Source organism: Vulpes lagopus, chromosome 9 (genome assembly GCF_018345385.1).
Source record: "Vulpes lagopus strain Blue_001 chromosome 9, ASM1834538v1, whole genome shotgun sequence".
Taxonomy (NCBI): Eukaryota; Metazoa; Chordata; class Mammalia; order Carnivora; family Canidae; genus Vulpes; species Vulpes lagopus.
In genome coordinates, this window is record NC_054832.1 from 16,311,042 (window position 1) to 16,383,130 (window position 72,089).

Below are 72,089 nucleotides of genomic sequence, written 5' to 3' on the forward strand. Positions count from 1 at the left end.
CTAATGCTGCCTTAACTTGAGATGAAGCATTCGGGTACCAGAGGCTGACAGATCTGAGTCTAAACCCCAGCTTTGTCACCTGCTAGATTTCGGGCGGGTTCCAGAACATTCTATACCTTAGTTCAGAGTTATGACCCTCAGAGTCCAGCCTTGGTATTGGGAAATGGCAGAGATCAGACATGTTTGCAGACCACAGATTTCCAGTCCCAAGTGAGCAACGCTGAGCTTGCCGACATGCCATTGGTTTTCAGGTTACACAAGGAGGATTCTTGCTTATGACCCTCAATCTAACAAATTTGTCAAGTGCGCGGACATGAAGGACCGGAGGATGCATCATGGGGCCACGGTGATGGAGAACAAGCTGTACGTGACTGGGGGCCGGCGGCTAACCACAGACTGCAACATCGAGGACTTGGCCTCCTTTGACTGCTATGACCCCGAGACAGACACCTGGACGTCCCAGGGACAGTTGCCTCACAAACTCTTTGACCACGCCTGCCTCACTCTGCAGTGCATACCCCACACCCACACCTCCCCATGAAGCTTCCAGAAACCATGGGTCTTTGTCAAGATCCTTTCTGTTGCAAGAGATGGAAGCCCAACTCCAAGGAGCTCAACCCCACAAGGATGCAGGGAGTGCCCACAGGACTGGAAATCCCAGAACCCAGAAGCCTGAAAGCAGGCATATTGTTGGCAGAACTCTCCACACCCCCACCTTCTCTCCCCCTCTCTCCCCACTTTCCCTCCTTCTCTACCTCATCTCTGTCAGACATCATGCTACAAGCAAGCTGCTGTATCCACAAAGTATGAAGACAATGGCAACTGCTAATCCTAGACTCACATTTTCTAACGTTGCCTTTTCAAGAGGCAAGAACTTTACCATTTTCCATGTATTAACCCTGAAAATAATCCCAACTGGCCGTTTCTTAATTCCCTGCCTTCCTCTTGAGCCCATCATTGTTTCCAGGGCTTGTGCTACTATAACTGTGTAATCCCAGATCACATCCCTACGGGCAGAGGTTGACTGTCACCATTGACAGCTCATCCAAATGGCACAGAGGAGATAGATGCAGCTTCCCAAAGGAAGAACTGCTGGCCTGACCCAAACCACATCTGCCCAGGTCATCATGGAAATCCAGAACAAAAGGGTCCCTGGAAGCAGTGTGGTCCAGGTGGCAGTGTGGAAAATTGGCCATGACTGTGTTTCTTTGCATTCTATGGATGCAGTAAATTGGAATTTCGGGAAAAAGTGTGCAATGCAGTATCTAGCGTTTGCAAAATTATCTATGTGGCCAGAATAAAGTTTGTTTCTGGTGCCAAATGATGTTTTTCTCCAGCCTCTGGGGAGCTATAAACCTGCAGAATTAATCAGGATTTTCATTTTGGTAAATGTAATGAGAATCGCTCTTCTGAGGAAAGCCAACAAATTCCTCCAGGGATTCCAGCAATTATTGCCCTCTCCAAACCAGGGCTGAATATCGATCCCCACGGCCCCCTTGGTCTCAAAGTGCCTCCCAAGCTGGCTCCCGACCCAAGTTCAGGAATAAACCAAAGATGGTGACACATCACCATCACCTGAGAAGGTGTTTGAAAATGGGGCCAAGCCCCCTTCCAGATGGACAGACAGGGATTCTCAGATGTGGGGGCCCAGGCCATTGTAATGTACAGTCAAGATTAAGAACCACTTCCCGGCTCAGCCATATGAAACCTTCGTGTGTTGACCCCCTTCCCAGCATGTTCCAGCCAGCCCTGTGTCACAGCCTGTCACAGCACAGCAGCACAGGCAAAGTCTTCTCCCCAGCAATGGAAGCATCTGGAATGGGTCTCACTGCCGTGAGCTTGGAACCAGAGTGCTCCTCAAGCTGGAGCCTTCCTCCCTACCCTGATCTCCAGGTTCACCTTCTGGATTTTTCCTTTCTTCCAAATTTGTATTTTTTGCACTTTAGTTCCTTCTGCTGGGGTCTGAAACTTTGCCCCACTCCCTAGACCACTTGGCTGTGGTCCAGACCCCCTGCCCAGCTTGTCAGCCCCCACTCCTCATCCAGGATGCCGTCACCTTAGCGGTTGGCTGGCCTCTTACTACAACCTGCTCTCCTTGAACCTCTCTATTCAGGCCCTCAATCCCAGCTCTCCCTGCAAAAGGTAACGGGGGACACCTCCAGTGCCTAAATGGCAGTGCATCTATGATTTCTCATCTAACGTGACCAGTCGGTAGCATGCCACACAGACAACCCTCCCTCCATCTTTATTCTTTTTTTATGGTGAAAAAATTTATATTTAGATTTATAGCTGGCTGGACTCAGTTTAGATGATCCCAATTGTGTTGGCAACTTCCAAAGCATCATAGTCAGGAGCCAGTCGAACATATGCTTTCTTCTCTCCATCAGGCCTGATCAAGGTGTGGACCTTGGCCACATCAATGTCATAGAGCTTCTTCACAGCCTGTTTGATCTGGTGCTTATTGGCCTTGACACAATGCACACAAGTGTGTTTGTTGTCTTCTATTTTCTTGATGGCTGACTCAGTAGTCAGGGACAACTTGATGATGGCACAGTGATCAAGCTTGTTTCTCCTGGGAGCACTCTTTTGAGGATATTTGGGCTGCATTTGGAGACCACAGGGTCTTGGGTCATCAGAATGTAGGTGACGTAGGGATCTTTCTTTTTTTGTGTGACTCTGCACGCCTTTCAGCGCCGCTTTCTTAGCTTTCAAAGCCTTTGCTTTGGCTTCAGCTTTGGGAGGGGCAGGGGTTTCCTTCTTCTCCCTCCCTCCATCTTAAAATGCCTTCCTCACCCTGCCTCTGGGACACCACTCAGCCTCTCTCCCTACTCCCTGCAGTTCATTCTCCTCGTCTCCTTCTTTCCCGCTAGCAAATGGTGGTGCACCCCAGTGCTCAGCCCCAACACTTGTGCATCTACCCTCACCCCCAAGGGGAGCAGGCCCCTTAGTGTGTGGCTTTTCATTTCAGCCCAGCACTGCGGACTCCCTACCCGACTCCACTGCTCGCTCCAGGTTTCCACTTGGATGTTAAACACCTCACAACAAACATGTTCACCATCACGTTTTCCTCGCCAAACTGACCCCTCCTTTAGTAGTTTTTCCCATCCTGGGAGAGAGAAATCCCTGTGTCCCAGCTTCTCAGGCCCAAAGCCTCGGATGCTCCTCTTGACTCTCCTCCCTCATACTCCACTCCATTTGGCTCAGGCCTGCAGGGGCCCAGCTGCCTCACTGGCCACAAGCCTCCATCTTCTCTCATCTGTACTCATCACTGGTGTCTCTGCTTCTACCCCCGCCCCTGAATCTCTCCCCAGTGGCTTGGGGCATCTTTCACAAACATATAAATCAGAAGGGGTCATTCCCTGTTGAAAACTCTCCAAAGCTTACACTAGAATTAAAATTTAAAGACTTAATGAAATTTTTTTTCTTCATTAAAAAAAAAAAAAAAAACCCTCTCCAAAGCCTTCCTAGCTTTCTCAGATGCCTTTCAGAGACTCTCAAGATTGCTCCTGCCACCTCACGCTGTTCCCCTTCTGCTCTCACCTCCCAACAAGTCCACTACTGCCCTCCACTCCCCAGACTCAGCATCAGCCACACCTGCCTCTGGGCTCACACTTCTGCATTCTCACCTGCTGTGCCCTCCTCCAGAACATGGTTGGCCCAGATGCCACAGCCCCAGAGCTCCCTCCCCACCTCCCTCGGGTCCCAGCTCCGGGTGCCTCTCCTTACTACCCTGAGCCAATCCACGCTCTCTCACCTCTTTGCCTGATATAATTTGAGTTTATACCTCACTGGCCAGATTAAAATTCACTGTCTCAGAGGCCCTCCATGCACCCCCACCCTAGTCTGGGTCAGTTCTCTTTCCTATTAAATGTCCCTATATATCCCCCTTGAGACCCTCATCCTACTTGATCACTGCCTTCCCCTCCAGGCTCATATCTGTCCTGTTCTCCTCCGCATTCCCAGGCTGGGCTCAGGCCCAGTTACATGTATTATAGACCCTCGGTAAGTATAGCATGAATGGATTAAAGAATGAATCTGCTGAATCCACACTGTTTCTAGAATCTCCACTTGGAGATTACTGTGGATAGTCCTTGGGTTAAGCTCCTCAGATCCTCTGCTAAGGGATCACTGTGTCTTTCCCTCTTTCCCCTTTCCCACTCTGGGGAAGAAGTAGCATGGCCTACACTAGGTCAAGCCTGGAAGGTAGGAGCTTTTCCTAGAGGGTCCCATTTGCCTGCAATTGGAAGTAGGAGTCTTGCTGTCTATAAACTCTTTCTGTGCCCACCAAAATTCCTTCAGTCAGACTTGCTAATGCCTAAACTCTCCTTCCCCTTCGTCTTAATAAGCTGCCCAAAACTTAATAAGCTGCCCAAGTCTGTGGCCACTTGGAGCTTATCCAAGTCTCACTGGGGCACAGAAGAACTAAGTAAATTGTCCCCTCGAATTCATAAAGAAAGATGGCACCAGGGCTGAACACATTGGGACACACATGGCAAGCCAACTTTGGGCATCAGGTAAGACTCCTCTGTGGCAGATGCATTCACACACCTGGGCACCCCCCTGGCCAAGCCCTATATCTGAACTGGGTTATAAAACTCCCCTCAAGCCATAATGGATGCTTTCCAATCTGCTGAGGATAATCTCAGTCCAAAGAGAGAGAAGATTTTGGCACAAGGCTTCCTTCAGCTCCCTGGCTGAGTAGAGAGTCACAGTCCAGAGCTGAGGTCAAAATATATTTAGCCAGCAGCCGTTAAGCTGAAACATTTTAAGTAAAAAATGTCAGATAGTCTGACTAATCATCTCAACAGGCAACAAGGAAAGGGGCAAAAATGAAGTGGAACAAGAGTTAAGCAAGAAAACACTAACAAAAATATCAAACGCCCTGTCCCAACATAAACCAGTGAGCAGAAGAGAAGCCAGCAGAGAAAACAGCATCCGCGGGAAAAAAGCAGCTGAATTTAACTTCACCATCTATAACAAAAATCTGTAATGTCCTAGAGGACAAGGACTGTGACTGGTTTTACTTAAATACTGTGTCCTCCTCAGGATGTCTGACACAACCTTGCCCCACTCCAACATGCCATACGTGACCTCTGTGCCTCCGCACACACCATTCCCTCTGCCATGCCTTTCCCTGCCCTGCCTAGTGAACTCTTACCTGGCCTTCACCTCCTCTGTGGAGCCTTCTCCAACCTTTCTACATCCTCTCTCCTCCCTCCCTTTATTCCAGCTCTTTCCACATTGTAGCACCATAGACACTTGTTACCAGAACTGGAAGAGGAGCTCTTCATGGAGGCAAAAGAGTCTTGGTCCCTAAGAACCTCTAGGTCAAGTTCAGTCAGTACCTGGCACAAAAATGGTGCTGATATGTTTGCAGAATGAAGGAGCAGATGCACAAGTGAATGGGCCCTGAACGTCACTGGAATATACAGGCTGCTCTGGGTACCCAGAAGGTATCAGACAAACTGCCATTCTTTACCTTGTAGCTCCATCACCCCAGAATCTGCCTCCAGTGTCACATGGCCTTTTTCCATGTGCGTCCTCTTATTGGATCTAGGGCCCACCCTAAACTAGCACACTCTCATCTTGATCCTCACCTATTACATCTTGAAAGATCCTATTTCCAAATACAATCACATTCTGGGTTCCAGGTGGTCATGCATTTGTGGGGAGGCACCATTCAGCCCATTGCAGATCCTGTCTCCCACAAGAAGGCAGTCCCCCTCCTCTGCCCCAGGCAGAGCCACATGGCACAGACTCCTCCTTCTCTCCCCATTTCATCAGGGGCATCTCCTGGGCAGGAACCATGCCTTTCATCTCTAATTCTCACTTCAGCCCCACAGGGTCTGGCACTGCTAAGATACTCAGTAAATGTGCACAAAGCTAAACTCAACCATTTCACAGGGGTTAGCAAACACCACATGGACTCCAAGGCCAATGTGTACAAGACACAGCTTCCGAGAGGCTTCCCGAAAGTCCAGAGTGAACAGTATCTGCCAAATGCCAATTGGAAGGAATTAGGGTCAGGCATAAGAAATTATGCAAGAGAACTAATCTGTTAACACAATGTCACCAGTAATGTCCTATTCTTGATCTTGCCAACATAAGCTTTTGGGGTGACGTCATGAGAGTGAATCCAATGCTGTGGATGTTGGGGGGAAGGGAGTTTCTGGTTTCTGAAATGTCAGCTTTCACGCAGTCTTATAGGAATTCTAGGCTCCTGTTCAAATGCCACGTTATTCTCTTCATGTGGGGAATTTGGTTTTTGTTTTCCCTAAAGATATCCATGAGTCTCTCTTCCCCCTGATTTCACTGATTTGAATTAATTAGAATACCAGGGCTCACAATCCAGAATTCCCCAGTAACGCTCCCATAACAAGCCAGCAGTCCAGAAAAAAAATGGTGCTTTGAGGACACAGACAGGGATTCAAGTGCTCAAGGTGTTTCTAAGTTAAAAAGATGCAGACAGGAAGGTCTGTCCCATTCAAACTCAAAGGCTGTCTTTGCAGTGTCCCCAACAGCCCCATCAGCCCGGCACACATTCAGAGACAAGAGGGCGACCTCAGGACAACTGTAAAATCAAATCCTTCCAAAAGGGGTTGGAAGGGAAGCAAGGTGGAGACATCTACGCTCAAGATAAGATCAAGGAGAAAAATAGCAGAATTCATTAGCAGAGTCTCTGAGACATTTATCTTTTGTCAAGTGAGGAAAACAACCAGAATCCCCACTTGGAGTATAGATTTATTTGGCCTACTTATCTGAAGAGCGAAACCAAGACTGCTAATGGATTTGCCCATTTACTAAGCACTGAACCTGCATTACCTAGCTCAACACAAGAAACTTCTGGCACTTCCTCAGCACCCTTCCTGACCACCCTAAAATAGCCCACCCAGCCCACTGCATCGTTCTCTCTGGCTCCTTGTTTCTTCCCTTCATACCCTTTATCGCAATTATTTATTGTTTTATTTGCTTTCTTGAGTTCATTTAGTTGACACCCCCACCCAAATGGAAGTTCCCTGAGAATAGAGTACATGGCTATCCTTTTCACATCTGTTTCCCTGGCACCTGACACAGAGAAGCAATCAACAAAGATTTGTTGGATGGATGGATAGATACATGGATGGATAGCAGGCAATCCAGGCATTTAGGACGAGCATAAAGGAGAGAGAAGTTACATTCTTAGAATGGCATTGGGAAAGGGGAGACTTATGGGGAGAAGGCTGACTGGCATGGGAGGGCATAGCGGTCTTTATCCATGTGAGTGTTGCAGGCAGCCAGTGGAAGCATAGAGTAGTCCAGAGACTTTAGATCGGAAGCTGTTCCCATCCCTAAGAGTGATGATGAGGTGGGGCCACTAAGGTAACTGTGAGGTGTAAAGGGAAGGGAGTACACATGAAACAAAGAGGTGGAATCCACTGGGAACTGGTCATTAATAGGACATAGAAAAAGGTGAGGGGGTAGCAAGGAAGCAAGAGAGAACAGCTGCTAGCCTGGCTGACTCACAGGGTGCTATGCCATCAGCAGAGAAGTACAAAACAAATGGAAGGGGAAGTTTGTCCCAAGTTCCCACCCTCTGGAGTCACCGAAGAGAGCACTCCTTGCTTTGGGGTTTTGTACAAGTTCCAAGGATCTATGATCTTGCTTATAGTCTGTCTCACCCACTAGATCTTAGGGGACCATATTTCAGAACCCCTTTTAAAGCTCCCCGGCCATCACTGAAAATATGTCTAACAACGGTTCTACAGCGAACTTTCATGTTGGTGGAGGAGCCTGTAAGGCAGATCTGAGGGGATGAGAACAGACTGAGCCAACATGTTTAGCTTTCACCCTGACTCTGCAATTCACTGGCCGTGTGGCCCAAGGAAAATTAACCAATATCTCTGTTTCTCAGTTTTCTCGTCTCTAAAATGGGGATTATGATAACACCTGCCTCTTCATAGGGTTTTTGAGAGAAGTAACTGAGTGAATACACATAGGTGTTCTTTGTGAGTTTACCATCATTAATATTGTTTTTAAATATAGTGCACTGCAAAGAGCAATGGCTCCAGAACCCACCTCTGCCATCTGCAGACTCTGTGGCCTTGGGAAGTTCTCTTAATCTCTCTGAGCATCAGTGACTTACTGGTAAACTAGAGATGATGATTACCCTATTCTGTAGTAGGTTGAATCATGGGCCCCCCAAAGATATAGCCTTATTTGGAAAAAGGATCTTTGCAAATGTAGTTACTCAGGGGATCTCAAGATGATCATCCTTGATTATCTGGGAGAACTTCAATCCAATGACAAATGTCTATATAAGAGAAAGGCTGAAGGAGATCTGAGACCCCGAGAAGAAGGGTTTGTGAAGACAAGAGCGGAGCTTGCTGTTCCGCAGCCCTACAAGCCAAAGAATATGTAGAGTTGCCAGAAGCTGGAAGAGGCAAGGAAGGATTCTCCCCTAGAGCCTCTGGAGGGTGGGCAGTCCCGCTAACACCTTGGCCTCCAGAACTAGGAGAGAATAAATTTCTGGTGTTTTAGGCCAACAAGTTGGTGTTAATTTGTTACAGCGGCCCCAGGAAATTAACACACTCCCTCAGAGGATTGCCACAAGGACTGAAAAAGGTCACGTTCATACAGTAGCCAGCACTTAACAATTTATAACAGTTACTCTCATAATGTATTTCCTGTCTCTGGTCCTTCCTTGTCCCACCTGCAAAATGAGAATGTTAGAAAAAATAAAGGCATTCAGGGTGTTGCGTATGCACATTCCTCCACCACCCAACTCTTTCATAAGGCAGGTTGGGACCATGTCAATCCCTCATCTCCCCACTGTCCCTCACTCTAGGGACCCATGACGGACAATGTCCCCAGTCTCCAGGTCTTCACATCTCATGTCCATCACGGAGGATGGTGGGCACTTGCCCTTAACCCATCTTCTCAGTGGACATGATGATGAGACACAGCATCCTGAGCAGTCATCCTCCAGATCTTCCCACGTGAAAGAAGATCCTAGGCAAGTCACTCAACACCCCCAGGACATGGTTTGCCAAATATATTTTAGGCATTATGATATTTTCCTCCTTCTCAGGGCTTGATGAGGGAGAAGCACCCAAGACAACCATAAATGTCCAAAGCAAAAGTAGCAACTATGAATGGTGGGGATAATAACAGATGTAGAAGTAAGATGTATGATGACATTTTAAATGTCAATGACACTTAAAATTTAAATTTACAATGCCATTGTAAATTTGGGAGAGAGGAAGTGCATGGGGATGCAATGATCCAGACTATACAAGAGGCCCCCTAACCACTATTCCTGGCTCCAACGTCTCCCTTTCTGTCCCCTGCTAGGAGCAATCCGAGCCAGGTTAAGGGAGCCATAGATCCATTTATCTTTCTAGAAGATAAACCCAGCCAGATCTTTTCCTTGTTTAAATACTTTCAATGGCTTCCCACCTCAAAAAATTCAGGCTTCACTTCCATATTTATGGGGTCTCTACATGTGGAAGAATAAAACAGCCTCCACTTGACTAGGTAACAAATAAAATGGTAGCAGAGGGCCCACCCAGAAAGCACTCAGTAAATGCTATTCTCCTTCTTGCCCCACACTCCCTGTTCAACTGGCCAAAAAGAAAACTCTCTTACTTGCCTATTAACAATGTTCAGCTATTAGCTATAGTTGTAGATATATAGAAAATGAGACTAAAGAGATCTCAGATTCTTGGCAACTAGCTCCTCATTCTATGGGGACATCATGACCTGCTCTTCCATACCAAAGTGTCCTATACCAAAGGCATGGGACACTTACTGCAGAAGGGCTTGGTTCTGGTGAACGTGGTCAAGGCCTTAGTTTCTCAAAATGTCTCCAGGGAAATACTTTGCCCTCAAAATTGCCTCCTTTTCATCTAGAATGATGATTCATTTCGTTATTCAGTGACTGAAAATTCATGAAATTTTGTGGTTAAAGCAAAAATGTGTCACACACAATTCCATATGTCCATGCAGTGGGACTGAGAAAAATCTAACAATGAAAACCATCATTTCTTCCCTCGGAGTTTACCAGATCTCTCCATCTTTTTCTTTCAACTGACAATATTTTTATCCCCTTAATCAAAAACATAACTTTAAAAAATAATTAGATATAAGGCTCTATAAATAAACATAATGGTCAAGGCACTGACTTTCTTAGATTCGTTTCAAGATTCAAATTCTCAAATGCAAATGTAACATTTCTGAGTCACGGAGTTGGAAGGAGGCCTGAGGGACCAGTTGGTCCAATCCAGAAAGGCAGCACAGAGAACCGGAAACAGTAGTGGGCCTCATGAAAAGCATCTAAGGACCCTGGACTTAAGTTCAACTCTCCGTATAGCTAGAGGGATCTTGGGCAGGTCACTAAGCTACAATGCCCTTGCCTGTAAAATGGATGAATCTCATCTGCTCAACACTTTTGAGAAAATTGCAATTGTAAATGGGAAAGCAGACATTTGCTCTATGGTGGCCAGAGATAAATATCCTCCCACATTCTTCACTCTACCCCTCTGGGCTCAAGATCCATTTAGCCTGGGAAAGTAAGAGTAAAGGGATGACTAGAGAAAGACACCAAACACACTCACATAACCAGCATCCAGGTCAGGAAACAGGATATCACATCACCTGAAAGGCCCCTTCATACCTCTACCAGTCATTAGACTCTCCAAAAGCACAACTACTTGGACTTCTAACCCTCATATTAGTTGTGTCTGTGTATGAAGTTCATATAAATGGGATTAGATAGTTTGAGCTTTTCAATACAGCTTCTTTTGCTCAACATTAACTTTGTGAAATTCATCCATGTGGTTATGTGTAGTTATAGTTTGCCCATTCTTGATGCTAATAGTATTCAAGTCTACAAGGATACCACAATTCACATTTCTGTTTTATTCTTGATGGGCATTTGTATAGTCTCCCATTTGAAGCTATTATGAACTTATTTTGTGCTTTTGGTAAATATTTGTACACCTATCTATTGAGTATGTAACTAGGAATGAAACTGCTGGGTTTTGGGGGTCTGCATATATTCAGCTTTAGAGATACAGCCAATCAGTTTCCAAACTTGCCATACCAATCTCTGCTCCCACCAACAGTGTATGAGAATTCTAGCTGCTGCACATCCTCAACAATACTCAATATTGTCTGTCTTTTTCATGTTAGCCATTCTGATGGGTCAAAAGCAGTATCGCATTGCAGAATGATATTTTTAAAGTGTAAATCAGATTATGTTACTTTGCCAATGGTTCCCTTTGCACTCAGAATAAAACCCAACCCTTTAACCTGACCTACAAAACCCTGGTTACATTGGCTTTCTTGCTAACCACTCATTCTACTCACTATGCTTCAGCACCTTCTCCTTCTTTCTAGTCTTCAAATATGCCAAGGTCATTCCCAACTCAGGATCTTTACATTGACTATTTCCTCTGCCTAGAATGTTCTTCCTCCATATACTCTCATGACTATCTCCTTCTTGTTCATCCATACATTCAACAAATATTATCAAGCAATTATCAGGTTTCTCCTCAAATGCTACCTCCCTCAAGAATCCTTCCCTGACCACTGTCTAGTGTACTCTCCCACGCTGCCCCACATTTACTCTCTAGCTTGTTATCTTACTTTACTTGTAGTACTTATTTTACTTGTAGTACTTATTACTACCTCCATTTCCTCTTTTAAGAATTAAATGTTTGCTGCCTTATCTTACTAGGATGTAAAATAATAGCAGAGATAGTGTATCTTCAATGTCTAGCATAGTACATACAATAAGTATTCAACAAATATTTGTTGGATGAATCGAGAGTTAATGGAAGGAATTCACAGATAGCTTCTCAAATATAACTATAAAGTATTAAAGCTAATGGAGCCCCTTCCTTTTTATTTCCCACTTGATGGATAAAAATGAAGCTCAGAAAGATAAAATGACTTGGCCAAGTTCATGGTCAGCAGCAGAAATGGGGTTTGAACCCAAGCTCATGACTTCTACTTCTGGTACATTATTCTGCCTCCAAGAAGAGGGAGGAAGGTCTTATTGCATTTGAATGAGTCCCTAATTATTGAATGTTGGAAATTAGGAATTGATTCAGCACAGGGAAGTACCTCCCTCCTATCATGAAGGTAGACACACTTCAAGAAGATATGACAAAGGATTTGTTTCTGCTTCTCCCAAATCACTCCTGACCTTGCTCCGTAGGAAAAGGAGGATGTTGTGAGGGTAAAAATGCACAGGGATCTTCCACTCTCTGCAGACAGGAAAGAGAACCATCTTGGCAGGAACAATTTCCTTAGACTCTCAAGGCCTGAGATCTACCAGGAGATCATGACCTACCAGGTAAGGGCTGTCTCATACTTAATTTGGGTGAGAATCAGGCTGTACCACAATGTAAGCCTCAGGACTAGTTGCATAATTGGATGTGTAATCAGTACCTTCCAGATTTTCAGCCAAAAGCACTCCTGATACCACTTCAATCTTGCTGAATCATCTCTAAACCCCATGACTGGATGATTCACTGGTCTCCTCTAGGGTCATGACTATCAGGTGTTCACGCAGAAATGAGAACTAAATTCATAAGGGGGAGAGATCCTCTTGTTGGAACTCTGGTTTTTCTAGTGCTTCGACCTACCACCCTTTAGGTTTCCAAATAGTGATGGAGGCCACATTGGTCTCTTCCTCATTAATGTAAATAAATGGGGAAAGATAATCAGATACCAGCTAGATAAGATAGGGGCTAGTGTTTGGAAAGAAATCAACCTGGGATGATAAAAAAAACATACAAATCACAATCTCCAACCACAATTCTAAAATCGAAAAAGCTCTGAAAACCAATTTTTCTTCTTTGTTCCTTTTGTATATTGGCAATGGATTTATGTGGCAGCAAATCTTGATAGCAAAAACTGACATGAAACCATTTTTAGTCTTTATTTATTCATTTCGGGTGCATACTCATACATTTTCATGCCAGAATATTACTGTTTGATTATGAGGTGCTGAATCAGACCCCAACAGGGTGTTTCAGAATATATAGTATAGTATAGTATGCACCCCATTACTTCAATAAAAGCTGAAAAATTCTTAATACCCAAACATATTTTGCTCTTAAGATTTCAGATAAGGATGGTAGACCTGTAATTTTTTGCTAATCATATTTGTTCTGTACAAAAAGCTAGGTCAGACAGTGTTGTCCCCATTTATCAAATGAATAAACTGAGGCTCAGAGAAGTTGACTGTTATTTATTGTTGCGTAACAATTTACTCCAAAACTTAGTGGCTTGGAACAACAATAAACATTTGCTACTTCACCCAGTTTCTGTGGGCCGGGGAATTGAGAGTAGCTCAGTTGAATGGTTCTGGCTGGAGGTCTCTTGTGAAATTACAGTCAAGATGTCAGCCAGTTATCCAGCATATTTTACCTGAGGTTTTGACCAGAGATGAAGGATCCCCTTCCAAGATGGCTCACTCACTTGGCAGGAGGACTCAGAACCTTGTCACATGGACCTTTCTGTATGGTTGCTTATGTGCCCTCCCAACATGGTGACTGGATTTCCCCAGAGCAAGTAATCCAAAAGAGAGCAATATAGAAGACACATGTCTTTTATGGCCTGGACTCAGAAATCACAGTCTATCATTTTCACAGTATGTTACTGGTTACACTGGTCAGTCTCTCCAATATGAAGGGAACTACACAAGGACATGAATACCAGGAAGCACTATCAATATCATCTTGGAAGGCCTGCTACCACAATTAGATATATCGTTTTGTTTACATTTTACAGATGAAAGTCTGAGCAATCGGTCCAAGATTGCACAGCTGGTCAGATGCAGAACAGGACTTAAAGCCAGACTGACCAATTCCAAGGCCCATATTTTTAACTACGACATAATGCCACCTCCTTCAGTAGTACTTGGGTGCCTCCATCAGTTAAACATCTGCCTTTGGCTCAGGTCATGATCGCAAGGTCCTGGGATTGAGCCCCATGTCAGGCTCCCTGCTCAGCAGGGAATCTGCTTATCTTTTCCCTCTGCTCCTACCTTCAACCCTCTGCTCATGCTCTCTCTCTCTCTCTCTCTCTCTCTCTCTCTCTGTCTCTCTCAAATAAATAAATACAATCTTTAAAAAAAATACCACTTCCTTCATTTACTTGACCATCTTCCTAATATATAGAATATTTAAGTCAATTCCTATTTCTTTTACTATAAGTAACACTGAACACTTTCTACATAAATCTTTATCTCTGTCTCTTGTTCTCTTGTTGGTACAAATGCCTAAAGGCAGAATTGCTAGGTCAAAAGGTATAAATTTTTTAAATCATCTTGACACATATTGTAAAAAAAATAATTGCCAGAAAGGAAACACCAATTAACAATCTTAGAGAAAGTTTGTGTGAATGTGTCTCACTACATCCTTGATACAACTGGGTATCATCATTGTTTAAATCTCTCTTAATTTTGGGACACCTGAGTGTCTCAGTGGTTGAGCATCTGCCTTTGGCTCAGGTCGTGATCCTGAGGTCCTGGGATGGAGTCCCACATCAGAGTCCCCATGGGGGGTCTGCTTCTCCCTCTGACTATATCTCTGCCTCTCTCTGTGTCTCTCTCATAAATAAATAATTTTTTAAATTTCTTTTAATTGTATAAGCTACAAATATTTATTTTGATTTATTTTGATTTATTAGAACATTTCTTTTTTCATATTCTTATTATTATCATTTATTTGTACCATTTAGGGTCTTTGGTTATAAGAAATAGAATTTGACTAATTTTACTTAGAGAGGGAAGTATTGAAAGAATACAGGTGGCTCTCAAAATTAAAGGAAGGCTTGCTAAGTCTGGCAGGGATCAGAGCATCCTCAGGTCTATAGGCAACAGGAAGAGAAGGATAGTTTTGCAGGCCACCATTACTAGGATGAATTGATTTCAACATTCTGTCCATCTCTGGGTCAAAGAGCTCTAGTTCGAATCATATGTCTAACCTTGGGTAGGGCACAGCAGGATACCTTGAGTTAACCAAGACAGCACTTAGTGGGAAGAGGTAATTACCCAGAAGTCAGTAAATTGCTATTGCCATAAGAAAGAAGGAATGAAACTTAGACAACCAAAGAACAAATAAATGCCTACTAGAGAGTCTGATGGGTCCCAAGCCCATTCTCTTAAGGTAAAAGTCTGCTGCTCCTTATGCTGGTTCATGAGCTATTCTTATTAATTGCTCAAGTAAAGGACCTCTACTTGGTTTTTACCTAAATTTCAGCATCCCTGGAGACCCCACCATGGACAAGCTGGGAAAGAGTTCTTTTCCACTGGGAAAAAAATTCTAGAAATACAGAAATGTGGCAACAAGACTCCTTCAACATTTCCAAATAAAATAACCAAGACCCAAGATCAAGGGGATCAGGAGAAGACTTACGATGATCTGAATGTTCATGCCTCCACCTCATCTCCAAAATTCCCATGTTGAAATCCTAATGCCCAATGTGATAATATTAGAAGGTGCGGCCTTTGGGAGGTGATTAGGTCCTGAGGGTGGAGCCCTCATGAATGAGATTGTTTTATAAAAGAGATTCCACATCACTGCCTAGCCCAATTTCTATCTTATGTAGATACAATGAGAATCTGTAACCTAGAAGACAGCCCTAACCCAACCACGCTGGCACCCTAATATTGGACTTCCAGCCTCCAGAACTGTGAGAAATAAACGTTTGTTGCTTCTTAGTCACCCAGTTTATGGTATTTCTTATAACACCAAATGGAGTAAGAAAAGCGCTTTACAGAGGTTGGCAAACCTTTTCTGTGAAAAGCCAGATAGTAAATATTTTAGGCTTTGAGAGGATACATAATCTGCCACAACTCAATTCTGCTGTTGGAGCTCACAAGTAGTTATAGACAATAAGGAAACAAATGGGCATGGCTGTATTTCAGTAAAACTTTACTTACAAAAACAGGTGGCAGGCAGGATTTGGCCAGGATGCTGGGAGGCACAGTTTGCTGACTTTTTCTTTAAACAACAACAAAGCACATAATACTTTTGTTTATGGTTGTTTCAATCCTAGCTCCAAAATGGTAAAATTTCTCCTATGACTTTAAGGAATTTAGCTTCAGTTGCTAATATTTAGGACAGTGTTCACTTAATTTTTCACCTGCACTTTTAACTATAAATTACTTCAGGTGGTTTTTGCTTAGAGAAAATATGAGAGCAATGATGAACTATAAGACAGGAACTCAATACCCACATCAAAGTCAACTTTGCTATATGTAGATGGGGAAGAGTAAATGTGTTTATTCATTCAAGAACATTCACATGCATTTACTTAGCACTTATTGTACGCCTGGGAGGCTGGATACACAAAATACACAGGCCCAGGCCTTGAAGAGTTTAAGCCTGATGGAGAAACTTGCAGTCTAGAAAAACAATCCATAGTTGAGTGTTATGCTAATGGATAATTGATGGGTATTACAGAGAACTAGAATGACGTCTACGTAACTATAACTGTCTGAAAATGGAACAGGGTGCCTCATGGAAAGGTCAGAAGAGGTTTAGCTCTTCTGGATAGCCAATGTCCAAGGGCACTTCCTAATTTGAGTAAATGCTCAAGCGAGATGATCTGTAAGACATCCCTTAGAGTGCCTGCAGGATTTATAACAATTCCCCCTTCAAGGGTGCCCTCCTCAATATGCCAGGTTGAGCCCCTAGTGACTAAAATCTGTATTATGTTCCCTCCCTTTGTCCATGACTGAGTCAATAACTGACCCAAACAAGGCACAGTAGAAAATCGTCAAAGGTGTCCACCCTTGATTCCTTTCCTCTTTCTGTGCACATACTGCTCACATCGAGGGGAGGAAGTATGTCTCGTCTATGCTGGAATCTGGGTTGGTAGTTGTTGATTTCTTGCCTAACAGTATATGGTAGAGTCATGCTATCTGATATCTGAGGCTATGTCCAAAGAAGCTTGCAGCTTCCATCTTAGCCTCTCAGAATATTTGCTCTTGGAACCCACCAACTATGTTGTGAGGAAGCCAAACAGCCCCCATGGAGAGGCCCATGTGAAAGACACTGAGGTGTCTCCATTGATGACCTGCCTAAGCTCCTGACTGACAACTAGAAATGACCTGCTAGTCATGGGAATGCACCGTCTGGAAGTGGATCCTTCAGCCCTGTATCAGCTCCACTAGCTGAGCCCTGCCTAAATTCCTGGCTCATATATCATAAGATAGAATTGTTTTTTAACCCATACGTTTTGGGGTAATTTGTTATTCAGCAACATGTCATTGGAACGTGAAGCCAGTCATAGTCTTTCCCAAGAATTTGAAATTTAGGTTGGAGATGGAAAACAACAGGTAATGGAAATTATAGAAGCTGAGTCTCATTAAAAGCAACCTTTGGTGTGCATTAGATTCACATGGAGAAATTGTATAAAATGTAAAGTTCTAGGCTGCCACCTTTCCCCCAAATTTCTGAACCAGTCAGATTGGGTAGAGCCTAGTAATTTTTTAAGCAAATATTTTCGGCACATGTCCCAGGTGATTCTGATATCACAGATTAAAACAATGATTTGGATACATAACTTAGAAAATCAAAACACACATAGATTTTCCCTTACCCCGTGTCCCCAAACTGGCCTTGACGTGAGCCCCAGACAATCCAGTGTTAGCTCTTCAGAGCCTGAAATCTGGTTGGACCTCAAGGTTAAGAAAAGTCCATGTCAGTAACAAAATCAGTAGAAAAGACAGTGCTTGAATCCTCGTTAAGCCCAGTTCACTTAATAAATTGAACTTGAAGACAATGATCTTCCTAATTTTAAAATCCTGAAATATCTAGGATTGCAAGATTAAAGACCTCTCTACACTACAATGTTAAATGTGGTATAGTCCTTGTTATATTTTTTTTCCTCCAAAAGGCAAATCTCGTCAGCCACCTTGGGGATTCTTCTGGATTATATCGCAGCCAACAGGATTCTCTCAGTAAGACAGGCTGGCTGTGACTGCCATTATCTGCAGACAGAATTTCAAAGGGCTGGTCAGCGTGTGTGAACTCTGGCTGAGGCGATTGCCTTGGGGAAGATTTTCTTTGAGGCGTTCAGAGAGGAAAGCTGATTTATAGGCACTGGACTCCCACAGTCCTGCTTTGGTTAGACATGAATCGGGTCAAGGTCTGTGAGTTCTTTTTTGCTTGAAAGTTTATTTGGGAACAAAAAAAAAAAGAAAGGGAAAAATATCTCTCCAAGTTAAGTCCATTGACTGTTCACCTCTTCCCACAGCCAGCCCCAAAAGGCAAATACGATGTGAGGGAGCATCTGAAAGGTCTCAGAGTGACAAGCCTGGAACTTTCGACTCTGGAGGCAATGCCAGCCAAGTCAGGTAGGAGGTGAAACTCACTTCTGCAACCTTCTCACAGCTCTGTTCTTAGTAATACCTCCTCCTTTATTCCTTAAACTAAGGTTCCCACCCAGAAGTGGCTCATTCAAGAAATACCTTAAGCTCTAGAAGTGTTTTCTCCTCTTTCTTCAATCTTTTTTTTTTTTTTTTTTTTTTACCCAACCCACCCCTTCCATCAAAACATACCTTCCCAACCTCCATTTCCACTGGACCCTTCCCACACCTCACCACCTCACCACTGCACTAATACATGATGATTTTATCACCAGACTTCAGGTTTCAGGTTTGCTCTTCACAGGGCCCTAAAAGAAGCAATCCCTCAGGGGACAAAGTGGGTTGAAGCTTCAGGCTCGCTGGCAGTAAGTTGAGAGGGTTTAAAGCAATGCATGGCCCCTTCTGTCTGCCAGGCACACTTTAGAGGCCCAGAGGAGTCCCAAGCAGCATGCTGGGGCCCCTGAGAAAAACTCAGTTACTGGGGAGTGGAGATTTTATTCTTAATGAGGGTGTAATTGAATATGTCTGGATTTTGGAATAGAAATGACCTTTCCTGTAACTTAGAATCTATTTATTTTTCCCTGTGCAAATGAACAAAAGTTTTTTTTTTTAATCCAGAAAATAAAACCACCTCAAAAATTAAATTAAAAAATGGAAATCTGAAACTCATCCCCGCACCCCACCCCCAAGCTATTACTGGCTGATTCTGTGGCACATTTTGGTGGGCGGTTCACATTCAAGGCACATCACTACCAAAGCTCTTTTCCCAGCTCAGCTACCTTGAAGCCCAAGACTCCCATCGTGACTCTGTTCCCGCAGGAAGTAATCTGGACTAGAAATCAGAAGACCTGACTTCTGGCCCAGGTTCTGCTGTTAACTGTGGAGTCTTTACCTTCACAGGAAAATGAGTACAAACCCAGAAAATTATCTTATCCTAAAATAAGGAGGATTCCAAGATTAAAGGCCTCTGTTCAAAATGCAAGAAAAGTCCCTGGGTGAGAAAAAAAAAAAATCAATGCATTTATTAACTATTACTCACTACCCCTTAGCTCAAATGAGTCTCCTGGCTTGCCCATTTTGTCACAGGTGCTAGAGGATGCCACAAATGACCAGTAATTTAGGAAAGGTGATAAAAAAGGGAATGATCTAGAAGATGAAGTTTTCTCAAGGAAGGAGCAGAATCTGGTGGGAGGCCCCTGGTGGACCAGGGAAAGCATAAGACTCTGGACCCCCATTCTGGAGGCACCACAAGAAAAGGGAGTCACGGACAAGGCAAAAAAAAACTAATTTTTCCCATTTCACATTTTTTTTCTTAGCTACCATCCACTCTGGACTAGGCACCATACTGAGTTCTCTCTCTCTCTCTCTCTTTTAAGATTTTATTTATTTATTTATTCATGAGAGGCAGAGACACAGACAGAGGGAGAAGCAGGCTTCCTGTGGCCATGCCAATGCAGGACTCGATCCCAGGACCCCGAGATCGCAACCTGAGCCAAAGGCTCAGGCTCAACCACTGAGCCACCCAGGAGCTCCATACTGGGTTCTCTTATTAGACATGATCAGTTTGCAAAGAAGACACTGTTCCCACTGTATGGGAGACATTGGGGCTCTAAGAAGTTTCACTTGCTCAACATCATCCAGGCAGTGGCGGGCACAGCCAGGATCTAAATCCACACCTGAATGACAGCAAAACATTCTACCCACAATGGCCATGGAAAATGAGTTTTAGCAAATGGGTTTTAACTTTCCGCTTAAGCGATAAGCAAAGTAACGATAATGATTAACATTCCACGAGCGCCTATTATTTGCCAACCACTATGCTAAATGCTGTCATTTATCATGACATTTAATACTCACTGTGACACTGTGAAACAACTAATATTGCCCGATTTCACTGCTGAGGACTCTGAAGCTAAGCACTTTGCCCAAGACCACACTGCTAGATGGCAAAGAACAGAGGTAAGCCAGACAATCAAAACCAAAGACTGTAATCTCACTGCTACACAGAGTACACTTATTTTAGCCCAATTCCCCATAAATAAAAGCTTGTTATTGCTCAATGTATTAGCAGGGATGAAGAAAGAGGGAATTTTAACTACGATCCAAGCTGTTGACAGATCCAGAAATCACTCTTTGACAGCAGCTTGGAGTGACTGAGAGGTGAATGTTTTCAGAGTGGCAGGCCTGCCCCCAAAGCTATTCAGGCCCCAAACAAAACCTTCTCTGTGTCCCTGATGTTCTTTAAAAAAAAAACAGGCCAATTTCAACTATCCTGGGACAGATGGCTGCCACTGTACCCCATCTTGCAGGAACAGCAGCCTGACCTCCCCCCCCCCCCCCGCCTTGGGGGCCTGGAAATTGTTTCTGGCATCTTTGAAGAGATGGGACACTGGAGCAGGAAGGAGAGAAGAGAGGAAAGAAGAGGGAAAGCCCAGTGTCTACATATACAAAATACAGTGGGAGATTGAGCTAGTGAAAGAACATATTGCCCCAAACGGAACCAGAACATGTTTCACAAATGCTCTTGGCCTTGCAAAGGATTAGCTGCTAAAGGACATGACCATGGGTACCACTCTCTGTTTACAAGTTTCTCCTCTGCCCTACATGGAGACGTGACTTTCCATGTCCTCACTAAAGGGGCTGATTATCTGGTTACCTGAGCTGCATATACCCAAACAATTCCCAGAGTCTCTAGGACAGGATCGAGGAGCAAGCAGTGGAGGGGCACCGGCTGTGGACACATTGTCACAGTCAGCTGGGATATATGCGTTTCTTCAGGGGTCTCCCCACCACTTCCCAAAAGTCAGGGTCATGAAAGATTTAAAAAAAAAAAAAAAAGAGCTAAGGAGCTGTTCCAGATTAAAAAGGATTAAAGAGGCATGACCACTAAATGCAGTGCATCATCTTCTGCTGCATTTTGGATCAGAAGGGGAAATTGCCATAAAGGATTTGATTAGGGCAACTGACAAAATTTTAATATACAGTATATTCTAGATAACAGTGTTTTACCCCAGAGTTAAATCTGAAGTTGCGAGACACCTGGGTGGCTCAGTGGTTGAGTATCTGCCTTTGGTTCAGGGCGTAATCCTGGAGTCCCAGGATCGAGCCTCACAGCAGGCTCCCTGCATGGAGCCTGTTTCTCCCTCTGCCTGTGTCTCTGCTTCTCTTTGTGTGTCTCTTGTGAATAATAAATAAATAAAATCTTTTTAAAAATCTGAAGTTGATCATTATATTGTGAGAATAAATATATAGACAGTGGCTAGACTGTACGTAAAAATAGAACTCTGACCAACAACCTACAGCAATCTGCCCAGGAAACCAACCCCTTATCTACAATAAACAGCCCTATAAGTTAGACTTGCAGGAAGCCATATCCATCTCCAGTGGCGATCCAGGAAACCTAACAATAACTTCTGTAACAGTTGGCCCATAGTGGCTAGGACATGATTAATAACTGACAGCTTCCCTGATTTTTGTCCCTGCTTCCAACTTTGGACCGACCAGGGTAAGTCAAACAAGCATCCTTGACCAATCACACGGATTCCGCACATCTAGTTAGCCCACCTCCAGATTCCTGTGCCAACAGCCTTCGGTCAGGGCACACTTGAATCCTTCTCATTCCTCTGCCTGCCTTTGAATCTCTGCCAAGATTCAAATGATGGTGGTCAACTCCCTTGTGGTAGCCAACTCAGAATAAATAGCCCTTGCTTTTCTCATTTGGTGGGTCTTCATTTATCTCCCAGTTCTGTGGCTCTGTAAGAAAAAGTCCTTGTTCATAGGAAATAGGTGCTGAAGTGCTTAGGGGCAAAGGTTCAGAAAAATATGTATACATCTTGACAGAGACATGATAAAGTAAATGTGGTTACAAGTTAATAATTAGTGAGTCCAAGCTAATGGTGTGGGAGTTCTTTGTAGGGGAATCTTGCAATTCTTCTGTACCTTTGAAACGATCTCAAAACAAAACATCTTTTAAAAAGTGTTTCTGAAAAAAAAAAAAGTGTTCTGAAAATTAATTAATAATAAAATAATAAAATAAAATAAAATAAAATAAAATAAAATAAAATAAAATAAAATAAAATAAAATAAAATAAAGTGCCCCTGGGTGATTGCTTACATCCTGACCCAAAGACCACACCGGTGCACTAGAACCTTGGGTGATGGATTTTTGTCTTGTCTGTGTCCCTTGGTCCTTCTGTCAGGGTCTATCAGCCCTACCTCTGAAGAGCAATCACACCCTCCTCACCCCCTGCACTCTCCTAACCCTCTTTGGCAGCTATCCATTGGGATGGCTGGCTGCATAAAGAACCAGAGTGATCTTGATTGTAGTCCCCTCATCCCTCCTCCCTGGGCCAAGGGGCACGGAAGAAGTGTGGTGTTGCTCTCATCATCAGCCCTCACATGGACCATGAGCCTCGTGATGCAAATGGCTCGTGAACTGGGGATTGCAAGGATGTTTGGAGATTGGCCATCAGTTTCTTAAGGCTAAGCTGAGTTCTTGGAGCTGGCTGGACTTAACTATTACATTCCAAAGCTGCTGTATGTGACTAGTCTCTAACCTTGACATCTTACTTTTCTTTTTTCCTTGCAGCTTACTGGGTCACCTTCTTATTTATTAAGCCTCTCTTATCCCCTCACACAGCGGTTCTTAACCTTGGCTGTACATCGAAATCATCTGAGGCTTTAAAAAATATTGATGTCAAGTCTCATGTCCCAGAGACTCTTATTCAATTTTTCCAGGGTACAGCTTGAGATTTGGGTTTTCTGTTGTCTTTGTTTTTGATGTTTAAGCTCCCTGGAAGATTTTAGCGTGCAGCCAAGATTGAAGACCACTGCCTTCATGCATTGTCAAATACATCAACAAAGCTTTTCTCTCCCAGATCTTCCATCTTTCTAATTGCTCTTGGAAGGGGGGAGGGTGAGTTCTGACCATTCCCTTTGACCTCGCTGAAGCTCCCACATAGAGGAATTTCTCTAAAGTAGTTAGAATTAACTTGGCCTTTACAAAAGTGATTTATTTAAAAGTCTTTCCCCAACAACAAATTAAAGGGCAAATGAGACATGTAAAAACCTGCTCTGGTCAATAACAATCAGAGGTAACCATCATAATTTCCTATAAATAAACTCACCCAGCCTATATTTACAGGGCAAAAGCCCCAGCAGTCCCACAGCACCCATCCCCTTGTGACTGCACAATCTGCTATAAAGTAGAAAACAACAGACTACCCATCCAGATGTAGTTATAAGATACTGAAAATACATGGGGCAAAGAGATGATGAAATTGCACCAGATTTACAGCAACAGGTGGTGGCCTCTCCTCACAGGCATATACATGGTCATCTGACCTCTCAGTCACAGGAAAGAGAGAACAAGGAGGCCCAGCCACCAAGAAGTCTGTTGAAAGACCTGTGGCTTGGATTCAAAACAGGGGAGAGCCCATGAAATGCTGGAAAAGTATGCATTTGCCCACTTCTTGGTCCAGATACGCATTAGAATCACAAAGGAGGCTTCCAAAAACTCCTCATCTATCTCCAATCCCCGACTTGGCCCAATTAAATCAGTCTCTTTAGGCAGGGCCCAGGCACTGGTATTTATAAAAAGTTCCCCAGATATTCTAACGTGCTGCACCTGACTTTGAACGTCAGCTCCACACATAGAATCCTCTTACCTCACCCACCAGGCAGGACCCTGAGATCCCTGTGCCCTCTGAACCAGGTTCTGCAGCCACATCACTTCCCCTCCCCCATAGTGCTACCTTCTTCTCTTCTCATACTCTTTCTCCCATTACACACACACACACACACACACACACACACACACACACAGGCTCACAGAGCAAAACTTCCAGCAAGCCCATTTGAGTTATTACAGTTTCTTGCAAATGTCTTGTTTTCTTAATTACACTGTGAGTCTCTGGGATAAAGTAACTCTTCTTACCCTGTGGGGACCCCACAGCACATAGCAGAGCATCAGACTCAACTAAATATAAGTGACAAATAGCTGAAAGGTCAGTTGATCTATTCAGCCAGAACTATCAGGAGATAGTTGACCTCACTGAGCCCAAGACTTGGTATCGTGAAGCAGTCAAACAGCTACTAAACATTATGTACCATGGGCTAGATTTGAATTCTGACTCCAATAGCTATGAGCTATTGGACTTTAAGCAAGTAACTCAATTTTTTCTCCAACCTCAGTTTCTAGATCAACCAACCAAATGAGAAAATAATAATATGTACTTCATAGCCTTGTTAGGTGATACATGTAAAGCATTTCACAACTGCATTGTGGCCAACAGTAAACAAAAAATCTCCATAGTTGATTTTAATAGCCACATCTGTGGACCAAAGTTTGCTCTTTGGAAGAATCCCCAAAGCACACTGAAGTTTGTGGGGATCATCTCTAAACAGTGACAATGGTCAACAAAGATGGTCTCCAGATGGTACGGAAGCCATTACCCCATGTACCAATGTCTCGTCTGGATGACCCCATAGCTCCACTTCTGTGTGTTCCGACTTAGGGCCATCCCTAGAGTGCCAACTCATGGCTCATCTCTCTCATTCTTCCCTTGCAACAGGATACGGAGGATGTGGCAAAAATTTTGAGAGGAATCCTAGAAATCAGACCAGTCTCAGAGTTGTCCACTGGCCATAGGAGGGGAACCTCAGCACAAATGACATCAGAAACACCTGCAGAACTTGCTACATAGGCAAGGGGTGATGGGCTCCACTCCCAGAGACTGATAGGTCTGGATTCCATTAGTGATTCTTCCTAAAAGTAGCCAAAATGATTCTGAGTCAGGTAGTGAGAAACATTGATCTCATAGGATAAAGAAGACAGCGAATGCTGAGAGGAAGCACAGGGACTGTGGGAAGAATTTGAGTTCTGATGTTGGACATAATAGTTTTAAGACTGAAGCATCTACCTAAGCTGTTAGCAGTAGTTTCATCATTTGTAAAATAAGGGTAATAATACCCATCTCACTGGATTATTATGAGGAGTAATACAAAAATACCTGTAAGGCACCCAGAACAGCGCACAGCATATTTGGCCCTCAGAGCAAATTTATGCATCATGTACTGAAGGGCACAGCACAAAAGCAGCTCAGTTTTCCAGTCCGAGATACCAGGAGATGGTGACGCCCTTGACCAAGATGGCATAACTTATCAGAATGAATAGGCTGGGAGCAGAGATTGGAGCTCTGACTCTAATTGAGTTGCTGCAGATCAACACAGCCACTCTCCTGCAAGGAAGGAAGAGCCTCAAAGTCAGTTCTTTGCCTGACCCAGCATTTCCTGTCCAGCCCCTGGGACTTCTTTCATTCACACTGCCCCTCCACAGTTAACCCTACAGGTTCTCCTTCTCCTGAGAGTGGGTTTGTGTCCCAGCATCTTGCTGCTCCCGAAGACAAAGCTACAGACAACAATACAGATGATCTTCTAAAATATATAGAATTCCACCCAGTTCTTAGGCTCCCATCCTGACTCCTCTTTGGGATAGTCCCTGAAAGTCCCTGGAAGCTTTGGATCTCAGTTTTCATTCCTGAGGGTGGTGTTCAGCAAACCTCCCCACTCCCTGAGCTCCTCCTTTGAGTGGGCCTGGTGTTCCCTTCCCACATGAAAGCCCCTCATCTCAGCTGAGAGCCTCGGGGTCAGACCACTGGTGCCTATCACTGGCCTTCAGATGCCCAACTGTCTCAAGCAGGTGACTTATATCTTTGAGGAGTCCAGGCTAAGAAAACACTCATCCCTTTGGGCCTTGACCTCTGGGGACTTTCCCTTACTTGAGAGGGTGATGGGAAATGAGTCAGTAATATTTACCAAGTATCCAGGGCCCAACACACGTCACTTACATTTTCTCAGCCAACCTGCCTGGAGAGGACGACACTGTCTCAATGATAATAACAACACAGACCCTGGGGGGAAATCTGTGACTCTTAAAACTACCACTTCCACCCAGCTCTTTCCCAAACTGTCCTCAAGAACATGCTCACATGAACTAGAGAATGTTGTCTTCCGAGCTCTCACATGGGCTCTGTCTATAGCCAAAGCCAAGGCCCCAGAGCTCCGGCTCCATCCAGAATGCAGGCTGGTCTAGCCCTCTGCTCAGGCCACCCCCTCCTGCTGCCTCTCAGATGCATAATGTCCTCTCACCCCCCACCACTTCCATGCCCCACTGAGTTCTGCCTCACAGAGGACTTACAGCATTTGTGCTCACTGTTCTTCATTGGGTCACATTCTGACTCCATCATGTAATCACCCCCCTCTCCCTGGTCAAAGAGCCAGAAAGAGACAGCTTTTGAACCACAAACTTCCTGCTGAGCTCTGAAGCCTCCTACCTTCCAACACCAACACATGGCCTTTGAACCAACTGTTTGGCCACCTCCACCTCCATCTCTCTCATTCCCAAAGTGCCCCTCAATCCCTCTTACTCACAGACCTGTGGAAGACTAGCCTTACTGGCCTCTGGACAAGCCCAGACATGGCTGTAATCAACAGATTATGCTTAAACCTTCAAGCTAGGACCACCACAAGCCACAGTTCTCTGAGAAACATCAGCAGAATACTAGGTCAGGCAGGCTGTAGTCCTCAAGGGGTTTAAAACCTAAAGAATATCACAGAATTGTAAGATGACATTAGGGGAAACTGAAACTGAGTGAGGGGTATATTGGAATTCTCTGTACTATCTTTGCAACTTTCCTGTAAATCTAAAATTATTCCAGAATAAAAAGTTTGTTTGAATAAATAATGGAAGGAAAGACAGAGGACGGGAAAGAGGGAGGGGATGCTGAAAATATTGCATAAGTTCAGATGAGGAAAGGCCATGAATAAGAAAACCAAGTCAGGTGTATTGGTTAGCTATTCGTACAGAAATATAACATAATAAGGAACTGTAAAATCTTTAAAAATTAAAAAATAGACAAGTCTCCCTCCCCGCCCCCCACATACACTTGTACACTATACCCCCTCAACACACACATACCTGCCACCATTACCAGCCCACCAATGGAGAATGAATTGCAGGCCCATGATCCTACCCTCTCAAGTGGGTTCGATCTTGCCATCTGGGGTAAAAATTAGTGCTGCTCACCAGATATCTCCAGCTCTCCACCTTCTGAGTTCATGGCAGGAATGTACTTCCTGGCCACCTTGTGGGCAGTAGAGTCATGTGACCAGTTCCAGACAGTCAGTTGTAACCAGAAGTGATGTTCTCCAGCAGACATTACAAGATGAGACTCTCCAGAGTCCACTTTCCTTCTGCTTCATTGATTTCCTGTGCTCAAACTAGTGACTTCTCTGTCATCCTGAAAGGCAGGACGCCAAGTCCCCAGGTGACCCACAGCAGACATGTAACAGGGGCATGTGGGTGGCTCAGTCAGTTAAGCATCTGCTTTCAGCTCAGGTCACGATTCCAGGGTTCTGGGATTGAGCCCCACCTTTGGCTTCCTGCTCAGTGGGGAGTCTGCTTCTCCCTCTCCCTATGCTCCTCCTCCCGGCTTGTGCTCTCCCTCTCTCACGTGCTCTCTCTCTCCCCAATAAATAAATAAAATCTTAAAAAATAAAAAAGAAAAGGAGAAAGCCTTTGTTATTATAAGCCACTAAAATTTGGGGTTGTTTGTTACTGCAACATAACTTAGCTTCTCTTGATTCATACACCCTCTTTTTCCGGCAGATTTTCTAGTGTTTCTCCCAACTAGTCTATTTGTGAGCCAGTTACAGCATTTTGCCACCGGCCTTTCTTTCTTCATTTTAAATGCCCCTGAATGGGGGCACCTGGGTGGCTTAGTCAGCTAAGCACCTCCCTTCAGCTCAGGTCATGATCTCTGGGTCCTGGATCGAGCCCCACATTGGGCTCCCTGTTCAGCGGGGAGTCTGCTTCTCCCTCTGCCTCTCCCCCTGCTCATGCTCTTTCTCTCTATCTCTCTGTCTCCAACGAATAAATAAGATCTTTTAAAAAAAATTTTTTTAAATAATAAAAAAAATAAATACCTCTGAAAAAATAGTATCTTCATGGCTTTGCTTGCCCATTTCCTTGCCTGAAATGCTCTTCATCTCCACATGTTGAAATTAGGTTCATCCTAGTTTCAAAAGCTTCCAAGGGCACTGGGGTGGTTCAGTGGTTGAGCATCTGCTTTTGGCTTAAGGTGTGATCCCTGTGTCCTGGGATCGAGTTCTGCATCAGGTTCTCTGTGAGAACCGCTTCTCCCTCTGCCTATGTCTCTTCCTCTTTCTGTGTCTCTCATGAATAAATAAATAAAATCTTTTTTTAAAAAAGTTTCCATAAGTCCCTGTTTCCATAAAACTTAATTTGATTTGTTTCTATAGGTCTTATCACGCTTCAGTAGGGAGAGTCTGTGTTAAGAACTAGAGCTGGTTTACCTCTGTATTCTCTGTAGGACCTACAAGCACCTGGCACACAGGTGCTGCATTCCTATGTTATTATCCTCGGCCTTAAATTACACTGGCTTTAAATCTGCAAAAATCAAGCTAACCATTTACTAATTAAGCTCAGGCCTACTAAGGGGCAAGCGCCACACTGGGTGCTAGGATTCAGAGATGTGAATGACATGATTCCTGCCTTTCCAAACTCTTAGCCTACTGGAGGAAAAAGACCCAGAAGCAGGTAATTATAAATATGTGCACCTCTATTCAGTATAACTTGCTTCATCAACTTAGGGTCAAATGTTCTCATTTGCTTTTATTTTTCCAATCAGTAACTCAGCCCCCCCTTGCCAATATTGGCAGAAAGTCTGCAATCTCCTTCTTCAGGACATGACTCTGGTGATGCAGTCCAAAGGGGTTGGGGGTGGGGGGAAGCAGGATCTTGCTGGCAGGATCCATCCTTTTTCCATATCAAGCAGAGAATTGAAGCTGGTCCCTCCACTTCCCACTCCTTCCGGTGTTGCTGTGGACGGCAGGGCCCACACAGCTGAACAGATGGTGCTGCTGTGCTGTCACAGGACTGCACTCATAGATGCTGCCCACCCCACAGGGTGCCCCTCTGAGCAGGTGCCTCCCTGTGGTTTCCATACCTCTGCTAAGCCACCGTTCTCCACAACCTAAACTCAGGGCTGGCCCAGGTTGTTCCATCTAGAGAAACTTCCAGCATCACCCACTGACAGTGCTGATCCAGTCCTCCCCCACCAATCCTCAGATCCTGTATGTAGCTGGAGGCCCAGCCTAGATGCCCTCTTGCCCCTTTCCTTCCCTGTCACAAGCTTTCTTTGATCAGAGCCATCCCAGTCTATCCTGAAAGAGCTCCCTAACTTCCAGTCTCAAGACTTCAGAAGTTGGGGTGTCAGCCCCTTCCCTCCCTCAGGCCCCCATTCATTCCTCAAATAGGTCACTCATCTCCTCCCCCAGAGCTTTGTGTCCTAGGAAAGAGATAGCTTTTGCTAACATGTCCTGCTATACTCTGCTCTTTGGACCAAGGGTGTCCACTAGCTTTGTATTCACATGAACAACCCTGGTGATCCTTCATGAGACAAAAAAGAGTAGCAGTCTCTCTAAATTATAAATAAATAAATAAATAAATAAATAAATAAATAAATAAATACATAAATACATAAATACATAAATAAATAAATAAATAAATAAAGGAGATACAACTTAAAGCAGGGCAACTATAGTTAATTCTGTACCATATATTTGAAAGTTGGTAACAGAGTAGATCTTAAAAGTTCTCATCACAAGAAAAAAAAACTGAAAAAAAAAAACTGTGTAAGGTGATGAATGTTGACTGCATTTATTGTGGTGATCATTTGGTAATGTATACAAATAGTGAATCTTGTTACACACCTGGAATTAATACAATGTTATAGATCAGTTACTACTTCAATAAAATAAGTCCTTGCCTATTACATATATGATTGTAAAACACTATAATAGGTAAGGACCAGGTGTTATGGAGCCCAGAAGAAAAATATCTGATCCAGATTTGTTTCATGGAAGGGGATGAGAAGCCAGGGAAGCCTTCCTGTATCATTCATCTGCATTATGATGTCCCAGGTCATGCTCATTCTATATCCTGATGACTACAGGCTAAGGGGCCGGTCTGGTCAAGTTCTTAGGTGTCAGCTTAAGAACACAGTCTCCACAGAACTGAAGCATACCAGAGTAGAGGAGGAGGTGGAGGGAGGGGTCATAGTCAGGCCAAGATATAACAAGATGGGATTTTAAAGAGTCAAGCATCTAAGTCCCTGCATCAGTAATTAGAGATATACAGACAATGATTTCAAATATGAAGCTAACTCTTATTGTCCCAGCCACATTTTAGGAGCTGCGTATGCCATGATGAATAAGACAGACACAAGGGTATACACTAAATCAGTCAGCTTGCTAAGGACTCTGATCCAGGAATGAGCAAATGATGTAGAAGCACAGAAGTGTCCTCTACCTGACAGTTAGGGAAGGCTCAGTGCAAGGGGACAATGTTGGAGGTCAATCTACAAAGCTCCAGTTGGTCTAGATGATGCCTTTGAACAAATTTGAAAAAGATACCTCTTTAGGGAGACAAATTAAAAAGAGAAAAAGACCCCCACTTCTGGCTTGACACAGAGTCAGTGCTTGGTGAGAGGAACATGAGCTGGATTTCAGGTGCCACTCACCCTCTAGGCCAGGTACCTTGATAGAGTATGCAAAAAGCAAATTTATTTGAAGAGACCTTGCCTTGAAGGATGAGTCAGAGAGTATATCTCCAAATAGAGGGAAAGGCATTCCAAGCAGAGAAACAATATGGACAAAGGCCAAGGGCTATAGCAAAGCTTGAGCCTAGAGAATCTTTTAACCTTCCTTTCAAGGCAGAAAGTGGTCCCAGAGTACAGGTAACCTGGAATTCAGAGTATGGGTGACCTGGGGTTTAGGATACAGGTGACCTGGGGTTCAGAGTTCAGGTGATCTGGGCTCAGGCTGCAGGTTAGTTAGGGTTCATAGGTGTGAATTTTAAAACAAATATCCCCAGTCGGAGAGCAAAGTGAAAAGCACTCCTACCAGAGATCAGTTCCAAATCTAAGGAAGGTAGGGAAGCTTCTAAACTAAAGCAACAGGGTAGCTCTCTCGGTAGCAGAGAAATTATTTAGTCAGTTTCAAAAACGTGGAAAACACCTGGGACCAATCTATTCTTCAAAAAAATAAAATAAAAAGCTTTCTCTTCCTTGTGAACTAGGATTCAGAGACTGGTTCTCCCAAAACAATGGTCCTTAGCTTTTCATTTCCCTTTGCAAACTTGGAAAGGAACAAACACATCCTACTTGGCTGCATTTGACCTTCTTTGTGGTAGACATACCATCCCCCTACCCACCCACCAACCAAGAATGAATCATTAGGAAGAACATTTTAATCAGACTGCCACCAACCACAGACAATTCAAGGAGATAAAACACATGTGAGTATGGACTGGAACAGCCAGTTTTTAAATAAAATAAAATGTGCCATTTGCTTATTTTGCTAGGTCTCCAGGAATTAGCCTAATGAAAAGGTGGAGGAAGCCACCCTTCCACAACAAATGGTGTGAACTGAGGTAGACAAAAGGGTATTCCCAATTCTACCTCAAAATAACTCCTCCCAAGCTCAACATATGCTATAAAAATCATTCCCTTGACTCATAAAAGTCCCATTAAGACCTTGGGAGAACCCATCTACACAGCAGCCATGTTCCCCTTCCCCTCCTCATAGTACCCAAATGGCAGGGGAGGCAAGCCCAAGCCAGGAGTCAGGATTTGTTCAAGCAGATCAGGGTGTCATATGGCCATTGCCGGTTTTGGTTTAGCCATGGGCACATGCCATAATTCTGACCAATGAGATACGGAGGGACATCAGCTGGGGAGGGGGTGGCTTATGGAAAAAAATCTTTCAGTTCTTAAAAAGACACACAAGGAAGAGACACTGTATTTCTGCTTCTGATTATTGGTAAATATGGATGTGTCTTTTGAAACTGGTGTCCATCTTGTAACACGGATGTCAGTTGGATTGAGTGACATGAATTAAGGATAGCAAAGCCAAAAGATAGACAAAATCTGTGTCGACAATCACAACATGGAGCCGTCAAATTAACCGATCTATAAATGGTCCCTTTTTAGGACTTTTGTTATAGGAGTTAATATGTATCCTTCATTTTTAAAGGCATTTTAATTTTTTTTTAATTTTTTTTTTTATTTATGATAGTCACAGAGAGAGAGAGAGAGAGAGGCAGAGACACAGGCAGAGGGAGAAGCAGGCTCCATGCACCGGGAGCCCGACATGGGATTCGATCCCGGGTCTCCAGGATCGCGCCCTGGGCCAAAGGCAGGCGCCAAACCGCTGCGCCACCCAGGGATCCCTTTAAAGGCATTTTAAATAAGGTTTTCTATTGTTTATAGCCAAAAACATCCTAACTCATATGGACACTTTGATGCCTTCCTTACTTGCCACCCATTTACCCCTAAACATGCTTCAGTCTGGATTCTATATGTCCTAACTGCCACTGAACCCATTTTTGATTCAATCCCCAGTGTCCTCCTAAATATGAGATCCCCTGGCCTTACCTGACTCAACCGCCCTCCCATATTTGACTCTGCCTCTTCCTATAGAAACTCCCCATTCCCTTGATTTTCATGACATTAAAATCTCCTGGTTCTTCTCTTACCCATATGACCACATCTTCTCTGTCTTTCTTCTAGTTACTTTAAAGAGGCCCTTGGCCAACAGATATATTTTGTTTGGCCTGGTAGTGTTTTTAAAATTTTGTAAGTTCATTTCCAATATTAAAAATTGAGAAATTTCACACAAACACAAGATTTCTAGCTTCCTTAAATAATTGGAGGAATAGACAACACTAGCCTCACATTCCCAACATGGGACTTTACAGGTTGGGAACAGGAGGTTGGTCCAGCAAATAGGCAAAAGAATCAGCCAGAGTCCAGGTAATGGATGTGTTTGTGTCAAAAGCTGCTAATAGGTCAAGATGAAGACTCAGAATTGACCACTAGATTTGGCAATGTTGAGGTGCTGGTGACCCTGAAGAGAGTGTTTTAAGATCAAAAATATTCTTAAAAGAGCAGTTTCAAGAAAGAAAGGGTGGAGGAAAGTTTGCATTACTAGCAAAGCTATGGATTCACATAGCACATAATCCAGAAATTCCATTTCTAAGATCTACCATAGAGGAAATCTAGCACACACGTACCATAAAATATGTACAAGAATGTTCATAATGGCCCCAAACTGAAAACAACCCAATGTTCATCAATAGTAGAATAGATAAGAGATCAGAGTCTATTTATAGGATGGGATAATAGGCAGCAATGAAAACGAATAGACTACCAGAGACAACATGGAAAAAACACAAAGAATACAACTCAACTTGTATAAAATTTTTAAAAAGGAAAAACCAAATTGTATAGTTTAAAGGGCTCATACCTAAATGATAAGACTCAGAAAAGAAAACCAAGGAAATTATTATGAAAAAAAAACAAATAACAGCCCTAGTGGGACACCTGGGTGGCTCAGGGGTTGAGCACCTGCCTTCGGCTCAGGGCGTGATCCTGGAATCCAGGGGTCAAGTCCCACATCGGACCTCCTGCATGGAGCCTGCTTCTCCCCCTGCATAGGTCTCTGACTCTCTCTCTCTCTCTCTCTGTCCTGTGAATAAATAAATAAATAATCTTAAAAAAAAAAAAAAACAATCAGCCCTGGAAAGGGAGAAGTTAATTGCAGGTGTACGGGGTAACTCAGTATATTGCAGGTATACAGCATGACTCAAAAACTAGTAAGAATTAGTTTCATATCTGAAACCATTGTCTGCATGTTCTCAATGTCTTATTTTTTGGACTGGACTTTGGTTACATGAATGTTTGCTTTGTATAGAGCAGCATGTGTTGTGTTGTGTTGTGTGGAGATTTTAAGGACTCATGCTCACTATATCTTGCTATTTAAAAAGGAAATGAGAAGGAGCCATTAAACAAAAACGTTTCTTAAGCATGATTATGATTGGCCACATCCTGTGCCATCACTGAATGGGTCACTGTCAGGAGTCACTGCTTTGTGGAGCCTCTGGGACCACAGAGGCTAACCTGGCCCAACTCCATCACTTTCATTTCACTTTTTACTTGGCAATAGCTGAACTTCTCCATGGGGGAAAAAGGAGAATGGGAACTGAAAAAATGGAGGCAGCAAAGGTTAATAACTATTCCCATAATTTTTGTTCAGGGAAGAATAGAAATGTAGCAGGAGATAGACAAGGAGTCAAGGGAAATCTTTTTTTTTTTTTTCTTTTTTAAGATGGTATGTATTATGGTGTATCTGTATGGTGAAGGAAATCATCCAAAGAGAAAGGGGAAATGTTGTGATCCAGAAGGAAGAGGGAATGGTTGGAAAGGCTAAGTTCTGAAGGAGGTGTTGGGAGCAGATGTCAATGCATGAGTGCAAGGCTGTGCCTTGGCCAAGAAGCAAGGACCATATGGAGCAAAGGCAGAGCACATGGGAGCAACGGCTAGGATGTCATAGGTTTTGTGGTGAAAAGAAGAGGAAGTTCTCCTGCAATTGTTTCTATTTTCTCAGTCAGAGTGAGAGTGAGAAAGGGGGTGTTCGAGATTGGAGTCAAAAGTGGCAAATAGCCCTCTGGATAAATGGGATGGAAACTGACCCAAGAATGGCTGTGTATGATGGAGGGCCCTCTTAAAAATTATGGTTCCTAATTTAAGGTGAGGCTGGTCAACACACTGAGGGCTTTTCTCCAGACTTGTTTGGCTACTTGATGCAGATTAAGAATCAGAGGAGAGTTGGAGCTTTGTCAGCGAGTATAATACAGGGAGAGGGTGCAAGGGGGTGGCTGCTGGGCAAGGAGAGAGCACAGACAGTAGCAAACTTCACATTCGCTCTCATTACTGTCTTCAACCACCAACGCAATTATTCTTTTCATTTGAGTTTTAAAGCTATAGCAATAGGGGATCCCTGGGTGGCTCGGCAGTTTAGCACTGCCTTTGGCCCGGGGCATGATCCTGGAGACCGGGATCGAGTCCCATGTCGGGCTCCCTGCATGGAGCCTGCTTCTCCCTCTGCCTGTGTCTCTGCCTCTCTCTCCGTGTCTCTCATAAATAAATAAATAAAATCTCTAAAAAAAAATAAAAAAATAAAGCTATAGCAATAGAGTTTACTCCAACAAGACACATAGTATTTTATCTGCTTTCAAATGTACTTTTTAATGTCTATAAAGATATGAAGGTCCTTGGGGAAACTAGACTTTTCAGATCTGTCCTGATAGGTTCCTGGTGTTTGACAGAATAACTGATAAGACATAGGAACGCCTGGGAACCACTCTCTTACGATCTTTATCCAAGTAAGGGTCCCTTTCAGAGAACCCTGTGTGCTGCTGATTAACAGCGCAGCCGAGGCAAGAGACAGATCTGGCCTTGAAAACCCACCTCGATCACCAGCTGACTCTGGCCAGGTTTCTTAGCCTCTTTTAATCTCTTCTCCGCTGTATAATAGGGATAATAATAGTATCTGCTTCTTGGAATTGCTGTAAAGAATCAAGTGAGAAGGGACGCCTGGGTGGCTCAGCGATTGAGCATCTATCTGCCCTAGGCTCAGGGTGTGATCCCAAGGTCCCGGGATCGAGTTCTGCATCAGGCTCCCCATGGGGAGCCTGCTTTTCCCTCTGCCTATGTTTCTGCCTCTCTCTGTGTGTCTCTCATGAATAAATAAATTAAATCTTAAAAAAAAAAAAAAAAAGAATCAAGTGAGAAAGTTCATGTAAAATGCATAGCGTGGTGCCTGGCACAAAATAAACATCCAGTAAAAGACAGAGTTGCTTAGCATAAGTACTCAATAAATGTTGGCTGATTTGGTTGGTGGTGGTGCTGTTGCTCTATTTACCCCTGAATAATGAGTTGAATGTTTGAGTACTTGGGTAATAAGGAGATCTCAATCTCATTGGTGTTCTATTCTATACTTAGACAACTTTAATTTGATTCAAGACGGGGGGCATTTATGTCTCACGCTGTCCTAAGCACCTATATGCATTATTTCACCTCCTCTTCCCAACAGTAAAATCCAAAACCAGATCTTTCTGCTGCCAAAATCTATACTTTTTGCCCAACAAAACACTTTTCTTCTTGAAAAGCTGGTTCTAATTCTGATTTATTCTAATTCTTTTCTCAGGAAGGACCCAGAGGAAGTCAATTCCTCTCCTACATGACAGTTTCCTTCAAATTAAACAGGAATACTCCAGAGTTGTCAATCATACTGGAGATTGTCCCCTTATGCCGTTGGGACTAGTGGGGAAGTCAGCAGCAGCAAATACAGAGTGGCCTCAGGATCCACTGAGTGTCTCTCAGAACCTCTGCTTACAGCCAGAAACCCTTTCATTGGGTCCTTATCTAGTTATTTCTATGAAGTCCAGGGAAGCTTCCTCAAGGGAAGCAACTTCTCTCTCCAGTGAAACAAAAGTCTGTTGATGCCATATTCCCAGTACAAGATCCCCATACATGCCTCTCTTACCTTAAATGGATATGCCATCATTCCACTTTTTAACCAGCAAGCTTTTAGTGAGTGCTTGCCAAGCTCTACAGGCATTAAGAGGAGTACAGAGGCAGCGCATGGTCCTTAAGGGCATGAAGACACCCCATAAGGACACCCCAATATCCTGTGTGACCTCAAACAAATCACCACCTTCCTAACTCTCAGCTTCCTTGCTGTGAAATGGGGATAGCAATAATTTCCCATGCAAAGATGATTGTAAAGATTTCATGAGATGATACTAGTTATTACTATGGAAGATACTCCCACACAGACACACTTATTTCTTGTTATCAGAACCCCAGTTTTGTTCAAGAAAGCACTGTGCCTGCCCCCAGACTATAAATTAAAGTTGATCTGATATAATCATGATCCTAATCCTCTCTGCCAGACACTCACTTTCCCAGATTCTCTTGTGCCTGGAAATATTCATCTGACCAATGGACAAATTCTGGCCAACAAAAAATTAAAAGAAGTCATCTGAGAGGCTTCTGGAAATTGTTTTGCTTTCCCATAAAGGGGACAGCCAGGAGATAATGCACATAAGTGTCCTCTCCCCACCTGTGCACACACATACACTTTCTCTCATCTTTCTCCCTTGAATCCAGATGTCTTGCCTGGAACTGTAGTAGTCATGCTGTAACTGTGAGGTGGCGAGCATGAAGGCAATGTTCAAAAGCTAAAGATAGGGAAGCAAAATGTTAAATGATCCTAGATTTTTGATGAGATCCCAGAGCTGACAAACCAATCTCAGAATGCCTTCTTCCAGAGTTCCTTTTTTTTTTAAGATTTTATTTATTTATTTATTTATTTATTTATTTATTTATTTATTTATTTATTTGAAAGAGAGAGAGAGTGAAAGCATGAGAGGGAGGGGGAGGAGCAGAGGGAGGAGAAGCAGACTCCCCGCTGAGCAGGGAGCCCAAGGGGGAACTCAATCCCAGGACCCTGGGATCATGACCTGAGCCAAAGGCAGGCTCAACCAACCCATTGAGCCACCCAGGTGCCCCCTCCAGAGTTTTTAAGTGAGCTAATAAATGCTTGAGTCTTAAACTACTGTTAATCAAATGTCACTCACAGCCCAAATCATCCCTAATTGATTCAATGATATCATCTATTGTTACATTTACTCCAGGCTCCCATAATTGTCCCTTCCATGACTTGGAGCAGGGACTCATGTCTCTGAGTACTAAAAGGGTTTTATGAGTGGTATTACTTTGGACGAGGCCTTACACAGTAAAGTTGAGTCCCTCTCTTATTTTTCATAGGGTCCTCTTCTACAAAGGATGCCAATGCAATCAGGAAATGAAGGGCCTTTAGCCCTGCATGGCTGAGAAAATGCTTCTCAGGGATGCCTCCAGTACAACATCATATTTACAGCCTCCTTGACCAACCCCATACTTCAGATTTCTAATAGGTTGTATTAACACCATTCTTGGCTATATCCTGGGCATTCTGCTCTGCTTCAGTGAAAAAATCCCCTCCTGATCCCGAGAACCAGATTTCACAACTGCCTGTGAAGACAAAGGAGAGAGAATAGATGCATAGAAAATGCTTAGCACAGTGGCTGGTACCTAGTGGCTTCTCAATGAAAGGTGATTGGTATTATCATTATACAACACAACGGCTGTTGCTTCTAAGTTCAGCTCTCTCACACGGGGATAAACAGACCCTGTACTTCTCAGTGCACTCACCCTTGATAACTTAGAGACAATGATTCCTTCTGGCTTGGTATGATCCCAGTGTGGGAAGAGAATAGAAGGTTCTGGTGGGGAAGTAGGTGCCCAGTAGGTTACACGCAGAAAAGAGGCAGAACTTAGATTCACCATTCAGAGTTGGGACCATGGTAAAGAATCACACCCTGTCTTCCCAAACTGGGTTGGAAAGTCAAGACTGATTTTATATTATTCACACCCAACAAGTATGTATCAAGGTATATGGTTCAAAACTATACTGTAAAATTCCCCTTGTAAACAAGGGAGACAGTGAGATATACACAACAGAGGGGATTTATGGTTTGATTAAAGGCATTCACTCCAGAAAAACACTCTCAGGTTTTAGTTGCTTAGTTTCCAGGAATTCAGACTGAGGGATTTTGGAAGACTGAGCTTCCTCAAAAATTCTCCTGTAAAATGCATGCTGCAACTCTATAAACAGGCCAGTCCAACACATTCAATGTTGCTGTGGTGAGACTGCCTTCATTTGGTGCCAAAGCAATGAGCAGTCTCCTTGTATGCCGGGTTTCCCCCTAGATACCCTTGTGAGTGGTTCAGTACAAGAGTGGAGGACTGCAGCCAGGAAACCTACATTTCCATCTGCCCCCCTTCCATTGAACTGATGCATGATTCCAAGCACATCGTTGTGCCTCCCTGAACCCTATTTTCCCACCCATCAAGTGAGGGTGTTAGACTCAATGACTCCTGTTATGGTTAATTTTATGTGTCAACCTGGCTGGACCACAGTTCCCAGGTGTGTGGGGAAACATTAATCCGTATGTTTCTGTGAGGGCATCTTAGATGTTTAATCTGTGGACTTTGAATAAAGCAGATTGCTCTCCATCGTGTAGGTGGGCCTCATCCAATCAGTTGAAGGCATGAATAGACAAAGATCAACTTCCCCTGAGAGAACGGGAATTCTTCTAGCAGAGCGCCTTTGGACTTGAATTGCATGTCATCCCCGAGTCTCCAACCTGCCAGCCTACCTTACAGATTCATTTTGGACTCACCAGCCCTCCACAATCGCAGGAGCCAATTCTTAAAAAAAATTAAAAAGGCATGTATTTGTACATCCTACTGGTTCTGTTTCTCTGGAGAACCTCAGCTAATACAACCCCCAAACACCTTTGCAGTTTTAAGATGTCAGAAGTCTGAATGGTAACTGAGGGGAAGGTTCGGTCCATTTCTCAGCCTGCAGCTCCCCAGGGCAGGGAAGCAATCAAGACAATGTCTTCTTTGAGGAGAACTTATGCAATGGGACTCCTCAGGACAGTGATAAATACCAGTAGTTCCAGAACTGGTACACACAGTACTCTAGGGTATGGAGGGAGATAAGTGGATATGAGTGCAGCCAAGAGGAAATCCAAAATGGGAGCTTATAAAGATAGTTTCACATTCCACAAGTTTTGCCATCTTCTATTGGACCTCCCCAACTACTCGCCACATTATAAAACTGTTATCCCTGAGGCAGGGAGCTGGTTTTTTACTAATGATTGATGAGGTGTTGCTACAGATCAGAGCATCTGCTGCAGAGAAGACAAGGAGACTCTCTCTGCAAGACACAGTTTGGGGGAAAGGAGAAGGGAGGGAGAGTGGGAGCTGATATCGAAGTCCGTCTGAAGACCACAGCAACTTGGAAGAGGCTGCCCCACACCAGCCATTGTCTGGAAGCCCCAGGACACTTGCATTGCTTCTCCTTTAACACACTTCAAGCAGATCTCACCCACAGCTTTCAGAACTAGAGAAGCCACAGATGGAAGGTGGTTGCTCCTTCTCATATTCCATTGTTGTCTCTTCCTCCTTTAGTCCTGTGTATCCCATGTTCCACCCAAGGCCCTCTCCTCTTCCATTCCACATCCTTCCAGGTAGCCCATCCATGCTCAAGGCTTCTATTGCCACTCCCACATGCATGAGCCCCAAGTCTAGATACCCAGCCCTCCTATGCTCTTGACCTGAGCTCCCCTAGAATGTAAGCTCCACGGGAGCAAGAATGGTCACCTCTTGTTCTCTGCTGCATCTCCAGCACCTGTAACAGTGCCTGTAACATAACTGGTGATTTAATAAATAAATTAAGAATTAATAAACCTGCCTCCAGCAGCCTTTAGGCATTTCCACTTGGGCTCTCTTAGGCTCAGCAAGTATAAAACCAAACACTCAATCTTCCATTTAAAACCTGTGTTCTCCATTTCACTGATTCACTCCACTATTCATTTTCTTGCTTAATCCCAAAATCTCTGTGTTATGTCTATTCTCCTTTGCCCTCCATTGCTTCCCACTTTGAATCTCCAAGCCCTGTCTCCTTATTATCTCTCACCTGTTCAGTTTTCTCTTTCCCCACCTGGACTGAGGAATGTAGCACTTGTCATTCCTGTTGTATTATAGTCATCTATTTACCTTTCTGCTTCTCCAACCAAACAACAAGTCATGTGAGGGCAAAGACCTGAGATATTGACCTTTATCCGTGTGTGGGTGTGTGTGGAGGGAGAAGAGGGAGGCAATTTCCAGAATCAGAATACTCCCTTCTTAGTTTGGGAAAATCCTCAATTGAGGGAGAGATGGTGAGAAGCATCCCTTGACTCCCCCTCTAGAAGTCAAGGGAGCCACACATACCCTCCCTTGAAGTGATATGACCTGGCCTCACTCACTCAGTGGACTCCACCTGGAGGAAGGCCACCCTAGAGAACTAGAGGCAGGTTCACTCAGAGTTATTCAGGATCTAGACATTGGTGTTGGTTGCCCAGCAGAGTGGTGCCTGCAGTGAATCCTAGCTAGCAGACTGCCCCTGAGGTAGGCCTTTGGCTGTGTTCTTAGCAGCCTGGCATCCTTGGTCCCTACCTGCTGCCCAAGCCCTGCTCTCCATCTTCACATCAACTCTGAGAAGTGACCAGTATCCTTCTGACACATATTTTTTATCAATAAGTTCAGCTAGAGTCAGCTTCTGATCTGTAACAAGAACTCTAAGTGACATACCTGTTCTCATCTGTCTCTTAACCTCAGCACCTAGCAGAATGCCCAGCATCTAATAGGTAATCAGTGTGTGAATTAATAAATGAAAGAAGGAAGGGGAAAAAGGAAGGAAGGAAAGAAGTGAGGAAAGACAACCTTCTTTTTTTGATCTTTGACTACTCAGATGAACTTGAAAATAGAGTGAGAGGGGTTGCAAATTAGGACAACTATATGTATATGAGATTTAGGATTTTGTGAGTTTGTTGTTTTTGTTGCTGTTGTTTTAGCAGGAGAACCTTCCCTCCTTCTTCACTGGATGCATCTGGGAGTCCTTAAAGAATGTAAGAAAATACACCATCATCTCAAGCTTTGAGAAATCATTAGTAGCCACACTTCATGTTGTAGAATGACAGTGACTCCAATGTCACTCCCAGTCGAGCAGGGAAAGCATGGGGGAAGAGGAGCAGGGTCTGAGTGACTACGGTGGGAGAGATGCAATTGGGAGACTAGAATCTGCGAAGGCACATAAATAGAGCCTGTAAAATTCCCATGCTTTATAAAAACCAGCTGAGAGTATAAATTGGTAGAAGTCTTCTGAAAATTACTCTGGCATTCCCTTTGACCCAGTAATTCCATTTCCAAGCATCTTTTAAGCAAGCAATCGGAAATATGGACAATTTATGTATAAAAATATCCACATTAGTGTTATTTATAACCAGAAAAAAAAAACTGGAAGCAACTTAATGTCCAACATTAAGGAAATAACTGGGTAAAACATGTCTCATTTATATGATGGCATATTAGGCAGCCATTAAAAATAACGTTCACAAGGAGGTGACAAAGCTATAGAGAAATGCGATGACATAATGTTATGCATAAGAGACAAGATACATGCAAAACCACATTTATGGAACCTAATCACAAACAAATAAAAATATCTATATTAGAACGAAGGATGGAAAGAGTTGACAAGGGCTGTCTACATGGTAAGGTTATTTTTTTTTCTTTTTAGTAACTGCTCTTTTGTAGAATGGAGCATTTCTTTTCTCATATCTCCAATTGATTTTGCAGGTGTTAAGAATGATCTGATAACAGTCTAGCTGAATTCCAGGAGCCAAATATAGGGTTCCCTACTCTTCCACCATCTTACCATCTTAATTCCTCCCCTTTAGTAACTTCCCCATAGTTTTCTATGGAGTCAATATTAATTTATTGATCAATAAAAAGTAAATACAAAGGTAAAATGCAATGCGAAAATTTCAATTAACTATAATGCCAACTCATATAGGAACTGCCATTTCTTGCTTTTTACTTCACAGTGCTTCTGGCTGACTCTGAGCCTAAAGAAGCCCTACTTTCTGCCCCAATCACTTTACCAGGTGATCACTGGTCCAGACAGGCAGTCAGTCTCCTTCTCCTCCCATCCCTCAACCCCCACCCAGTTCCAGTACCTTTCTCTCACTCCAACTTCCTTACCACCTCCTCATTGACTCCTAGACTGGATCCATCACACCTGACCCATGAGTGATACTTCTACAAAGCTACATTCTCAGGTGGGTATATCTCTGAAAGGATGTCACAAAATAACTTGTATTCAATGACTAGGCTATGTGGGATGTGTTTGGGTCATCCGCCACTCAAAAAGTTTGGGATGACAACCCATGACTTACCAAGACTCATGATTCCATTTAGACTCTCTGGATTCTGAGTGGTCACTACAGATGTATTTGTTCATAGGTCCAGCACCTAAGCACATCTAACACTGAGAAACAGGTATGTGCATCCTATCACTAAATTAATACATTTTCTAACCAAATATAGGAGTGCTGTTCATTTAATTAATTGTGCAATCATTTTATTAATCTCAGCTTCTTACAGCAACATAATAAAAAAATGTTAGAACAAAGCTCCTATAAGTAATTTCAATACCCTGGTCACTAAACTATTGTACAGCCAAGTTCAACTAATCTTCAGGTCTCCTCCAGTCTGTTCTAAATTGTACCTAAAATAGATTGTTGATGTTAATTGCCTCCATAGTAATGAGAACAACAACAACATTTATAAACATAATGGCTTATGTTGTGTTCTTAACAACGCCCAACAAATAACCACTCTTAAACATCTGTCAGCATCTTGAAATTCTATTTTGTGACCCAAAATTAATTGCTCTAAAACTTTATACCTTCATGTCTCTGACCACAGGGCTTTTATTTATTCAACTTGAGTATCTGTATCATTTTCCAGTGTGATTCTTAATTATTTTTAGGGGGTTTTTAGAAACTTTTTAAAGTGTCAAATCTCCTCCTCTTAAAATGTTTTTATATTAAAAAAAAAAACTATACAGAGGAAGCTGAATATAATCATTACTAGGAACTGGTTAGGTGGGCAAGTAAACAATATTATATAAATAAAGTAAAATTATTTTAATGAAACTAAGTGCATGCATGCCTAATGGTGGAATCTGGTTTGTTGTCAACAGTCTGATGAAGAAGACATTTGTGGTTAGATCGTCTTCCATGAGAGTAAAACAAATCAAACAAAAAGTAGTCTTCTTGTCACTTCTCCAGGTGTGGGAAATGGGAACCCACTGAAATTTCTACCGAATGATTTGGCCTGCCAGGAATTTGTCTGCTTTCAGGGGGCTGTCTTCCTGAGTCTGGCTATGGTGAGGATGGCAACAGTCAAGAAGTGATTCTGAGAAAAAAAAAAAAAAAACGTGGCAGGAGAAGAAGAAGAAAACAGTAGTAGGTGTTAAAACTGTGCTAAATGTCAGCTACGATGGTTAAGTGCCAAGAGATATTGTCCAATTGATAAAATGATATTGACAGATCAAAAAATAAAAGTAAAATAACATTTAGGTTTATGGTTGTAGCCATAATGTTAATTTGTAAAAATCCACATCAGAAGGTGGGGTAGCGTGCCTTTCCAGGACCTGGAGTGGTGAGTTTGGGGAAAAGCAGAAAGTTTATTTTTTCCATATACCCTACCAATCTACTTGAAATCTTAAATTAAGAATATATATATTAGGGATGCCTGGGTGGCTCAGTGGTTGAGCATCTGCCTTCAACTCAGGGTGTGATCCTGGGTCCTGAGATCAAGTCCCACATCAGGTTCCTGGCAGGGAGTCTGCTTCTCCCTCTGCCTGTGTCTCTGCCTCTCTCTGTGTGTCTCTCATGAATAAATAAATAAAATCTTCAAAATAAAATAATATATGTACCATTACTATAACAGAAAAATTAAGACCAAAAATCATAAAAATATATAGATGTCCATCTCTCCATCCATGTGTATAAATGTCTATACACATGTGTGCATGGATACATGCACATGCATGAATATGCACATACATATATATACACAACCATCCTTTCCAGTATTTTTTTTAGGATTTTGTAAAACCCCTACAGGTATCTATTTTCAGACAGTTAATGCTGTCTTTTCAATCCAGTTTGTATGCTTTCAAAAAACCCCAAAACAAAACCAATGACTCTGAGAACCTCCAGTCAAAGACTCTCCTATAGTAGGTGGAGAGAGAAAAACACTCCTTCCACTAAGAGTTTTGGAGCAGCTACAGGTACCAGAAGACACAGCGTGAGGCCTTGAGCCGCAGAGATAATCCCAGGGCTTCTGATTAAGATGAGGTACCAAAATGTGGATGGTTAAGTACATCACAGCACAAATGCAGGAAGTGGAGAAACAGAGGGCAATCACCAAGACTGAGCAGAAGGAAGAACCAAATCACAGGTGTGAGAGCTTCCTCGATGGGAAGGGATGTTGTGGAAGGCAGAGAATTTGAAGTTAACTCCACTTGTCCAGAGGTTTGGGACCCTAAAAACCCAGCCCCTCAATTTTTCCCATCTGTATCCTGCCCCAGCCAGATCCGGGCTGACGCAGAGCCCAGGGTCCAGACACAGAGAGAAATCCTTTTCCCGCCCCCTGCTTCACTAGAGCTGGGCTATTTTAGGAGTTGGACATCTACCGGACATTTATAGTCTTCCTAGGGCCTAAATCCCTGGCAGTCCAACCTGAGGAGGGAGTCCTATTCTTTCTCATGAACTGAGGGCTTCTGAATATAAGAGGCATGCAAATGGCCCTCTGCGTAGGAAAGCTCCCTGGTTACCAGTGAAATAGCAACCTCGTGCTTCCATTTTCCACTCGTCAGCTTGGCAAAATTTCTAAAGACTGAGAAAATCCAGCGTTGTTGAGATGAGAGGAAAAAGACACACTCATTCACCACTGGTTGGAGTAGGAACCGGCTTAAACTCCTATAGGGCAGTTGGAGGGCATTCAAATGCAAATCTTTCAACCTGCAGCTCCACAAGCATATTTGCATAAATGCATCCTTACACAAGAACATATGGACAAAATGCTCACACAAATGTTTGTAATAGCAGAAAATTGTAAACAACCAAAATGCCCATCAATAAAGAAATGGTAAGTTCAACTGAACATAGCCATGCTAGACAATGCCACTATGCGCAAGTTAGAATGAAGCGAGTCTCATGGTCTTGTCATGGATATAAGGATAAATGGAAGATGCAAGTATCATGATAATACAGAGTGTGATCTTATGAATGTTTTTAAAAATCTAGGGGCTGCCGGGTGGCTTAGTCCGTTAAGCATCTGCCTTAAGCTCAGGTCATGATCCCAGGATCTAGGATCAAGCCCCACGTTGCGCTCTCTGCTCAGCCAGCAGTCTGCTTCTCCCTTCCCCTCTGCCTGCCTCTCTATCTGCTTGTGCTTGCTCTCTCGCCTCTGTCAAATAAATAAATAAAATCTTAAAAATATCCATCTGCATTGTGGGAAAGCATATTTATAAGAGACGGTGGCTGCCTGTCTGTTGTCCAAAACTTTATAACATGTACGCATATTTCGCTTATTGAATTTTTTTAAAGTGAAGAAAACTAACAGTATTTAAAAATAGGCAGTTGAAAGACTCTTAAGCCATGGGAGACAAGGGAGAGGCCCAGAGCTCCAACCAGTGAATGGGACAGAGTCTAGGTGTTGATCTCAGCCTGACAGGCTAAGAGACATGATTGTATCACACCAAGAGTTGCTTAGTGTCTCAGCAGCAAATTCAAGCTCACTAAGCTTTCAAGAGCCTGAGGGAGAGCTATCCATCTATCATTTCCAGTGGGGTTTCTCAAGCTCAGCACCATCCACCTACAGACGTTTGGGCTGGATAATTCTCTGTCGTGTGTGGTGGGGGCATTGTGAGATGCTTCACAGCTTCCCTGGCCTCTGCTCACCAAATGCCAGTATCACAACCCTCCCCCATTGCGACAATCAAAAATGTCTCCAGTTATTGCCAAATGTTCACCAGAAAAGTCCACGGTTGAGAACCATTGACTTACAGTGAGAAATGGAACTGCCAAGAAAGCCAGATGTTGTCACTGCAGGAAAATGACAAAGGACACCCCAATTACAACAAGAAGTTGCTGGGAAAGCAGGAAGCTGGAACAAAGGCAGTTTTTGAAGGAAAAAAAAATATATATATAGTTTAAAAATTTGATGACTGTAGTCTGGAAAAGGCTGAGACATCTCCCTCACTCCAGAAAATTCTATGCACCTGCTCACACTTTGGCTGGGTGCTGACAGCTCTGTCCCCTTGAGCCCACACCAATTAACAGTTCCCCTTCTGATGGACACTTTTTTCCCCAGAGACACTAATGTTGTCGATTGTGTTCATGCTTCTCAAACATGCCAATGGCCTGGAACCACAGAGGAGCAGAAACCCACGGAAGTGGGTGACCCCTGGGAGAGGCAGCCCCCCAAATGCCCACCTGGAGCACATCATGTTTTTGAAGCCTTCTTTCATCTTAAAAGTGCATGTGATTCAACTTTCTGCTCTATATTATATGTGCATATTTATTTCAACACAAAGCGAATGGATTTCCCAAATCCTAAATAGTAAACTTGGGGAGGATACATTGGTTTATCCTGTGGCTTCATGTGCTCCCAGGCGCATTCCAAGATGTAAAGAAGAACTTCCTGTTCGTCCTTCCTCTCCTCCCTGGAGAGTATCCACTCCCCCCATGGCTACCCTCACCCCTCCCCACCCCACCCCCCACACCCCAGGCTTGAGAAATGTTCAAAGCAGTTACTTGGGGAATCATCTTGCTCTAGGTTGCCTCCTGAGTCTATCTGGCATCCTCCAGGGCCGGTGGATACCCCCAGAGTCTAAAAAAACACCCTTTGTCAGCCACCAACACTGCCCGCACCCCAGCTGAGCAGCCCCCCACCCAATACTGATGAGCAAGCGAGGGAGCCAGAAGCCCAGCCTCCACTATCTCCAGCAGAATCCCCGTGAAGACAACCGAGTGGCTCATTTTGGTTTCAAGCCATATAGCCTCTTGAGACTTTTTTTTAAAAGAAATGTTTCTTAGCAAAAGAGAAATTGGGGTAAAAACGCATGGGAGGCTCTATTTCTAAATCAGATTTCCTTGGGATTTCACATGCTCTTCTTGAAGGGACTTCATGTATCACTGGGGATGGGATTTTTGAATGCAGAAGTCTGTGGCAAGCATGACTCATGGAAAGCAGGTATGAGGCCTGGATGTGCCAGGGACAGAGGACTCATGGATGTATAAGATTGAAGACTCAGTGGGAGGTGCCCAAGAAACGTGGAACTTCCTTCCCGTATGGGTTCTGAGGTTCCTAGGTTGGATCTTGAGGTGCTGGGATAGGTCTAGGATTTTCTGAGACACAAACATTTCTGAGGTTACAGTCAGGATTTTAGAAATCTCATTTCAGTGTCTTTGGGGAGCCTGCATTCTTTCCTCATTCCCATCTCTCCTCTTCAAGTCCCCTCTTTATTTATATGCCAGAAATACCAAACGTGAGAAAGGACAGAAGTAGACACATCCTTTTTCCCCGATTCTTCCCAGAATTGGGATGGGCTTTCATGGTCTGTGGTTGCTTCCTTACCCGATTCTATATGTGATTCTGTTGTGCTTTTGTCCTTAAATAGTTCTTTAGTAGAACAAGATTTTCTATTTTTACATTTTCCTCTAAAAATGACCAAGAGAAATGAGCTCTGGATTTTTACCTTTTCTTCTCTCCAGAATATTTTTCAAGGACTCAAGTGTCAATCCCTTTTATTCATCCTTGGTACTATCCTATCTAAGGAGGGAGGACTCAAAGTGATGGGAAAATTGAAGCCCTCTTGGAAGTTAGGTTTTTGGAGAAATAGATGTGGCATTGGTTCCTGCATTTTCCAGGCCCATGACAAAAACTGCTTAGCCTGCTCGGGGATTATTTACACAGAGAGGGGGCAGGGAGAGATGAGAGGCACAGCTCTGGGAGATCGTGTTCTTCGTTAGGAAAAATAAGGCCCTGTACCAATTAGGTGGCATGCCGAATAGAAAAGTAATCTGGCTGTAGTCCGGAAGAAAAATTCAGAAAGGGAAAGGTCATACCACCATGAGGCCAGTAATGCATCAGGATTAAGGGTGTCTGTTTTAGAGACAGGCAACTTGGGTTTGAACCCCAGCTCTTCCACTGTATGGACTGCAGGTTACTCAGCCTCTCTCTCTGCTTCAATTTTCTCATATTTGAAATGATGATAATAGCATCGAGTCACTTAACAAACATCAATGAATGCCTAGTATATGCCAGGTACTCTTCTAGATACTGAGGGTGGGGTGGGCCAGTGGTGAGCAAAACATTCTTGGTCACAGCTCTTGGGGAGTTTACATCCTCAGGAGGAGTGACAAGCAATAAAGAAATGTGTAGGATAAATTTCAAAACAAATGCTACAAAGAAAATAAGACAGGATGGTGTAAAGGGGTGGTGAAACAGTGAAGAAGAAGTAAATGAGCCGGTAGTGAATGATGGAAACAAAGCAGCCCCATAAAGACGAGGACAGGGTATCTCATAGGGACCCAGGGAAACAAAGTACGTAAAATCTTAGTGCAATACCAGACAAAACAAATGTAAGTTACTCAACAAATGTAGGTAGCCATTATGATTCAGAGGGCTTGGAAAAGTTCCCGGAGTCAGACCATGAGGAAGCTGGGAGAGGGAATGGCAAGTACATCAGGGAGGAAATTGAAGCCAGAGAGTCAATTGTATAGCCTCAACCGTGGAGGTCAGATGGAACAAAGGAGGCATGGGGCGGGGGGGCGGGGGGGGGGTCTGTGGAGGAGACAGTGGAGAACTGGAGAGCCCATACTCCATCTAGAAGGAGCAGCTGGGGTTCACTCCACTTCCCTAAACTGATCCAATCCCCATGACCTGAGGGCCATCCTGGCCTACACACAGCACTCCTGTCAACTCACCCTCCCCACATGCCTCCCCTCTTTGTGCCTGGGCTGCCTCTGCTCAGCTTGTCCTGGACTCTTGAGCAGAAGGTAAGCAAACAAGTCAACAAGCATCTATCTAATCTTCCTGTTTTATAGGTAAGGAAACTGAGGCCCACAGAGATGACGAGATTCTAGCAGGAAATGCAATCACTTCCTCGGCCTTGACAAAGACTGTGGCTCCCATGGCAGAGAAAGTCATCCTAGGTCTTCCACCTTGGCCTGCTCTATGTCTGCCCTGCAGTTCGAGAAGTGGCAGGCACCGAGCAGCAGGAGAGAGGAGACATCACCCTGCCAACTAACTCTGCTGATCCATGGAATATCCCCCACATCCAGAGATGTGAAGCTGCAGGCACCTGGGTTGTCAGAAGTAGTGTTTGGCAGGTTGTGGAGTAGAGAGAAGGCCATGGCATTATTACCCCCAGAGGTACTGATTGAGCAGCCCATGCACATACCAGGACAGAACGTGAGAGCAGTCCTAGAAAACAGATCTGGTCAAATGAAAAACTCAATCATCTAAAGAGTATTGATGGTACAGCCTCAAGCACAGGACTTCAGAGGAACCCAAGAGAAGCAGTGATATTCCCTTCCATTTGAAAATTGATTTCACCTTCTCTGTTGGGGCAGCCTATAGAGGAGGCAATCACAGCCCAAAGAGAGTAACTGAGATGTGACTCCCTCGTGCTCTGCTTTCACAGAAATCAAAGACCGTGATATTTGGGATGCCTTCCATGTAGAGGTTCCCATCCGTGAAACAATGAGAGAATAGCACGACACGCAGAGTACTACCACAGGAGCACCTGCTGGTCAATGCTCCAGACTTTTGAACAACTTGTAATCTCTGGATGACACCATGCTCTTTTCATCTGTAGGCTTTTGTAAATAATTATTTCCTCAGCCTAAAATCACATTCCTCACTCCTCTCCCCACCATGCCCCTCATTCACCTGGATAATTCCTATTCATTTTGTCCCAACTTAAATATCACCTCCTCCGGGGAGCCTTCCCCCCGATACATGTGTCTCCCCAGCAGCTGATGCCCCTCAGAGCATTCACCAAACTTTCTGTCCTACGATGACTTGATTATGTTTCTGTCTTCCCCACTAGACTATATCCCATGATGGCAGAGGTTGTGTTGTGTCTGCTGTTATATCCCCTGGCCTCAGTAAGTTGTCATTTAGAGAATCAGGAACAGAGTCAGAGCCCTGCCCTCTCAGAGCTCACAGAGTGGTAGGGAAGCCCACTGCCTGGGATGTTCATTCCACAGCTGACTCTCATCCTGAGAGCTCCATGCCTCTTATGGCTCTGCTCTTTGTTTTAAGAATTTCTACCCTCTCCCATCGTCAACAACTCCATGTTAGTCAGAGGAGATCTGGATAATGCCAACCCATTCCGGAGCCAGCCAGCTCCTCTCTGCAGACTGGGCACCCGTCCATCTGGTTTTCTCCCCTCTGCTGGCATGAGACATCCAAAGCCAGCCAGGAAATCAGTCTTGGGAATGTTTGGCCTTTCCAGGCCCTTGGGATTAGAGTCGAAAAATCTGATTCAGGGAGACTAGCTAACAACCCCTTCCCCTGTTTTTTGGTGGCGATTCCTTTCTTTCACCTGGAAAGCTCCCTGGGACCACCTGCCTCTTCTCTCTCCTCCCAGTTCTTCATCATTTGTAGGGTTTTATTTTTGATAGTGACTCTAGGTACAAGCTACAGGGAACATACGTGGGGTATGTGCCCAGTTTATGTGACTCCTTAGTGGTACTTCTGGTACCACTTACCAGCATCCCTCACACCATGCCCCCTCATCAGTGTCTACTAGACCAGACACCTGAACCAACACTATCTTTTACCTAGGAACTGGGATGAAGGGACTCTAGCTCAGTCTGAGCTGGTCTCTTAAATGGAGGTGATATAAACCAAGCAGCTGTCTGGTGGCCTTCTCGTACCTACTAAGTAGACTGGGAAGTACAGCAGGCTGGTCTTCAGAGAAAGAAGAAGGAACCAGAGACCCTGGATTAAGACATTTGGACTGGCCATTCTATTGCTTGTTGCAGACCCTTCCCAAGGCCCAGTCTCTTTCTTTCCCACAGGTATCTGTTCAACATTCGACAACCACCCACTGAGCACATACTAGGTGCCAAGCATGAGGGTCTAAGCACTTGTCCTAAGTGTTGGGGGAAAATAGACATAACCTCTGCCCCCCCCCCATAGAGTATAAGATCTAATTAACCAAAATAATACAACACTAAATATGGAATCACAAACTGGTTTAACTGCTATGAAAGAAAAGTACAGGGGATATATCAAAAAGGCCTGACCTGGTCTGGGGAATCAAGGAAGGCTTCCCTGAGAGAGTGGCATTCGGGTGCTGTTATGAAACAGAAGCACCTGTAGGTGGTAAAATGTTCCTACACTAAACCAATGCAGCAGAGGCAGGGTTTCAGGAACAGAAGCGGCCATCAGGATGTCAAATCAACAGTAACAGTAACAGGGAGGAGCCTGAGCCCTCCACAGACCAAGGGAGGGCAAACCAAGTCAATCTCATCTAGATCTGAAGAGGCACAATGCCACCTGATTTAATCGGCTGGGGCCGTCCTTGAGCACTGGGGAGTGTTTAACTCCTTGGGTGGTTCCAATGTGCAGTAAAAATGGGGAACCCCTGACCCATGGCCCGCAGTGAGAGCCGAGCAGACAACGATACCACGACTGCCTTGGAGCCCCAATCTTTGTACTCTTGCAGGTTCTCAGGAATCCCAACCCACCTTCACTTCTGTGATCAAATCTTGCACCCTCTGGGTCACATCTGATAAGACTGCTGCCATGTGGCATGCTGGCAACTTAGACAGAAAGAGAGAGAGAGACCTTGAACCAGCCTGAGGTGTGACCTGGACTCGTTTACCAGGAAAGAAGAGCTCAAATTCCAAGGAAAACAAGTAGAGGGAAAGCCAAGAAAGAGAAGGAGGGAAGACGGCTGTAGAGCACATGGAACTGAAAACAAGTCTCCTTAGCCACGGAGACTCCCTGCCTGTTGCAGAGTACCAGGAATTAGGAAGCAGGAAGCCAAGCCGGAGACCCTGAGGTCTTGCATGAGAGCCAGAGAAAGGCCTAGGGTCAGTGGCTGCAGCCGCGACGTGCCAGTAAATGTTTACCGACCCATTCTCTGCAGAAAGCTCTGGTTTATAGCATTTGTCCATTTTCATGGTGTGAATACGTGCACTATGGCCAATTTCAAGTTATCAATGTGGCATCGCTTAAAGCAGAGCTGGAAAGAGGTGCACACAGTTGGTACCGTGAGCGGATGTGAACCGGCTCCAGCACACCACTGGCCTCAGCAGGTAACCCGAAAGTTTTACAGGCCGGGGTCACCCCAGGAACCCTGGGCACCTAGCATTCACACTTAGTCTGACATATGTAATAAACAACATTTTCTGTTATGTAGCGCTCCAGATGAGCACTGGGTGACATACATAACTGATGACTTACTGAACATTACATCTGAAACGAATGAGGTATTATATGTTGGCTGATTGAATTAAAAATAAAAAAATAATAATTTTTTAAAAAAGCAGTACTCTAATTTAAGAGAGGAAAAGATTATTTGCCTTCCAAGGAGGATGAATCCTAAAGAGGATGTGTCCAGAGAGCGGGACAAGCTACCAAAAGGAGTGGGAAAAAATTTGGCAGGGGGGGTGTGGGTAGAGAAGAAATGGGGTTGCTAGCATGAAGAAAGGAACTTTCAGGAAAGAACAGAAATGCTTAAAAAGGGATTTTTTTTTTAAGTTTTGCTGGTGGTATGCAGTATTATCATCCAGATTTCCTTAAGTATCTTCAGTAAAGTCTGCGTTTCTCACCAAAACTTTTGTAGTCTGATTTGATTTGAAGGAGGGAATCCAGTACGATGCTGAGTTTGTGTGTGGCTTTTAAAGATTTATGTATATATTTATTTGAGAACGAAAAAAATAGATGGCAAGCAAGCACACAGAGGGAGAAGCAGCAGACTCCTGCCGGGCAGGGAGCCTGATTCGGGGCTCAATCCCAGGACTCTGGGATCATGACCCGAACCAAAGGCAGATGCATAACTGACTGAGCCCCCCAGGTGCCCCCTGAGTTTGGTCTTAAGGTAGGTAAAGAGTGAAAGAAGGCGCTGCCCAAAGCAGCACAGCCACATTCAGATTAGATGGAAAATAACAATAATACAACAATACCAGCCCCACCACTGAGCACCAACCATGTGCCCACACTGCCCTATTCGACTTTATGAACTCAAGTATTGCTGCTTTTAATCTCACAACATCTCTATATGGTAGGAACTATACAGACTAGAGATTTATTGAACCCAGAGTCCCCGGTAGCCGAACTGAGCTTGATTGATTGTTACACCATATGACCTCTCAGCATACGGAATACAATATACCTCTTGAAATAAACAGTATATGTTTCAATATAGAACACCTTAGACCTCGGTGGTTAGGAGACTTGATCTCTAATTCAGATGCTCCCAAGAGAGCTGACAACCTGATAGCCCTTTTCATAAACATTGCTTTGAAGTGAAATGAAAGGGGTTCCGTAAATTGTAAGGCGGATTTCAGTCATTGGGGAATTGGATGCAAGCTTCTGAGACCACTATAGAAATTCCTCGTGTACCAGCTGCATACAATCAATTCAACAGACATTATTAAGCACCCTTTGAGAGCTGCAACATGAAGATGACAGTCTCTTATGCACCTCACCCCGACACAGGAATGGGCAGGGAGTAGAATGGAAAAGCAAGTACACTCTTACTTCCGACAGGGAGTGTGTGACAGGCAAATTCGTAAGCACCACTTGCTCAAGACCGAAATCATGAGAAATGTCATGAGAAAGTCTGGGCTTGGCTTTGAGGGCTTGCAACAGGTGGAGAGAGAGTGAGGGCGCTCTGGAGAGAGGGAAAAGCTCAAGCCAAGGTGTAAAGGTGACCTAGACTGGGATAGGGAGCAGGACCTTGGGCACGAAAAGGGATCATAAGGCACAGAAGCCAGATGCTATTCCCAGGAGCTCATAGTCTTCTGTGTATTGTCTCTTAACAATGAAACTATGATATAATGATAATGAAATTATTAGGAAGACCCAAAAAGTCAATAGGACTGGTTTCATTCGGACAAAATAAAGAGCACCTTGAATTTCAGCAAAAAAAGAAAAAACAAAAAACAAACAAAAAACCCATACTTCCACTAACCTTAATTAATAATAATTAATAATGAAGCAGCTCAGGGAGGCTTAAAATTTTAAAGGCAGAGTAGAGTTACTCTGCCCAGATATGTGGCACAACCAGATCTCTACTCCTTTCTCCTGACACCCCATCTCCGTTTTTCCATCCTGCCCTGGCTCAGTTCATGAGGCTGCACCTGCCCTCAGCTACTCTGGGCTCCTGTCCACATTGTCCTTTCAAAGTTTCCTTTTCTGATGGTGCGTTTTCTATTTTCTGTGCTCCAGGCCCTTGGAATGTGACATAACCTAACTGGAGCTCAGTGATAACAGTTAATTAGGATCTTCAATGAAAATATATTGGCTTCAAAACCAAAAGTACAGGTAAGCAGAGAATTTCAGGCCGATAGAAAGATTGGGGCTGAGCCTTCCAGTTCCCCTCCAATCAAACCCAGTAGGAGACTCCTCATTCTACCTGCAGGGCTGGCATTGATTGGGGAAATTTCTTTCGGAAACCATAGGCCAAATTTCATAAAAGAAAAAGTAGAACATGGTTAGAGTCTCCTCTCTGCCCTCTTTTGCCCTGGTCCCTGTTTTCCTTTCTCCCCTGAGGAAGCGCAGAGATGTTTTTGGAATGTAATTCTAGATAACTCAGGCTATCAAGTTACATTTCATCTGGCAATTCAAACAAGCTGGATGAGCCAGCATAAAGGGAGACTGGAGGTGGGGGAGGGAGGACAAAGTTACAGGGGAGAACAGGATAGAAGGGAAGGTGATGACAAGAGGAGCTTATGGAGACAGGGACCTGGAAATCTGGACCTAGCAGGTTCTGTTGCTGAGGCCACTGTCTGTCTGAAGGCCAAACTGCCAACAGCCCTATGGGAATCTCCAGCATTTCCTAACTGTCTTGGCTGGAGTCCACACAACTCATATCTCTAGACATTTCACTGTTTACAGAACCTTCCCAGAGAGAATGTCTCACAAGGGCCCCGGGACGAGGACTACCAGTGTTAACACCCCTGTTATACAAATGAGCAAACTGAGGCTGAGAAATCCAGTGATCTGCCCCCAGTCACACAATGAATGAGAAGGGAACTGTGACTCCACAGTTTAAAGCCAATCCTTGAGGTGCCTGGGTGGCTCAGTCAGTTGAGTAGCTGCCTTCACCTCAGGTCATGATCCTAAGGTCCTGGAATCCAGCCGCGCATCAGGCTCCCTGCTCAGCAGGGACTCGTCTTCTCCCTCTGCCCCTCTTCCCTGCTCATTCTCTCTCTCTCTCTCTCTCTCTCTCTCTCTCTCTCTCAAATAAATAAAATCCTTTAAAAATAAATAAATAAAGCCAATCCTCTCCCATCTGCTCTTCCTTCTCTCCTCTACCATGGTCAAATAATTAAGCAGAATTTTCTTTGATTCCATTGAGCTGATGTACTCCCAGCATCTACTTGGATGTGATACTAGGCAATATCATAAGAGATAGAGATAGACCAAAAAATGTCCTCTCTCCTCAAGTTACTTACAAGCTTAAGAGATTCTGAAAACATTCAACCTTTATTCAGTGTCTGCACTCTGTCGGGCCCTGTCCTAGGTGCTGAGGTTTTAATTGAGACCGAACAGGTAAGGCCCTTGCTCTCATGAAGCTTATGTTCTAATGAAGGGAGAAAAGTAAGAAACCAGAAAAATAAACAAGTGTGTGTTGAAACTAAAACAGATGCAAACAAAGCCTCTCTTGGGCAAAAAGAAGATCAGATCATATGAATGTCAGACTGGGGTTCACAAATCAGCCTGCAGTCTTCTAAATTAATACCAAGAGTTGGTTCTCTATTTACCAGATCATATAAAAACAAGTCCCTTTATTACAAAACCACAAAAAAGACCATGTGAGAGCCCAGTCAAAAGTCCAAGCAGAAGAAACTATTGCAAGACCAAAGGAAAGATGTTACTGCTAATAAACCACAGCTCCAACTTCAAGGCCATAATGAATACAAAGCCTGAGAAAAGGGCAGATTCATTCATGCTAGAATGATCTGGGAAGATGACATTATCATTATGACTTCAGGGTCGAACTGGAGACTCTTGTATATCAAAATTAAATTACACTTTCAGTATCACAAGCAAGGATTGCAGCTCCCATCATGTCAGTATGTGTTTGTTCACATGTGGCTTTTATATTTCAAAAGATCATGCTGTCTGAAGCCAGCCCAGCCCACCCAACAGAGAGTGTTCTCTCTTTGAACTTGATGCATTTGACATCCACTGGGCTTGTTTGGCAATTAACCATGCACTGCCTGTGAACTCAAATTATTCTCTTGAATTGTTCCTTATCTCTTGCAATGTTGAACTTCTCATGTAATAATGATTCATCTACCAACTGGTCTACAGGGATCACCTCTCACCCGGTGCTATTTTAACCTTGCACTATAAGATAGGCTTCATTTAATCCACAATTTGTTGATGCCTACTATGTGTGAGGCACAGCATTAGATACTAGGGAGGTAGCCTTCTGGAGATTTTAGTCTATAGGGAGACAGACATTAGCCATCACTCAAAGGAATCTATCATTATATAGGGTCTATATGGTCATATAATGAATCTATAGTTACATATTACAGACCAAGACAAGTGCAGAGAAAGAATTCAATTCCATGAGCATGGAGCATATTCAGGAAACTCAACCTGGGCTGGAAGGAAGGAAAGGATTCCTAAAGAAACTGGAACTGGAGCTGGGAAGGGAAGTAGGGGAAGAAGAATGTGTAAAGGTCTCAGGCAAAAGGACACATGGGAAGGGCTCCTGGGTGGTGCAACAGCAGTGGGTTAAGCATCTGACTTGATTTCGGCTCAGGTCATGATCTTAGGGTCATGAGAACAAGTTCTGTGTTGGCTCCTCACTGAGCACGGAGTCTGCTTAGGATTCTCTCTCTCCCTCCACCCTCCCCCCACCTTGAAAAAGGACACAGGGGTCAATATGGGCACTGTGAAAAGTCTGCCCTGCAAACTGGTATTGGCGCCGGAGTAGAGGGAGCAAAGGAGGTTGGAGGGGGAGTGAGGCAAGAGACTTAAGTGGATCCTTGGAGAGTTTTCCTTAAAAGCAATAGGAAGCCGTTAGGGGTGCAGCATAGAACAACATGGTCGAATTTGTACAACAAAAAGTTCTGTCTGCATCGTGAAGCAGCCTTCTCTAAACATTTGATTACGCAAATCCTGATGACTGAAAAGTCTTTGAGTACACGCTTTTGATTTATGAACATTTATGTACTGAATATTTGTATACACTGTAGAGCTCATGTATATTATAAAACATACAAATATAGAAATCTTTTAAAGGGAGTTAATGATAAAAATAGTTTTTAAGGTTTAATCTGGACAAAATGCTAACAATCATTGAAGTTGAGCAATAGGCACATGGAGTTTCATTATTATATTTTCTCTTTTGTGTATGTTTGAAAACATCCACAAAGAAAAGATTTTCTTTAAATCTCAAAAATTTTTATGAAGACTACATACTATCATTAGTTAGTATCTCAAAGCATAATGTACACTAAAGGTTAGGCAAGGTTGCTTGCTTTTAGTATTATCTTCAATCAACAAATGTAGTGCAGGAATCCTTTTCAGTTGCTTGTCCATTTTTTGAAAGTTCATTTAATTAAAGCTACTTAATGTAATCCAGAAGTGGTTTTCCCCTGGAGAAGACAGAAGCTGCAGTACATTGCAACACACTGAGAACAAATGGATAAGGGACCTGAACAGACATTTCTCTAAAGAAGACAGACAGTGGCCAACAGGTGTGAGAAGATGCTCAACTTTACTCATCATCAGGGAAATGCAAATCAAAACCACAATGAGATATTGCCTCACACCTGTCAGGTTGGCTGTTATCAGAAAGACCAAAGACGAATGTTGGCAGGGATGTGGCGAAAAGGAAACCCCTGTACACCATTGGTAGGAATGTAAGTTGGGATAGCCACTATGGAAAACATGGATACATATGATCCAGCAGTCTCACTTTGGGGTATGTATCCAAAGGAAATGAAAACAAGATATTGAAGAGGTATCTGCACTCCCATACTCATTGCCTCATTATTCACAATAGCTGTGATACGGAAACACCCCCAAATGTCCACTGAGGAATGAATGAATGGATACATGTGATATATGTATATAACATTATACAGTTCAGCCTTCTAAAAGAAGGAAATCCTAGCATGTGCAACAACATGGATGGACCAGAAGCCATTATGCTCGGTGAAATGAGCCAGAGGCAGGAAGACAAATATCGGGTGATCTCACTTATATGTGGAATCTAAAATAGTCAATCTCTTAGAAGCAGAGTCGAATGGTGATTACCAGGGGCTGGGAGACATGGGGAGATGTTGGTCAAGGTGTACAGTGTTTCAGTTACAAAAGATAAAATAAGTTCTAAAAATCTAATGTAAAAAAAAATAAAAATAAATAAAAATCTAATGTACAACAATGTGCATATATTATGCTATAGTTAACAATATTGTATTGTATACCTGAAATTTGCTAAAAGGATAAATCATAAGTGTTCTCACCACGCACACACAAAAAGTATATGAAGGGATGGATACTTTAATTACCTTGGTGGTTATATTTCCACAATGTATATGTATATCAAATCATCAAGTTGTATTATCTTAAATATATACAATTTTTAATTGTCCACTATACCCCAGTAAAGCTAGGGGAAAAAAAAATCAAGGAGCAAAAACCATGACGGCATTCCCTGAACCCTGCCATGATACCTCTTGAACCAAAGATGACATGCTACTGTCTGGCACTAGGATTAGGTGAGAGGTCAGGGTCAATCCAACTGTTGAATATCAGTAAAACTTTATTCCTAAATTTCTATTCCTTATTTTATTAAAAATAAGTAAAAATCTAAATTCTAATGTTTTCCGCCTGCACCTCAATGGGTCATATTGTGTGCTCAGTTTTGAAGCCACTGCAATGAAGACTGGCTAGGAGGGACTCAGCAGAAACACACAGAGGCCCCTGCAGCATAGCCCGGGGCAATGGTGGGGTGACCATGGTGATGGAGGCAAGTAGACAGACTCAGAGATACTCAGATGTGCATCATGGACTCCCTACTGGACTGAGCATATGGGATGGAGAAGAAGAAGGACACGAGAGTGCACCTGGGTTTCTGATTGTGAAGGGTTGAACCTTATACAAAGGAAGTATATTTATTCAAATTTTGAATATTTTGAAAATTACCACACTGATGTGTGCTATTTAAATGGACTGTCTATACTGCCAGTGCTTATGGTAATGCATTCTCTGCTTTCGTTTCCTAATAGCTCTGCTTTAGAGAGAGAGTGCCAGGTTTTCACGTAGCTAATCTCACTTGTGAGAAGCTTCCAATTTCGAACTCTGAGCCCAGGCTATGCACAGATGAGGGCAGAAGTCTAGGGACAACACACCTCATGGTTTTCAAGCCGCACATTCAAGCCTCTGCAGAGCAACCACATCCCAGGTGCTTTCTCTCAGGTGAGAGGTCAGTCCTTCCCCTCCCACCACCAAGAACCAGCTTCCCAGGCAGAAAGTCCTCAATGTGGGAGCATATCGCCTATTAGGAGCATGAGGAGAGCGGAGTGAGATGAGCCCTGGATATGAATCAAGCAGATGACCATCTCCCATCGTTTGACAGTAGGGGCCCCAGGAAGACCAAGCTCCAATGTCCAAAGTCTTTCTCCCATCCACCAGGTACTGTCATCTGAGATTCTCTCCCCTTGGAAATGAATCATTTTGCATTAAATGTCATCTTCCATGTGGTATATATACAATGGAATATTACTCAGCCATCAGGAAGAACAAATACCCACCATTTGCTTCAACGTGGATGGAACTGGAGGGTATTACGCTGAGTGAAGTCAATCAGAGAAGGACAATCAACACATGGTTTCACTCATACGTGGAATATAAGAAATAGTGAAAGGGATTATAAGGGAAAAGAGGGGAATGGAGGGGGGAAAAGTAGAGAGGGAGACAAATCATGAGAGTCTCCTAACTCTGAGAAACGAACACAGGGTTGCGGAAGGGGAGGTGGCCAGGGGGTTGGGGTAACTGGGTGATGGGCACTGAGAAGGGCACTTAATGGAATGAACACTGGGTGTTACATGTTGGCAAATCGAACTTCAATAAAAACAAATTAAAAAAATAAAAAATATATCATCTTCCAGGCATTTTGAGGGGAGTAAAACACATCTGTCATCTTACTTGTGAGGTGGGTTCAGCTTGGGTTACTTTCTGAGGGGCAGCGGATGCCCAGGGTTTCACAAGAAACATACAATGTTTATCTGCGGCAAAACGAGGAAAACCGACACGCAGGAAAGCCTCCAAACACGAAAACATTGCTGTTGTGGCCTTCACCGACACTCCCCAGCTACAGGGTCAGGCAGGACAGAGACCGACCCCTTCCTTCCCATTAAGACCATCTTCTCAATCTGGAAGATTATGCTGTTTTAAACACAGAAAGGAAAAAAAATAAAAATAAAAATAAATAAATAAAAACACAGAAGGATGACGACTGCCTATTAAGAATTTTTAAGAATCTCATCTTGATGAGTCCAATAGTCATTTTGCTACAATTTTTAATTGTCCACTATACCCCAGTAAAGCTAGGGGAAAAAAAAATCAAGGAGCAAAAACCATGACGGCATTCCTGAACCCTGCCATGATACCTCTTGAACCAAAGATGACATGCTACTGTCTGGCACTAGATTAGGTGAGAGGTCAGGGTCAATCCAACTGTTGAATATCAGTAAAACTTTATCCTAAATTTCTTTCTATTTATTAAAAATAAGTAAAAATCTAAATTCTAATGTTTTCCGCCTGCACCTCAATGGGTCATATTGTGTGCTCAGTTTTGAAGCCACTGCAATGAAGACTGGCTAGGAGGGACTCAGCAGAAACACACAGAGGCCCCTGCAGCATAGCCCGGGGCAATGGTGGGGTGACCATGGTGATGGAGGCAAGTAGACAGACTCAGAGATACTCAGATGTGCATCATGGACTCCCTACTGGACTGAGCATATGGGATGGAGAAGAAGAAGGACACGAGAGTGCACCTGGGTTTCTGATTGTGAAGGGTTGAACCTTATACAAAGGAAGTATATTTATTCAAATTTTGAATATTTTGAAAATTACCACACTGATGTGTGCTATTTAAATGGACTGTCTATACTGCCAGTGCTTATGGTAATGCATTCTCTGCTTCGTTTCCTAATAGCTCTGCTTTAGAGAGAGAGTGCCAGGTTTTCACGTAGCTAATCTCACTTGTGGGAAAGCTTCCAATTTCGAACTCTGAGCCAGGCTATGCACAGATGAGGGCAGAAGTCTAGGGACAACACACCTCATGGTTTTCAAGCCGCACATTCAAGCCTCTGCAGAGCAACCACATCCCAGGTGCTTTCTCTCAGGTGAGAGGTCAGTCCTTCCCCTCCCACCACCAAGAACCAGCTACCCAGGCAGAAAGTCCTCAATGTGGGAGCATATCGCCTATTAGGAGCATGAGGAGAGCGGAGTGAGATGAGCCCTGGATATGAATCAAGCAGATGACCATCTCCCATCGTTTGACAGTAGGCCTCATACGTGGAATATAAGAAATAGTGAAAGGGATTATAAGGGAAAAGAGGGGAATGGAGGGGGAAAAAGTAGAGAGGGTGACAAATCATGAGAGTCTCCTAACTCTGAGAAAACGAACACAGGGTTGCGGAAGGGGAGGGTGGCCAGGGGGGTTGGGGTAACTGGGGTGATGGGCACTGAGAAGGGCACTTAATGGAATGAACACTGGTGTTACATGTTGGCAAATCGAACTTCAATAAAAACAAATTAAAAAAATAAAAAATATATCATCTTCCAGGCATTTTGAGGGGAGTAAAACACCACTGTCATCTTCTTGTGAGTGGGTTCATTGGGTTACTTTTCTGAGGGGCAGGAAATGCCCAGGGTTTCACAAGAAACATACAATGTTTATCTGGCAAAACATGAAAACCGACACGCAGGAAAGCCCCAAACACAAACATTGCTGTTGTGCCTTCACCACACTCCCCAGCTACAGGGGCAGGCAGACAGAGACACCCTTCCTTCCCATAAGACCATCTTCTCAACTAGAAGATTATGCTGTTTTAAAACACAGAAGGAAAAAAAAATAAAAATAAAATATAATATTTCCACAATGTATATGTATATCAAATCATCAAGTTGTATTATCTTAAATATATACAATTTTTAATTGTCCACTATACCCCAGTAAAGCTAGGGGAAAAAAAAATCAAGGAGCAAAAACCATGACGGCATTCCCTGAACCCTGCCATGATACCTCTTGAACCAAAGATGACATGCTACTGTCTGGCACTAGGATTAGGTGAGAGGTCAGGGTCAATCCAACTGTTGAATATCAGTAAAACTTTATTCCTAAATTTCTGTTCCTTATTTTATTAAAAATAAGTAAAAATCTAAATTCTAATGTTTTCCGCCTGCACCTCAATGGGTCATATTGTGTGCTCAGTTTTGAAGCCACTGCAATGAAGACTGGCTAGGAGGGACTCAGCAGAAACACACAGAGGCCCCTGCAGCATAGCCCGGGGCAATGGTGGGGTGACCATGGTGATGGAGGCAAGTAGACAGACTCAGAGATACTCAGATGTGCATCATGGACTCCCTACTGGACTGAGCATATGGGATGGAGAAGAAGAAGGACACGAGAGTGCACCTGGGTTTCTGATTGTGAAGGGTTGAACCTTATACAAAGGAAGTATATTTATTCAAATTTTGAATATTTTGAAAATTACCACACTGATGTGTGCTATTTAAATGGACTGTCTATACTGCCAGTGCTTATGGTAATGCATTCTCTGCTTTCGTTTCCTAATAGCTCTGCTTTAGAGAGAGAGTGCCAGGTTTTCACGTAGCTAATCTCACTTGTGAGAAGCTTCCAATTTCGAACTCTGAGCCCAGGCTATGCACAGATGAGGGCAGAAGTCTAGGGACAACACACCTCATGGTTTTCAAGCCGCACATTCAAGCCTCTGCAGAGCAACCACATCCCAGGTGCTTTCTCTCAGGTGAGAGGTCAGTCCTTCCCCTCCCACCACCAAGAACCAGCTTCCCAGGCAGAAAGTCCTCAATGTGGGAGCATATCGCCTATTAGGAGCATGAGGAGAGCGGAGTGAGATGAGCCCTGGATATGAATCAAGCAGATGACCATCTCCCATCGTTTGACAGTAGGGGCCCCAGGAAGACCAAGCTCCAATGTCCAAAGTCTTTCTCCCATCCACCAGGTACTGTCATCTGAGATTCTCTCCCCTTGGAAATGAATCATTTTGCATTAAATGTCATCTTCCATGAGGTATATATACAATGGAATATTACTCAGCCATCAGGAAGAACAAATACCCACCATTTGCTTCAACGTGGATGGAACTGGAGGGTATTACGCTGAGTGAAGTCAATCAGAGAAGACAATCAACACATGGTTTCACTCATACGTGGAATATAAGAAATAGTGAAAGGGATTATAAGGGAAAAGAGGGGAATGGAGGGGGGAAAAGTAGAGAGGGAGACAAATCATGAGAGTCTCCTAACTCTGAGAAACGAACACAGGGTTGCGGAAGGGGAGGTGGCCAGGGGGTTGGGGTAACTGGGTGATGGGCACTGAGAAGGGCACTTAATGGAATGAACACTGGGTGTTACATGTTGGCAAATCGAACTTCAATAAAAACAAATTAAAAAAATAAAAAATATATCATCTTCCAGGCATTTTGAGGGGAGTAAAACACCACTGTCATCTTCTTGTGAGTGGGTTCATTGGGTTACTTTTCTGAGGGGCAGGAAATGCCCAGGGTTTCACAAGAAACATACAATGTTTATCTGGCAAAACATGAAAACCGACACGCAGGAAAGCCCCAAACACAAACATTGCTGTTGTGCCTTCACCACACTCCCCAGCTACAGGGGCAGGCAGACAGAGACACCCCTTCCTTCCCATAAGACCATCTTCTCAACTAGGAAGATTATGCTGTTTTAAAACACAGAAGGAAAAAAAAATAAAAATAAAAATAAATAAATAAAAACACAGAAGGATGACACTGCTATTAAGAATTTTTAAAATCTCATCTTGATGAAGTCCCAATAGTTCATTTTTTTTGCACAGCAAAGGATACAGTCAACAAAACTAAAAGACAACCTACAGAATGGGAGAAGATATTTGCAAATGACGTATCAGATAAAGGGCTAGTTTCCAAAATCTATAAAGAACTTATTAAACTCAACACCAAAGAAGCAAACAATCCAATCATGAAATGGGCAAAAGACATGAAGAGAAATCTCACAGAGGAAGACATGGACATGGCCAACATGCACATGAGAAAATGCTCTGCATCACTTGCCATCAGGGAAATACAAATCAAAACCACAATGAGATACCACCTCACACCAGTGAGAATGGGGAAAATTAACAAGACAGGAAACCACAAATGTTGGAGAGGATGCGGAGAAAGGGGAACCCTCTTACACTGTTGGTGGGAATGTGAACTGGTGCAGCCACTCTGGAAAACTGTGTGGAGGTTCCTCAAAGAGTTAAAAGTAGACCTGCCCTACGACCCAGCAATTGCACTGTTGGGGATTTACCCCAAAGATTCAGATGCAATGAAACGTCGGGACACCTGCACCCCGATGTTTCTATCAGCAATGGCCGCAATAGCCAAACTGTGGAAGGAGCCTCGGTGTCCATCAAAAGATGAATGGATAAAGAAGATGTGGTCTACGTATACAATGGAATATTCCTCAGCCATTAGAAACGACAAATACCCACCATTTGCTTCAACGTGGATGGAACTGGAGGGTATTATGCTGAGTGAAATAAGTCAATCGGAGAAGGACAAACAGTGTATGTTCTCATTCATTTGGGGAATATAAATAATAGTGAAAGGGAATATAAAGGAAGGGAAAAGAAATGTTGGGAAATATCAGGAAGGGAGACAGAACATAAAGACTCCTAACTCGGGGAAACGAACTAGGGGTGGTGGAAGGGGAGGAGGGCGGGTGTTGGAGGGGAATGGGTGACGGGCACTGAGGTGGACACTTGACGGGATGAGCACTGGGTGTTTTTCTGTATGTTGGTAAATTGAACACCAATAAAAATTAATTTAAAAAAAAGAATTTTTAAAATCTCTCATTTACTGAACAATCATGTGTTCCAGGCACTTGGGAAAGTACTTTACAGGCAAAGTCTCATTTGTTCCTCACCATAACTCCATGAGGTAAGTATCTATGATCGCATAGATTTTACAAATGAGCAAAGAACAGAGAGGTTAAATGCTTGTGTTAGGTCACACAGCATGAATAGCGAAGCAAAGCTTGTATCCAAGGCAGCAGGATGTCGTAGATTAAAGAAAACTGCACCAAAAATCAAGCGATTTGAGTTTGAAGTCCAGCTTCCCCAGTCAATAGCTACGTGAGCTTGCGTTTCCTCCCCTGTAGGATGAAGAGCCAAATGACCTCCTCCCAGCCCTGACATCCGATGAATCTGCTGAGACATAATCTTCCACCCACCCGAGCTCCCATCCAACTAGATAGACACTGTCTCTTGAACACAGTTTAATTAGCCACTGTGTGCTCTAGCTCGAAGGAGCAGATGCCATTTTCAGAGGGCGACTCAGATGCTGTAATGGTTTTGTTTCACTCCTAAGTTAAACCGAGCAAACTCACTGTAGCACTAGCGAGATCAATGCCAGGGCATTCAAGGGGCTGAATGGAAGGAGAAATATCAACCTGCTGAGTGGACGGGCCTTTGGAAGACACCGGCTGTGTTAGGGCACTGTGTTGCTGTAACCAAGGCCTGGGAAGGCTTTAGTGCCTCAGCTGTTCCATCAGCTGAGAACTATTCGTGTTTCTCAATCCTCAGAGTTACTCTGCCTTAAGCCGAATTATTTTCCACAACGAGACATGACAGGTGGCCCTGGGTCCCTACTGAGCACCCAGGACAGCCTTGATGACCAGTCCCTGCTGCAAACTACTTTCTCAGAAGAGGAAGCGCCTTCCCTTGTAACCAGGAGGAGTCTTCGTCTGGGGCCTGCCTCTTCTTCGTGCGGCTCATGTGTACTTTGATCACCCCAGGCTCTTGTTAACGAGCTCTACCTGGCTCTGCCCATGGAGTCATAAATCCCGGCGTTGCCACTTAATTTAGAACAAGACCTTGGCCGAGTCGCCTAACGCCTTCAAGGCTTAACCTCGTCGCCTGGAAAATGGAGGTGATCCTACTTTACGGGATCACTGAAAGTTTAAATAGGAGTTTATTTATATGGGAACATGTCAGGTGCAGGGTTCACATACATTAAGCACTCAACGCACATAAATTAAAAGAATTTTTTAAACTGAATCCTACAAAAAAAATAAAAAATAAAAAAATAAACTGAATCCTACAATGTAAGTCAGAGCCTGGGAGGGGGGAAAGTTCAAGATTTTTATGTCACCCAGAGGGATTCTGCTGCCCTCAAAAGGAAGTGGAAATTCAACCCCATTTATTTTGCAAGTCTTTATTGAGCGCCTACTATGTACCAGGCACTAAGGATACAGCCATAAGCAAGATGCATGAGAGCCTGCTGCCACAGAATTTATTTAGTATAAAGTATTCAATGTTTTCAAAAGTTTAAGTCCATCTGGGGACAATAATATCATATGAAGCTATAAGGCCATTAAGGAGAACCGAGTCTCAGGCCTCTGAGCTTGGCCTCAGCGGAGGGCAGCCACATGTTCTTGCAACACTTTCCTTGGTGGCCCTAACACAAAGTACATTCCTGGGCTCGAAGGACTGTGGCTCTGACCCAGTGTGACATTGCTTATGTCCTCAGGTATCCTTTCTGGCCTAAGTGGACAGCTAGTACAGTGTGCCACAGCCTCTCTCTCCCCAACGATGTTCTTGAGGATTGACTAGATGATTGATATGAAAAGAGCTCCTTGTCCACACAAGTTCAGGGAACACTGAGCTGAACCAATTCTGATAGGTTTCTTTGCTGCAGGCCTTCTCAGAGCCTTAAGGAAGCTAAGGTACTTGCGAATCTGAGCGGATAACAGTGTGCAGCCTTTGACCAAAATGCTGCTTTAAGCATGGAACAGGTCTTTATTCCAGGGCATATGCTAAATCTGGCCTTCCCCAGCATGCAGTTTTGGACATGCTGGATTCTTGGAAGAAAGTCAAGAGCCCCCCCAGCTCAGGTCCCAGGATGCCACTGACTTGTTCCATGACCCCTAGAAGGTCAAGTTACCCCCTGAGGTCTTAGTTTTCTCAACTAGAAATTGTGTTTGAGCTGTCAGGGTGGGGCTGGAGAGGAATGAAGACAAAGGAGGAGGCTGGACCACATCATCTCAAAGGTACCTTTCAGGAGGACAGTCTATCACCTGCAAGGTCACCAAGCCCCTCGGTGTACAAGCAGGCTCAGGGCTCTGTGTGCTGGCCCTGTGTTGCAGTGGCCCCTCAACCTCAAGACCCTGGGTTTGACTGGGATGCCGTCTCTGTCCCAAGAATCACTCCTTCAATCCTCTCCTTCAATCCTATTAGTTTTGGAAAGAATCGCCCAGTAGCCCAGCTTTAGTTGGCCCAGTGAAGGGCAGCCACATGTTCTTGCAAGACAAGCAAGAGTCAGCCCAGTCCCATTTGAACCATTCTAGAAGACTGGGTAAAAACTATACAAATAGTATGAGTTAATATCTTAACATGATCAATCACATACAAATATGTCATTCTTTCCCCTTTGCGATTACATATATATTATCCATCAAGAAACAGAAAGAAGAGTCTGGAGGAAACATAACAAAATGCCAGAAGTGGTTTTCTCTGGATCATGGGCAATGGATGACTACTATTTTCTTATTTAAGCTTTTCTATATATTCCAAATGTCCGTCAGTAAGCATGTATTAGGGCCACCTGAGTGGCTCAGTCAGTTGAATGTCTAACTCTTGATTTTGGCTCAGGTCACGATCTTGAGGCCATGGGATCAAGCCCCCCAGTAGGTCTCCCCACTTAGAAGGGAGTCTGCTTAGAATTCTCTCCATCTCCCTCTGCCCCTATCACTCCCCTTGTGCAGGAGCTCACTCTCTCTCTCTCTCAAATAAATAGATAAATCTTTTAAAAAATTAAGCACGTATTACTTCTATGATAACAATAAAACTAACTCCTCCCCCTTTTGTAAAGAATCATCTAGTGCAGGTCTGAGTGAGAAAGAAACCATCCAGCGGATTTTGTCAGACTGCCCCAGCAAGAGTCCTCTGCGCTCTTATCTCCCATTACCTTGGTTTGTTTCCCTGATTTCTAATCTTCAACTCTAACGCCCAAGCAGTTTTTAATAGCTCCCCAGCTGAGTTCCTGGCATTTCCATGTGACCTTCTGGTATCAGCTTATGTAAGCCCCAAGGCCTTAGAATGGCCACAGATAATCGTGTAGGTTGCCTACCGCACAACTCCAGGGGTTACAATAAACATAGATGACAGTGTGAATGGCACCTCCTGAGTTGTGCAGTGTCCAGTCCACACGGCCATACAGGGCAACCCTGCCTGGTTTCCTGAACCATTATCACGATCCTCTAAACATTTTTCTGAGTAAAGTGCTACTTAGAAGATGACAGTACCTGGGCTTCAGAAGCAGCACACGTAACGTATCACAGCACGGGCTCCAAAATCAGACGGCATGGTTTATATACCAGCCCTGCCACTTGGAGGTTCAATGACCTCAGACAAGTTATTTAACTTCTCTGTTCATACAGCCTCAGTTTCTTTACCTGTAAAGTGACATAACACTAGTACCTGCCCTTAGTGTTATTCTGAGGATAAAATGCACTTAAAATATAAAGCACTTAGTCAATTTTCTCCCTCTTAGTAAGTGCTCAGTAAATGTTAACTATTAGAACCATGATCTCCTCTGAAGTCACACAGAGAGACCTAGAGGCAAGGTCTTCGATGCTGTTTAAATCTTGCATTCTTATTTGACTCCATGGAGATGTGATGTGGCGGGGAGGGGCGTCCAACCAGGGTAGGAAGGAGATTCTTGGACCAGAACTGGGTCATCGGTGCTCACCAAAACAGCACAGGGTTCAGAGAGCCAGAGGGTCAAGCTGAATCGGGGTTGGTTAGGGTTGCTGCTTAAGAACAGACACCAACAGCAAAGGAGGAGACAGGAGGGCTTTGAGGGCTGCACCTGATGGGGAGGATCCTGGCTGCTCCAGGGAAGAGTTAAGGATGGGGAGGAGCTACCAAATCATCATCGCTGGAACACCCTTGGGATGCTCTCACCTTGCAGAGACTGGATCTGGTGAAAGGTCAGTGTGGAGGCCTTTTCCCAAAATAATTAGGTTTGGCTCCAGCTGTGAGTTTTGAAAACACCCAGCATAACAGTAGCTTGAACAAGATAAACATTTCTCACTCAAGTCAAAGCATAAAGGTGGAAATTTCAAGGCTGCTGTGTGGCTCTGCTCCTCCCAGCTCATAGAGGGTGTGGCCTCATCCTGGTGATCCCGTTGGCATCCACCTCTAGGGAGCAGGATGGAAGAGATGAAGGAGGAGAAGGGAGAGCACTGCCTGCTGCCCGAGAGCCCCCACAGCTGCCTCACAACCACTGCCTCTATGCCCAGGACTGTCGTAGCCACATGGGGATGCAAAGGTCAAGTAATTCCCTTCTCATTCTGGCCAGTGTGCTACTTTCCTATGGCTTCTCTATCAAATTGCCACAAACATGATGGTTTAAAACAACACAATTTATTATCTTATGGTTCTAGAGGTCAGAAGTCTGAAATGTGTCTCACTGGACTAAAATCAGCAGGACTGGGTTCCCTTCCAGGGGCTCTTGGGGAGAATCCACGTCTAGCGTTTTCTGTCTTCAAAAGGTCACCCACATCCCTTAGGCCCTAGCTCCCTTCCACCTCCAAAGCCAGGAGAGTCTTCCTCCCAATGTCATCTCTCTGACTCTTTTGCCACCTTTTCCCCCCATTTAATGAAGGACTCTTGTGATTACATTAGGTCCAGGATAACCTCCTTATTTTACAGCCATCTGATTTAATTTAATCTGCAACCTTAATTCCCCCTGCCATGTAACATAACATATTCATAGTTTCTGGGGAGTAGGATGTATAGACATCTTTGGAGGAGCACCATCCTGCTTACCACAGGCAACCAATTCTATCACTCTACAGGAGAGGCAGAGGACAAGCCACACTCCCCAGCAAGGCTATGAACTCAGAGAGCAGGTGTCACAGCCCTTCAGCCTTGCCATGCTGGTGGCATAGAGATGTTCATTGTGGAGGAGCTTTCTCATCTACCCAGCATCTCTGAGGAATCCCTGTCCCTCATGTATAGTCTGGGTGGTTCAGGTGGGGCAGCCCCATCCTCTTAAGCCTCTGATGGTACCAATCAGAACTCTCCTGAGTAGAGCAATTGCTTCAGGAGATGGGCATGTGAACCAAGCCAGATCAATCATGTCATTCCTGGTAGTTGGGCTGGAATTTTGGAAATGACCACCTCCCTTATTTCCAGGATTACCAGCTCCGAGGCCAACTAAAGCTGGGAGAGGTCACTGACTACCTTGGTCACCACTGAGACAAGTCTGCCTGGTGTTGAACCAGCACAGAAGTGAGTAAGGATGAGATGTGGAGAGACAAACACAGCAACATGGGGATCTCTGGCCATCCCCAATGCCCAGGAGTCCCCCTCCCCACCCTAGGCTTTTCATGCACATGGGTCAATAAATTCCTCTTGCTCTTTTATTCTTCCTCAAGTTTCTTTCACTTGCAGCCAAGTGCCTTGATTAATAGACTCAATAGACTAATAGACTCAAGAGACACCTGTCAGGGCAAGTCACTTCCCAGAGCCCTGGAGTGTCTCCTGAATCCCAACTCTCAAATGCTCTGACTCTAAGTAAGTGATTGGGACCCATGAGACCCTTCCAGCTTTTATATGCCCTCGCAGATACTCATACATCCTGGCCTCACTTGACCTAGCTTAGCCCAAAGGCATATACAATTTCCCCAAGTCACTTACTCTGCATGGGAAATGTCTGTGTAACCAAAGGCCCTTCCTGGCAACTCTACTTCTT

At 43.9% G+C, this 72,089-nt stretch overlaps 1 protein-coding gene and 1 long non-coding RNA gene across 2 annotated transcripts in view; both read left to right on the forward strand.

Moving 5' to 3' along the window:
• The window catches only part of KLHL38 (kelch like family member 38), an 8,667-nt gene extending 7,346 nt beyond the window's left edge, over window positions 1-1,321 (forward strand). Inside the window, 1 exon segment of the mRNA XM_041769331.1 lies at window positions 252-1,321. Within this exon segment, the coding sequence (XP_041625265.1) occupies window positions 252-541 (290 nt within the window). The 3' untranslated portion in view covers window positions 542-1,321.
• A 16,703-nt stretch (window positions 1,322-18,024) lies between these two features.
• Window positions 18,025-39,582, forward strand: LOC121498916. Its single transcript, XR_005989943.1, has 3 exons — window positions 18,025-18,147; window positions 18,256-18,355; window positions 39,420-39,582. It is a non-coding gene; the product is annotated as an uncharacterized LOC121498916 (long non-coding RNA).
• Window positions 39,583-72,089: the final 32,507 nt, after the last annotated feature.